The sequence below is a fragment of the Lepidochelys kempii genome, chromosome 7 (genome assembly GCF_965140285.1).
Source record: "Lepidochelys kempii isolate rLepKem1 chromosome 7, rLepKem1.hap1, whole genome shotgun sequence".
Lineage (NCBI taxonomy): Eukaryota > Metazoa > Chordata > Testudines > Cheloniidae > Lepidochelys > Lepidochelys kempii.
Window position 1 is genome coordinate 11,143,280 of NC_136386.1, and position 72,089 is coordinate 11,215,368.

Here is a 72,089-nt window from a genome sequence, read left to right on the forward strand (position 1 = left end):
CTGGAAGGAGAAGGAGAAGGGAGGGTGGGGCACTCAGGGGAGGGGGCAGAACGGGGCTGGAGCAGGGGCTGGAAGAGGTGAGACCAGGGCAGAATGGGGTGGGAAGAGACAAGGTGGGGCCTTGAGGGAGGGGGTGCAGTGGAAGTGGGGTCTGGGGCAGAATGGGGGTCCTGGATGAACATGTACAGCCCAACCTGCTGCTGTTTCGCTGATGTTGTTATTCGAGCGAGGTAAATCAAAGCTAGCTCAGGTATGTCTACCCATGCTGCAGTCAGACTTCGGACTGCAGCGTAGACATGCACAGCGAACCTGATCCAAAGACCAGTGAAACCAGTTTAAAACACTCCCATTGACTTCAGTGCGCTCTGGGTCCTTTAAACATCTTCTAGTGTTCAAGCACACTCCCACCAACGCACAGCAAACGTTAGGAAACGGGGCCTACCGTAGGGAAGTGATGCATGCCCATACCCCAGCCACAAAAAGATGGGTCTAGGTGAGAGCGTAAAGTGCTTATTGTCAATTGGGAACACTGCTATCTGTTCCTCCAGCAAAGACACTAATATAAACATTAGCAGGCTAGATCACATCAACCTTGCGAAGGCTACTGTGCTGCCATACAGGTCTTGCTTGACAAATGTTTCTTACTTTCAGTGAATGCTTCTGCTGCATATCAAAGAGGCACTAAACTTGCCTGTCCCCATACAGGTTTTCTGGGTTTTTTTGACCATTTCTACTGTGCTAGAATAAACTATTTTGCTGGTTTAGCCCTGAGTTCTGCCCTTACATACATATGACAAACTCCTACTGACTTCAGTGGAAGTCACATTGCTGGATTTGAAAGCAGGAGAGGGCAGATTTCTCAATGCCCAGCACTCACAACCGGGGCCAGATTTTCACAAGGGCTCTCTTGAAAATGTGACTGCTTATTTTGGCGCGCAAAAGGGAGCAGCGCTCTTTGGAGAAACTGCCCCCAAGTGTAAGCACAGAGCCCTCCGCTCCTGACAATTTCTGGCAATAGCGACTTGGATGCCATCAGAGTAACCACAAGATTTTACAAAGCCGTTGTAAAGAAACTGGATTGGGGAGGGGATGTTCTCAATTTCCAAACAAACTGTGGTTCTCGCTAGCATTGTCATCAGCTCGCAGGATGCTTGTGTTACCAGCTGTTAGGATTTTATTGCAAATCTAACAACATTTGACTTTGTTAAAAGCCCCAGCTCTTGGATTCATGTGATTAGGTGAGACTCTGAACTTTCATTTAAACAAGAAGTAAGTTTCTAGACCCCATGGAGGAAGAGGAAAGCTTAATTTCCTGACCCAAGTGGATCTTAAAGAATCAGAACCCAGCAGGCAAATAGAATGAGCCTCGAAGTTTGTTTGTTTTTTGTTTGTTTTTTAAATCTCATGATTTTGGAGGCTGACTCCAGATGCTAAATGCTTGGGGTTGGCATTCCCCACAGCACACATGCATAGTCGCCTGGCACTGCCTCGCTTGGTTGCCGTGAGCAGCGATTGTCTTCCTTTTGAGTCTCGTCCAGCACCAAGCCCATCAACAGTGCTTAACAAATATAGCAGCAATAATTAACTAAACACACAAGCATTAATACAAGCAGGCGACGAGTCACTCTCTCTGTGGCTAGACTCACTGCCGAGTGCTCAAATTCAGCTATGGAATTGCAGGTGGCTACAGGTGGTCGAGCGACAGATAGATCTTACCATGCCATCTCATTCTTTAAAATGAAGCCTCATCTTGATGCAGAACAGCTGGGCAGTTCCTTTTTAGTTCTGGTAGCCAGCATGGCTTATTGCCACAAGCAGAGGGCTCCTGGAAAGCATCTGGGTGGATAAAGCATAGGTGTAAGTTAAGGAACACCCCCACCCATATAGAGGCCCCTTACTAAGCATCATTCTGCTACTTTGTTCAGCCTGCCCCAGCTCCAGCAGCTCCGTCTTCAGCACATTATACATTCCCATTGTTCCTCACTGCATCATATCAGGCCCCCATGTGCAGAGCTTAATGCACATTCTTCCAGAGCACAGCTCTTGCTTTCAGTCTTTTCACTGCCTGCCTGACAAAGCGCCTAGCTATGCACAGTCAGCATCGGGGGAGGTGGCAAGTAGGGTGGGAGATGTTTCAGATTCCTGCTACTCCTGGCTCCAGTTTGCTTGGCTGCAGAATCCTTACAAGCAGAACTCAGCAGGAAGCTAGTAAGGGCAAAACTGTTTAGTTCAGAGACCTGAATTAATATCCCAGGCTACAAATGCTAGAGGGCCAGATTCATCCCTTGGGTAAGTGCACTGAAGTCAAAGGATTTACTGGAGGGATGAATCTGGCCCATTGGGGCTCAAGATAGCCTCCACGTGGGCACAGTACCACAGAGGCTGCTATATCGGTTTGGTCTGCTTATTCGCTCATCTCTAGTGCTATCTGCGGTGGGTTTGGGGGTCTAACCGCTGATCATTCGGTCAGGCCTGGAAACAGCCTCCAGTGGGAACTTTCAGTCATAGGTGAATGGGGCACAGTGACCTTCATCTCCTGCCCATTACCAGCCCCTTCAGACAAGTAGTGGAGAACACATGCATAGAAAAGATGAGGGTTACCCTAATACAGTGGTTCTCACCGGTGACCCCTTTCACACAGTAAACCTGTGAGGGCGACCCGCTAATAAATTAAAAACTTTTTTTTTTTTTACTGTTTAACACTGTTATAAATGCCGGAGGCGAAGCAGGGTTTGGGGGCGGAAGCTGACAGCTCACGACCCGCCCAGGAATAACTTCACAACCCCCTGAGGGGTCACGGCTCTCAGTTTGAGAACCCCTCCCCTAAAACATCCATTCGAGATTTCAGCCCATGATGTTCTGTACCCACTACACATCGGCTACTGGTTCTGGCCAAAGGGAAAACTCTCACCTAGTTCAACAAGAAACACGAACTGCAGCAGTGAAACTGATCATCACACCCACATGAGAGGCCCTTTCCTGACACAAGCTGAAATTATTTAAGCAGTGATTAAACTAATTTTTGTCTCCATTAGGGGCGTCCATCAGTGTAACTAGACCACTTTAGGATCACTTTAGTTCAACTGGGGCAATTTTTCTAATACAGACGAGCACTTGAGTTTGTAGAGAGCCTATAACAATAGCTCTGAGAGGTGTTAACTGCTTCTGTCCATCTGTGTGGGAGGATGCGGGAGAGGGAGAGAAGAGCGGGGAGGAAGGTGTTAACTCAGATGCCTGAAGCTGATTGAAGTGTCACCCTTGTAAGCGTTTTCACTGCTGATCAAAGTGTGGAAGAAAGGAGAGAGACAAGGAAAAGCTGTATAATCCACTGTGAGTGACATTTTAGCGTCTCAGGTGGCTGGAGCTTGTTCGTGGAAGAATGCTGCACGCTAAGTTCAGTGTGCAGACTCATTGGGTGGCGAAGGATACAAGTCACTTGACTTCCCTTTCCTCAGGGCTTGCTTCATTTCCAAGAACAAAGCTCAGAACCACACCAAATCAACTCGAACCACCCAAGGCCTTCCAAGCTTCAGCCAGCTGGGAGAAGAGAGGCCGTGACCCTTTCCCGCTGGTAGCGTCTCCTTTCCTTTTATAACCCACCCACGTGAGTCATGTGTCAGACAGGCACCTCTTACATGCCCAATCATGGTTACATCATCACAAGTCTCTTGATATTTTTAGCCCCTCGTTTGCCCCCTGCCTAGGCATAAATGTTGCACACGGCCCACAGGTGTATTTCGCTCCTGGGAGACAGCCTACCCTTATTAAACAGTGGCGCTTGCTCTCGTTCAGGTGGGAAAGGAGTTGAATGAATTGAAAAGGGCACCGCACGCCCAATTCCGATGTATGTTGTAAATTGTGTGTGGGCAATTTTTAATAAAGCAGATTTTTCATGTGGAACCAAGAGGCTTAATTGAAGGATGTGAGGGAGCTGGAATGTAATTGCTGCTAATCACTCTGCACCCAGAAACCTGCTGCAAAAGGCTTTTGTGTGTGTGTGTATGTGTTAAAAGCACACTTTTCTCTATTTCTATTTGCGGGGGGGGGGGGGGGGGGGAGGAATGCTCCGAGGCAATGGGCCGATTTGTAAGGTGTGAAAAGATGGGTCTCAGGTAGGGTGCGGAGGGGAAGGAGAAGAGAAGCTTCATCACCTTAGATCCTGCACTGCAAAAGTGATTCTGCTGCTGTGGGTAAAGCCTCAGGCAGGATTCTCCTGGAAAAGTGCCCACCTTCTCGCCCTCCCCAGTCAGTGGCCCTTAAAGTAGCCAGCCACTGAAGCAGCTGCCATGTCTGTGGCTGCAGGCAGCAACACGCCAGCCCCGAGCTTTTCTCCTGCACTCCTGGGGTGCTCAGCTTATTTTTCTGGCAGTGGGGCAGTGCTCTGGCTGGTTTGGGGAAGCTAGAAGCCCCTCAGCATGAGTGCTCTAGCCTTCCTTGCGCCTCTCCTTGGGCTTGTTATCAAGTGCTGCTGGAAAAAAAAAAAAAAAAAAGAGCATTCCTGCCCCATGTCCCTTGCAGACTAGTAAGTACGGGAGTGGAGCTGTCTATTGCGGGTGCGGAGGTGAAGGGTCAGGCCTCCAAGGAGCCTAAAGCAAAGCTGCTCCAGAGAGAATCCTGCACTGCTGTCTGGAAGGCAGAGACGGGGCAGGCAAAGGAAGCGTGCAGTAGCGGCAGGCTGACATCAAGCCGAAGAAATCCATAGCCGGTACAGCAACCCCGGCCCCTCTATCAGAGAAAAGAGGATGGAGCTGAGCAAACTGCCTGCCAGCAGCAGAATAAGTAAAGCAGGAGAAAACGAGCAGCGGGCCAGGTTCTCTGCTCAGCCAAGTTTCTGATTGGCGCAGCAGAGGGAGGAGGGGGAAGACTACATGAATCCCTGAGTCTCAGGGTGGCTGTGCACCAGCCCTGGCCCTGATTACAGCAGCTTAGGCAGTGCTAACCTGTGCCAGCTGGCAACAGCCCCTGAGGGACTGGATGTCAGCTGGGGAGAGCCAGAGTGCAGCATGCCCCAGCCACTCTCTCTGTGACAGCACGGCAGGGAGAGGAGGCAGATGAATGGGGAACACGAGCTCGGTGCCAGCAGAGAGCTGCTCAGAGCTGGGGGGGGGGCACTCAGCTGGGCAGATCCAGCTGCTTTCCAGCCCGGTTGTGCTGCCAGAGTGATCGGAAGGCAACAGAAAATCTGGCCTGCTGTATTCAATGGGTAACGTGAACAGTGCCATGTCTGGTGCCGTACAGACAATGAACGATGATCCGCTCGTCGGAAATTGGGCGAATGGGCGAATCCCTATCGTTGGAGAGACAGCAGCAGTATCCTCATTAGGAATTCAGATAATTACACAGAATTGCGTGGACTGCTCACGTACCTCGGGGTGGATGGGATGAAGGGCTGAACTGAGGCTGTTCTTGTGCACAGGTACAGGGCAAATCGCCCCACTCACACATCAAATGCCAATTGTAAAGGCTGCTTGGAAACTCCCTCCCTGGGCACGGGGGGGAGGGGTGTGTGGCCTTTCCTCCAGTGCAATGAATGGGGAGCCACTGTCAGGATGTGCTGGGTGCCTGCTATCTAATTAATTCCCTGAGATTGCGGGGGGAAGAAGGGGGGGCGATATAAGTGGACCCTGAGTACTTATTATCTGTACTGAAGTAGCACAACTCCATTGTGCCAGGCCTTGTACACACACAGTCCCTGCCCCACTTCATTTCTAGTGCACTTTGAGCCTAGTCAGGCAGCCCTTACTCATATCAGTAAGACTGATTGCAATCTGAGCAATTGGCCTAGAACTTTACCCACTTCTCCCCTGTGTTAGGGATAGCAGCTCCCCAGTTCTGTACCAGCTTGGCCCCAGCACAAGGCAAAGCTACTGTCCTAAGGTCCTGCCTGTGAGGGATCGGTTTAGCAGACCTCCATACCCACTTGTTCCCCAGAACACACCCTATATCAAAGGCAGGGTAGGTAGCAGGTGCAAAATGCAACTCCCTGTTACACCAGTTGGGAGTTTCTCTCCACCAGGGATATCCTCAGCTGGTGACTTACAGCCCAAATAAAGCCCCCTTTGCATTTACCGAGCAGCACAAATGGGCCGGATTGTGAAAGGGAATCTGGGCCGCTGTCTAATCTATCTATCCTCGGTATATTAGAGCCTTTCTGGAAACACTGTAGAGTAACAGCTAATGAGAGTGGATGTTTGTGAACCAGCTCAGTGGACAATTGGGGACAGTCTTTGTTCAGAATTTCACTAACTTTAACACTCACACACACACACTTGCTTGTGAGCGTTTGTCAGATTCCATTGTTCCTTGCTCTCCTGCCAGGCTTTTTATTCCCCAGCTCATGCCGGCTCGTTTGCTCAGAGGGAACATGCATGCAAGAGTTGCTAAGCAGCTGCATGGTTGTTGTTTTTTTTCTTTTTGGTTTGGGTTGGTTTTTTTATTAAGCTGGGAGTAGATTGTTCCTTCCCGTTTCCAGCAGTGGCAGTGTGACCCAGCTGACAATACAGCTGCCACTCAACCCAGCACCCAAACAACTTGGCCACATTTCAGACACCTGGCATAACACAAGAAGATATAGTGACAAAGGGGTGATCGCTTAACCTTGGGCACAACACAGAACTCATTTAAATGAGCTCGATTTTGGCACGACTCACAGAGAGCAGCTAAACAAGTGTAGCGAAGTGCATATGGTCCCAGCAGAGCTGGTGATTTTTGACGGCCTGTTATTTTGCTTCCTACCGCCCTTCCTCTAACACACCTAAGCGCTGTGTACTGTTTCCTGACAGTGCTTCCAGGAGCGAGGGTGCAGTGTTGGGAGGGTCCGTGGGGAGCAGAAGCATTTCCTCCTCAACACGTTCCATCTGGGAAGGCCATCCCTGGCTTGGCTGGCCTGCCGGCGTTGGAGGACTGGGTATCTCCAGCCCAGCTCACCTCACAGGAAGCCAGGGCAGGAACCACAGGCATATTTTCTCTTTTTCTTTCCTCTTCCCTGAACCTCCCATCTCGCCCCAGCCCTTGACATTTCTAGAGGTGGGCTGGAACCAAAACTCTGGGTCTGAACAACCCCAGACCTTGGAGAAGTCTGGAGCTGCATTTAAGTCCACACTGGGCTTCCGGCCCAGCCCCAGGTCTTTATTCCTTCCCAGGAGATCTCCTCCCATCCACTCTTCACATCTTCTTTTCTCTAGCCCAGTGAGACTCAGACCTCAGTGGTTCAGGAGACAAATTAGTGACCAGCATTACCCGAAAGATCCACAGTAGTGTGAATTCATTCTTGCATTTACTACAGTACTATACATTTTTTACCTCTTATATATGTTCTTCTCACAGCAAATAAGTTAATAACTTAGTGCAAGCTGATAACGTAATTGGTTAATAACATAGTAAAAGCACCCTGAGTGGTTAATAATTAAATCACACATTGTTTTAATATCATGTGCTTCAAAGATCCACAGGATGGTGAGCCTCAGTCTGAGTATCACTGCTCTAGCCTAGATGTCACTATGTGCCTCTCTTCTTCCCTTCCCCTCCTTTTCACTCCAGAGCCTGTTGTTTCTGCTTTCTCCCATTTCCCTCCTTCCTGGGGAATACCCATGGAATGAATGGCTATTCACTCTATCCCTCAAAGACCCTAGACAGTGCCGTGTCTATTCCCCCCGCAAGTGGCGCAAGATCTCACCAGAACCTGTCGCGACTGCTCCTTCAGCTGACAAGAAGGGGCCACTAGAGAGCAACATTAGACACCTCACCACCTGGGAATGGAGAACCTTGTCTTTGCTGTTCTCCCAGGTGCTGCCAGTGGTGGGAGCCAACCGGAAACCCTCCATCTTGCCACTCATCTGCCAGCCCAGCCATTCTCTCTCCTTCCCATCTTTTGGTTTCCATTTCCATGTACACTGGGCTTTGAGACTGGCAATGAGCCTCTTGACTTCCGCACTGGAGAAAATGTACAACGTTCAGTGAACCTCAGGCTTTCCAAAGTTTGCTGGCAATCCTGCTCCCAGAGTGTGGCAACTTTCTTGGAGAGGGTGCTGGGTTCACTGCCGTGCCCAGTAGCGCCAGGGTCCTCTCCTCCCCTTTCTGCCCTACCCCCCACAGATTTCTTCTGGTTACCTGGCCTGAGACTCAATAAGCAAGGATATAAGCCACTTACAAAAGGAGGGGAGCTTTTATTTATTTATTCAGCCATCTCCAGCACTTCAGTGCCACAAAGCGTTAGCATACCTCCCATCTGCATTATTTATTTCAGAGTTCAACACAGGTAAAGCTAAAGCTAGTATTGCATAAACATATGCCTCAGGCTTATGGGAAGAGTGACCCAGACAAGCTTCCTCTATACCAAGACAAATTTTCCCTGCAGGGTGAAATCCTGGTCATATTCAAGTCAATGGGAGTTTCACAGCTGACTTCAGTGGGGTGAGGATTCCACCCATAATGTTTTTGCAAGTTCATTGAATCCACTTTGATCTGAGTATCCCTTGCAGGAGACATTCCTTCTAGTGGGGGACCATCAGTTTAGTGATTGCTGGTTCTGATGCTCCTGATCAATAAGCATTTGTTCCATCAGCTTGTGTATCCCACAGCCCTTGGCGAGGGTTTTCTACCTTGGTCACATATAGAGGTCCAGCCAAGTTGGTCCATACCAGAGGATTCAGGTTTTCTTTGGACTCCCTTATGAATGAAGCTGCCTCCAGGCCCCAGCCTATGTTTCGGATCCATGATAGTCCTCAAAAGCTGAGCATGCTGTTCCTCCTTGAAGGGATGTTCATTCTGCTAAAATACTTTAAGAAGGGGGAGAAGCAATACTTAGCTTCCATGTTCCAGGAGAAAGTTGCCTCTTTCTCAGTCTACAGCCAGCACCATACACCATTGATATCCATGGCAAAGCCCCACCTCTTTTCAGTGTTCAGCAATCTCCCTCCATTTCACCTTACAACTAAAAGGCTACCCAGTAGCCTGATCACCAGGATGAACACCGCTGAAATTTAAAGGTACAGAACCCTAATAAGATTAATACAATTTGCACAATACCCATTGAAATCATCATAATGAGGCGAATACAGGATGGCTACCAACACAACATGAGTGGGCTTCCTCCGCTCTTGCAGAAGTAATTCCCCTGGTAGTGTTGCTCTAAAACACAAAGGAAGTTCTCTCACTTTGTTTCACCAATGTTTGTGCCAAGAACTTTTGTACCCTGAAAATAAAATGAACCTTGACTATGAAAGATGTGGCAATGGCTCAGTAACAAAACATCAGGAAGTTCTGATTCCATCAGGAAGAATTCAAAACTGGCCGGTTTTAATTATTTTGTTCTGAGTTGTTAGAGCTGTTAGAGGTGTCCTTCCCCAGAGTCCCTTGGACTCTACACACTGTAAGATGCAAACTCCTATGAGATCACAAAGAAACAGACAGGATGGTATATTAAATCCAGGTTTACAAAACATCCTGAATCCAAATATTACATTTTTATAATATCTGAACAAAAGCATTCCTGGCAGCTGGAAATATTTCTAAGCTCTTTGGGTCCTGGATTTACTGCCATGTGCCTCTGCTAAGGAAGCAATCAAATTCCACCTTAACTTGCATCATTAATTCTGCCCACCTTTCAGGACAGTATTGGCTAAGCCATTGTATTTAGGAAGCCGAGTTACATTAATGCAAGTGATTGTGAAAGTCCCGTCACCTCTCAAGCTTAATAAGAGAGAGAGAAATGAATTCCATTTTTCTAACTCCATATAGTCCCCAGTCTAAAGCACTGGAGTTTTGTGGCTGAGGTGAAAGCATGTATGTTCTCAACCAGGTTGTGTTTAGGTGCGTGAGAAGGCAGAAGATGACACTTCATCACATGGGTCCCAAGAGGGGAATGAGAACTATCAGTGAGGACTGCTCACACCATTGACATTTTCATTTCAAATTGGACCTCCCTGTGAACATCTTTCAAAAGAACTATTAAATTCTCTTCTACGTTTGGTGCCATAGATGGACACCGATGGACAGAGAGCAGCATTCTATTTTGTAGCATTTAATAAAAAAATGCATCTTTACAAAACATAGTTCCTGATTCTGTCGATGGGGAATTGCAGTATCATCCACGCCCTTGTAGAAATAGGCCCATCTTCTACCGCACACCCCACTGCATAGGTACTGGAGTGTTACCATTAAGTAGGAAAGTACTTGCTAGTGCATAGCATTTATAGAACACTTTACAAACAGCAATTAATCCTTGCTTGACCTGTGGGAGGCAGATGAGTATTGTTAGCCCTATTTTACACTTGGGGAAACGTTGGCCCAGTGAGGCAAAGTTACTTGCCCAAGGTCTCTCTGTGAGTAAGCGTCAGAGGGCAGGATTGGAACTCATCCTCTGCCACGCTGCTCCAAGCACTGGCCTTGCCTTAGTGGAGCGACCCACAGAATTTCTCTAACATCTGCCAGCTGGAATGGTCCCTTAGGGACTGTTCCACTGACCCAAGAATGTCTCCTTCCACCTTGAGATGCCTTGTCCGTGCTCCTGATATGCCCATTGTCAGAAGTGAGGGGTGGCTGGCGACATCAGCTTTATGCCTGCTGAGGATTCTTTGCCCACAGCAAAGAAAAACCCACAGCAGGCTCGCAGGGCAGCAGCGTAGACATTCCTGATCAGGCTGGAGACCAAGGTCTGAGACTCTGCCCCCTCGCCAGGTTTCAGAGCCTGGGCTCCAGCCTGGGCAGGAACATCTATGCCACAATTTGTAGCCCCACAGCCCACCTCCTGAGAGCCCAAGTCAGCTGACCTGGGCTCTGCAATTCAAAACTAACCAGGGGGTTTTCTTTGCAGTGTAAACATACCCTAAGCCCCCAGCTCCCACCCCATGCTTGTTAATCCAGCCTTTACCTTTGATAAGGGGCTAAGAACTCATTTGACAATCCTATTGCTTTTCCACAGGACACATGGATTCCACCAGTTCCCCAGCTCAGAACTATCAACTCTTCCCAAGGAGTGTGAACCATTTGCTTTCTTTACCATTCCCGGGCTTCCAAACCCCAACAGGGTGAAAGAGAATCAGCCGGGAAAAGAAACGCCAATTTCTCAGACAAGTGGCTGCGAGTCTGAGTCACAACAGAAAGATTCGGAGCCTTTTCCTCGGCCGTAGACCAGCACTGCACAAGGCTGCTCTGTGACTGCTCCACATAGACTTACTTCAGATTATTTTATCATTTGGTGTGCAGTCAACAAGCAAAATTTGCCATGGTAACAACTGCAGCTTGAGAGCCGTTCCCAGCAGTGCTCTGCTCTGAACACACGCACCTTCTTCTTGTTTGCCTTCTGAAGTCAGAGCGCAGCTCCTTGGCACTAGATCCCGCACCCTCCCCTTCCCCCCGCATCCAAGGGGCCCTTGGATTGAGCAATGGAGGCAGGTTTTGGACCTTAAGGATTACGACTGCCTTCCACCTCTGCTTTCAGCTGGGTATGTGCCCCACGAAGGGAAATAGCTGCTGTCTGACACACAGCAGTGCATGCTCTCTGGCCCTGATTCAGGAAAGCACTCACACATGGGCTTACCTTTACATCAGTGAGACTTGAGCTGAAGAGGAAAGTTAAGCACACGGTTAAAGGCAGTCCTGAATCAGGGCCTTTGTTTCCAGATAGCCCGAGGTGCTGAATGAGTTTAATTGGGTAGGGCACGGGACTGGGAGTCATGACACTTTAGCTCTGTTCTTAACTCCGCCACGGATCTGATCGGGGGCCTTGGGCAAGTCTCTGTGCCTCTGTTTTCCATCTCACTCTTTGTTTATTTTGTGCAGTAAGCTCTTTGGGGTGGCGACTGTCTCTCACTGTGTTTTTGTGACGGGCCTAGCACAACAGGGCCCTGACCCTGGCAAGCTCATTTAGGTCCCACTGTAATAATAGTTTCAATACTCATATTGGCTTTGCAAGTGCTCAGTCCCTCTCTGGATCAGGCCCATTTTTCTGCCCTGATGTCATGCACTAGTAGAAGTTCACTTAACACGACTTGGCGTATTTGCAGACCTTCCCCCAAGCCTGAGTTGAATTCCAAGTAATGAATTATCTTCAGGTTTGAGCCGAGCACTGAGAGTCAGGAAAGGATTCTGTTCCCAATGCTGTCACACGCTTCCTGCGTGACCTCAGGCAAGTCATTTAACCTGTCAAATGATGCAGAAGCCCCTGACCAAACTCACGGGGAACAAGCCTCCCTCAGATAGGCGAGATCTATGACCCACAAGCACTGATACACCGTATACCATTATTTGCTATGCTAAATAGCACTGTTTAAACAAGCAGTGCCCTTAAGCTTGGTGTGGTAGAGGCCATGTCAATATTAACTTGCCTGCAGCAGAGACTAGATAAGCATTCAGCTCTAAAGAGAGGTTTCTATCGTGTATAATGCCGACCTATGTCATTCTTTGGCCTCACTGCTCCCATGCTGTTTTAAAGTTAGCATCACCGCCCTGTTGTCAGACAGTAACATACCTCTGCTATAAATAATTCACTTTCTTCCAGCTAATATTTTTAATTTAATTTAAGGTCAATATCTGTAGGCCTCGATTCAGCAAAGCTCTTAAGCACATACTTGACTTGAATAATACTATTCCCTATTCAGCAAAGCACTTTAGACTATGCATAAGTTCCATTAAGTTCAAGGATGTTAAGCACAGGCTTAAACGCCTGAATAGGGATTGGATTACTCACAGGCTTAAAATTAAGCATCTGCTTAAGTGACCTGCTGACCTGGGGGAAATCAGTTGAACTGAATGTTAACGCCACTTCTTCTTACACCTGGAGCTAGTTTTTAATGACTGCTGTTTAACTCAATTTTGGTTTAAAATATTAAAAGAACTGCTTTTGCAGCTGGTTAACACAGGAGCAGTGGCTCTTGTCCATAGGGGGAACATATTGGCTGAACTCAGATACAAATCAACCTTTATCTTCACTCGTGGAGAGAGCCCAGAGAAGTCACTTGTGGCTCTGTTGCCCGTGAGTTATCATTCTCCTGACTCAGGAAGATAAAGGTCAGACACGAGCCCATGTATTCTCTGTATACATAGAATTGTTCTCACACCTGTTGCCTCAAGATTAGTGCACACCCACATGCTGCTTCTTTGATGACTCACATGTTAATTTCCAGCTCGCAGAATAATTATCAGACCCCAATATGATCTGAGAGATGGGTTAGCAAACTACTGAGTCTTCTGTTCGCACCTCCTCTGCAACGAGCTAATCTTGGGTCTGTTTGAGCTTCCACTGAAATCAGCTGAGGTTAAGGCAAAGCGACAAATGCCATTAAAATGAAGGTGATGTGTGTGTGTGTGGAGGGGAGATTTCAATAGATATATTAAAACTACAAATTAAACAATAAAGCTGCCTCAGAAGCACTAACATAAGGTTTCTGCATGTAGATTTAGAAAAGGCCCTGAGCTGTGATGTTTGGATCTCTGGACAGACTTCCCCAAGGAGGGCCGGCTCCAGCTTTTTTGCCGCTCCAAGCGGCGAAGGAAAAAAAAAACAAAAAAACAAGCCTGGTTGAGCTGCGGCCAAAGTGCCGCAGAAGAGGAAGAGAGGGACTGCAGGGCCTGCCGCCGAATTGCAGCCGAAGACCCGGACATGCCGCCCCTTTCTATTACCCACCCCAGGCACCTGCTTCCTTCGCTGGTGCCTGGAGCCGGCCCTGTCCCCAAGTTCTGGGAGTCTTAGAATATGGAATTTTGGTTTGGGCCCATATTTAAGGTAGCTCAATTCATAGATATTGCAGGTGAAATCCTGGCCTAGTTGAAGTCAAGGGCAAAACTCCCATTGACACCATTGGGACCAGGATTTCACCCTCTGTGGCTGGTTATTCAAAGTTGAAAACTTTTCCAATTTGTTTCAGCAGAAAGGTCCTTAGTGTCCAGGAGAAGATTTACAAGCTGTAATGCTGCCAGCTCCCATCGACAGAAGAGATCCCACCAGCCCCTGTGCTGCGCAGCGTACTAGTTCCGAGGATGAAGTATAGTTCCCCTCCCCAAAGCTTGTAGAATCAAAGGCTTTAAGGTCAGAGGGAACCATTATGATCATCTAGTCTGACCTCCTGCACAACGCAGGCCATGGAATCTCACCCACCCACTCCTGTAACAAACCCCGAACTTATGTCTGAGCTACTGAAGTCCTCAAATCGTCGTTTAAAGACTTCAAGGTGCAGAGAATCCTCCAGCAAGTGACCCGTGCCCCACACTGCAGAGGAAGGCAAAAAAACCCCAGGGCCTCTGCCAATCTGCTCTGGGAGAAAATTCCTTCCCGACCCCAAATATGGCAATCAGCTAAACCCTGAGCATGTGGGCAAGACTCACCAGCCAGACGCCCAGGAAAGAATTCTCTGTAGTAACTCAGATCCCACCCCATCTAACATCTCAGCGCATTTGACCAAAGAGTACAGGGCTGTAGTCAGCTGGAGTCATTTGGCACATTGACCTCATGTCTTCCTGGAGGCACAGCAGTGTAGAAGATCGACAGAAGTAAGAACAACAATGGTACTTTGTGCTTATGTAACACCTTTCATCTGAGCAGCTCAAAGCACTTCATAAACAATAAAGAATTAAGACCCCCAAAACCTCAGTGACGTAGGCACATATAATTAGCTCCATTACCCATCATTACAAGTGGGTAAACTGAGGCACAGTGGCGCTAAGAGAGTGAAGAGCAGAGTTGGAAATATAACCCAACAGTCAGTTTCCCAATCTCCTGCTCTAAGCACTTGGCCACACTGTGCTCTATTAACCGCTATGGATTGGGAAAGAAAGTCACAAAGCTGTCCAAAGCTCAAAACCAAAAGCAGTTGCACAGCTGCATTTGTTTATTTTTCCCTTCTGGCCCTCCATATGGTCCTCTGTCACTACAGGACGCTGCCCAGTTACCAGGGCTTTAAATAATACTTCACAGTGTTCAAATACCGTGGTCCTCCTGGCTGGGGTATATGAACCTTCCTAGATGGATGGATGCATTAGATAGCATTAAACCACACTAATCTCAAAATGCTGGTTTTATTCAAACCATAAATCAGGAGAAATAAATAGCTCCACTTCATGTATAGCCATCAGAATGAAGCCAAAAGTTGGTGCTGTGAAGTTCTGTGGCTTTATCAGGGTCAGTGCAGAGGTCTGGATCAGAGGGGAGAGCCAGGCAGACTTGGCGCTGCTGGATCAGCTCTTCCAGTGCACTTGCCTGCTTTGCACTGATCTGGCACTAAGAAATGACCCTAAAGCCAGTGAATCCATCCACTGGAGGTCTCTCCCCGTTGAGAGGAATTCTTGAACATAAGAATGGCCAGACTGGGTCAGACCAATGGTCCACCTAGCCCAGTATCCTGTCTTCTGAAAATGGGCAGTTCCAGAGGAAATGAACAGAACGGGGCAATTATCACATGATCCATTCTCTGTCACCCAGCACCTGGCAGTCAAAGGCTTAGGGACACCAGGATCATGGGATTGTGTCCCTGGTCATCTCGGCTAATAGCCACTGATCGACCTATCCTGCATGAACTTATCTAATTTTTTTTTAACCCACTTATACTTTTGGCCTTCACAACATCCCCTGGCAATGAGTTCCACAGGTTAACTGTGTGTGTTTTGTGCAGCACTGCATCCTTTTGTTTGTTTTAAACCTGCTGCCTATTCATTTCATTGGGTGACCCCTGGTTCTTGTGTTATGTGTAGGGGTAAATAACACTTCTTTATTCTCTTTCTCCTTATCATTCATTATTGTATAGCCCTCTATCATATTCCCCTCGCCCCCGTCATCTCTTTTCCAAGATGAACAGTCCCAGTCTTTTTAATCTCTCCTCGTACGGAAACTGTTCCATTCCCCCTACTCAGAGATGGCTTAACGCTATTTCCCCTCTTCCTCATGCATCACACCATCTTTGAACTTGCACCAAATGCTGCTCAGCTCATATAGAGAATCCAGCCCCCTGTATCCTGGCTGCTAGGGGGGCTGGTGCATAGTGTGACTCACCCTTTTAAATGCAACAGGATGTTCTCAAAATAGAGCACGTTTTAGCCTGTCTCGAGCTTGTGAGAGCATCGTACTTGGGGGAAATTTCAGTGCCCTGTCTGCAAGCAGGCCGTGCTATTTGTGGAATGACCGTACAATGTGCCCCTCAGTCTCTCACTTTGCCCTGAGACCTTTGCCCTTTCACTTGACCTGTGCTCTCATAAATTCAGAATACAGATAAAAGAGCCCAATCTGCCCCCATTGAAGTCAGTGAGGGTTTGGTCATTGAGTTCAACGGGGGGCAGGATTGGGCCAAAAGCAGCGCAGCTGGCAGGGGCTCTTCCCGAACAAAGCAGCGGCAGGCGGGGTTTTGTCAGCCACCAAGAAAGCAGCACAAAGACTGCCCGCACATGCCACGGTCCTGGCAAACAGCTTCAGAGCCAGCAGGAGCATCATTCCGCCTCTTGCACTCCGAGGGCGGCAGCGTACTGGGGCCTTTTCAACTAACATGCTGCCTGGGTTGACACGCTCATGAGTGAGTTGTTGGTTTTTAAACATGACTCGTCAATCATTTGCTGCTACCCACATGGATTAAATACAATCAGTGCTGATTAAATACAGGCTGATGTTTACTGCAAGTTCACAATTCAGACCAATATATTCCCACCCCAAACACCCTACTCACAGAGATGTCACCACACTTCCTAGCCCATATTGAAACTAACCTGGTGTAATACACATACAAACCAGAATGTAGGAGATTCAAAGGAACAGCCTGTATTCTACCAGGCACCCTTGTATGAAGTTCCTGTTGCTTACCCAGTTCAGTCAACCCGACTTTAATTACCCTCATGATAACATTACCCTCTGGTGTGCAGTGTTAGGTAAGGCCATCCGTGGGTTCACTGAACAGGAGCTCAGCCAATATAATCCCAATTTACCCCAGAGAAATGCATGGAATTAGTTATTTTCCCCTCTCCCCACCACCACCATTAATTTTCTTTCTTTGTTCTGAAGACAGCATCTTGGGCCCAGATCTTCAAAAGGTAAAAAGCACCTACCTCCTATTGAAATCAATGGGAGTTAGGTGCCTAAATACCTTTGGGGATCTTAGCCTTGGTGGCTAGGAAATTCGGAAAGCGAACATCTTCAGCTGCATAACATTCATATATTTCCATAGTCAGTGGTGGTCTCTGCTCCTAGTGACTCAAGGGGATAAATGTCTGTTTTCTACTAAATTCTTTATAACTTGGGGGGTGGGGGGGAAAGACGAACCAGCACATCAAGATCACTGCATCCCAGCCACAAAACAATGAGACATACATGAAGAGCGTTTCCTACATGGGATGCCCTCCTCAGGTGAATCTGTTGTCTGTTCAATAGACTTGCATCCAAAGACTGAAAACAGTAAAAATAGCAAATATAAGGCCTGGTAGTGCCAAGAGGGTATCAGATTGGAACAGCAGGGTTTCATACCCACTGTGCCTTGGTATAAATAATGACACAAGGTGCAAGGCGATGGAGAATCAGGCTCACAGTCTTATTCTTAAGAACTCTGAATAATCCGCAGAGTCTTGTGGTCAGGGTCCTTCTGAGGAAAGTGAAGTTAAACTTCTTCAGTGGAATTGCTGTCCTAGATCCTTCCAACCACCGCACAAATGCTATAGCTTCCTCTGAGTAGGGTTTTCCTAACACATCATGTTTCAACATTCTAATGGCCCTTTGGATCAGATCCTATTCTCATTGACAAAAAATGGCAAAACCCCCATTGATTTCACAGGGAGCCCAAAGGGTGTTTTCTTCCGAAGATGCTTTGCAGGACAAAAATGTCAGGATTGCTATAACAAAGCCAAGTACCTCTATTTATTAATGGTCTTTCCGTTGACTTCAGTGGGCCATCAATTTGTATGACTTGTTTTTGTGAGCATACGTTTCTGTTACCCTGGTGCCACAGTATTTTGGACTTGCTGCTCCCTTCGGCTTTGAAAGTTTCCCCTGTTGTTGGATAGGCATAGTTCAATGCTAAAAATAGGAACACACTTTTACCAATCATGTCTGTCTAGAATTATGTATTCGAGGGGTGGGATAGAGAGACATGGAATAAAGGTTTAATGAATCACAAAATTGAATTCTTTATGGGCTAGCAGCCTATTCTGTGTTTTTCTGCATAAAACAACAACTTTATGTCCTGTATGTTGTGCTCTATGAATTGGGAGCTAAACTTATCTTATAGACAGAAAATTACAAAGACAATCATGTGAAGTCTCTTATTAGTAATTCTTTTATCCCCAGCTCACAGTAGAATATGAATTGATTGTCAAAGATTTTTTTAAGTGCCTTTGATTGAGGAGATGATCTCTGATAAGCTGCTAGAGTGAAATAAAAGCTAACAGCTGCTCCATTTAACATCAGTTTGCCTCCAGTTCTGGTGGTTTGCTAAATAACCATTTTGTATTCATCAACACATCTGCGGCTTAGCTCCCCTTGTACACACCTCCCTACTTATGCAGAAGACTTGACGCTGACAGAGATGTCAGGTATTAAATCTGGGATTAGAAAAAGTTTTGCAGTAAGTCTTAAAACACAGAGTTCCTCTTTCTGTGCTAGCACTTTGAACTATTTTGTTTTAAACCACCAGCGATATGGCTCTACTGAGCATATCTATAAAAGTGGAGAAATAAGGCAATGTCTGTGCTTTAAAAGACATACAGGATATTTCTTTATGTGCTCTTCATGGTGTTGGGTACATGAAGCAATGAAATAATGTTATGGTTAATCAGCCTCTGGGTGTTGTGGACATATGTACAAAATCTCCCAAGCATTTGTCTGGCTTGCAGCCTGTAAAGGGTTAAACACCAGCCAAGCCCCCATAGCAGAGACATTTGATAACTGCAGATGCTGTTTATTACTGACAGTTGTTTTCTCCAACGTCATAAGCATTATCCCGATTTTGTTATGTTTAACGCATCCACTAATGTGCTAAGCACCTGACAACGCAAGTAAAGACATGCTCCTTGCCCCAGAGAACTTGCAGTCTTTGGGCTCCATCCTGGCTTTCTTCCAAGGTCCACAGGTGATTCAGTCATGGTCCGGCTCCTGGTTCCCCCCATCTCTGGTGGGCGGGGCCGTACACAAAAGGCAGCTTTCATCCTGCACAATGCATTACGATGCTGTATCCATCCCTCCACACTCCCATCCACACGCACTGTCCCTCTTGTACAGACAGCCATGGCATTGGGAGCTGGGGCAGAGAAGCAAGTCAACTCCCCCTTCTCAAAAGAGAGAGGAACCATCAAGACAGTCACTGTGCAGAACAAAACATCTCTCCTAATCAATCCGTGCTGGGCCCCTCACCTCACCTACTTCCCCCAACCCCTGGTAATCCCATGATGTGCAGCATCTATTGCATTCAGAGCCCAGTCCTGCACAACTCTGCTTCCATGATTAGCCCCACTGACGCCTCGCCTGAGTCAGGGTCACAGGATAACACGACCACCCAGCTCTCAGCTAGCACTTTTCTGCAGTAGATCTCAAATGAGGTAAGTGTCATTAGTCCCATTTTACAGCTGGGGAAACTGAGGCACATAGCAGGGAACTGACTTGACCAAGGTCTCCATGCCACAAAGCTGGGAATAGAACCAAGTCGCCAACCAGTGCTCTATCCACTAGGCAGCACTGCCTCCCTAGTCCTTGGACTGTAAACTCCTTGAGGCAGGGACCTGCTTCTACCTTTTTGTTGCACCATGCAGACCTATAGCACTGCAAAAATGATCAGTCATACTAATGTACGGTAAACAGCTGCACAATAAACAGTGTCCCAATGCACCACAAATTAATTTTTCAATAGTTCTAATGCGGAGTTCAAAGTGTATCGGAAAAGTATAGTTGTACTTTTCCCCCCTCCCTCCCTAAACTAAGAAACCTTTGCAAGGGAGCATGAAGAAAATAATGACGCAGGATCCCATAAGCAGCGAGCATCAATACCCAGTGCATTTGCCCTCGAGCTATGCAGAGGCAGACCCATAAGCCTTTTACATCTGCTGCTGCCTTATTTGTTGGCAGCCCACATTTGACACTATCTTTGAAAGACTCTTAGAAGTTCACAGATTCAGCATTTAGACTGAGCTAAGCCTTCTCCAAAGGAATCACTTCAAGGCTTATGCAGGAACAGAGCTAAAATGACTTTGTATTTATTTATAGCTAAGTTAGGGATGCAATCTTTAGCCATTTAAAAACAAAGGACTAGATCCTCAGCTGGTATAAATCAGCATAGCCCCATTGAATTCAATGGGGTTATGCCGACTTACTCCAGCTATGAAACTGGCCCATTATGAGCCTTTACCTATCTTGGGAGGCCTTTTAATCCATGCTTAGGTCCTTAAGTGATTAGTCTTAGAATTCAATACCCTAGAAAATATCCATCACATTTGTTGTTTTGATCATAACCATGGATCTTCCCATAGAAGCCAGTTTTCTCAGGGTATGCCAGTCCTGTAGCAAAGTGAGATTGTGTAAGTAATTCCTCCTAGAGCTCTGCATCTTTACCCCTCAATAACTAATAATAATTATCTATTATTCGTATTGGGGTAGCACCTAGAAGGCCTAGTCAAGCACTGTGCTAGGTTCTGTACCCACCTGCCCCAAAGATCTTATAGCATAAGTATGTGATAGAATACAACGGGTGACTACAACCAACAGATGGGCGAGTACAAGGGAACAATGAGATGATTCTAAACAGCATCTAATAAAACATTCAGGGCCAAGCATCGAACTGTTGTTTGGTCAGGAACTGCTCCAAACTTGCACGACCATGCACAATGGACTACCTCAGTGGCCAACCTGCTAAGAAGAGCTCCTATTTTTGCAGAGGGCTTAATGCTCTGAAGGACTCTTTTAACCTCTATCCAGCCAACAGACCTCTCTGTCAATAGTCTGATGGGATGTTCTAATAAACTTTTGACCATCACTGTCCAACTAGCAACTCCTATAAGCCACTTGTCTCCCCCTCCCAGGTCACTGTGGCTCAGAGACTGACTGCCTGTGACAAAAGAAGCAAGAGGGAAGCCAGTGGCAGGAGATACCTTATTCCAGTTCTGATCAATTGTTCTTACCTCCACCTAAGCCAGACAGCAGATCGTGGATGGTTTGCCTGACTGGCCTGCCTTCGCTTGGAAGCAAAGTCAAGTTCTTTCCCCCAGGTTGAGGAATTTCCTTGCTGCTCTGTGGATAAAATAAGAATATAAGAACGGCTATACTGTGTCAGATCAATGGCCCATCTAGCCCAGTGTCCTGTCTCTGACAATGGCCAGTGCTGGATGCTTCAGAGGGAATGAACAGAAATGGGCAATTTGCTGTGATCCATCCCCTGTTGTCCTGTCACAGCTTCTGGCAGCTGGAGATTTAGGGACACCAAGAGCATGGGATTGCATCTCTTACCATTCTTGGCTAACACTGATGGACCTATCCTCCAAGAGCCTATCTAATTCTTTTTTGAATCCAGTTATCCTTTTGGCCTTCGCAACATCCAGTGGCAATGATTTCCTCAGATTGACTGTGTGTTGTGTGAAGAAATACTTCCTTATGTTTGTTTTAAACCTGCTGCCTATTAATTGAATAGGTGATCCCTAGTTCTTGTATTATGTGACAGGGTAAATAACACTTCCCTAATTCTCTTTCTCCACTCCATTCTTGGTTTTATAGACCTCAATCATATTCCCGCTTAATTTTCTCTTTTCCAAGCTGAACATATGGAAGCTGTTCCATTCCCCGAATCATTTTTGTTGCCCTCTCTGCACCTTTTCCAATGATATCATTTGAGCTGGGGCGACCAGATCTCCATGCAGTATTCCAGGTGTGGGCGTATCATGGATTTATGTAGTGGCATAATGATATTTTCTGTCTTATTATCTATCCCTTTCCTAATGGTGCCTAACGTTGTTCACTTTTTTGACAGTCAATGTGCACTGAGCAGATGTTTTCAGAGAACTATCCAGGATGACTCAAGAAGATCTTTCTTGAGTAGTAACAGCTAATTTAGAACACAATTTTATGTATCGTTGGGATTATTTTTCCAATATGCATTGCTTTACACTTAACATAAAATGTCAGATGCAATTCAGTCACCAGGTTTAGTGAGATACCTTTATAACTCTTCACAATCAGCTTTGAACTTACCTTAAGTAATTGTCATCTGCAAATTTTGCCACCTCACTGCTTACCCCTTTTTCCATTTATGCATATGTTGAACAGCACAGATCTCGGTACTGATCCTTGGAGCTATTAACCTTTTTCCATTGTGAGAGCTGACCATTTATTCCTATTCTTTGTTTATCTTTTAACCAGTCACCAGATTCATGAGAGGACCTTCCTTCCTATCCCATTACTACTTACTTCTCTTAAGTGCCTTTGGTAAGGGATCTTGTCAAAGGCTTTCTAAAAGTCCAAGTACACTAGATCCACTGGATCACCTTTGTCCACATGCTTGTTGAGCCCCTCAAGGAATTCTAATAGATTGGTGAGGCAAAAGCAGTGTTGATTCTTCCCCAAAGTAGTGTTCATCTCTGTGTCTGATAATTCTGTTCTTTACTATAGTTTCAACCAATTTGCTTAACACTGAAGTTAGATTAACTGGCCTATAATTGCCAGGATCACCTCTGGAGCCTTTTTTAAAAATAGGTGTTACGTTAGCTACACTCCAGGCAGCTGGTGCAGAGGCTGATTTAAGAGAGAGGTTACATACCACAGTTAGTAGTTCTGCAATTTCACATTTTAGTTCCTTCAGAACTCTTGGGTGAATACCATTGGGTCCCGGTGACTTATTACTCTTTAGTTCATTAATTTGTTCCTCAGATTGGTCACCTCAAAAGAATGGCTCAGGTGTGGAGATCTGCAGTGAAGACCAATGCAAAGAATTCATTTACCTTCTCCACAACAGCCTTGCCTGCCCTGAGTGCTCCCTTAGCACCTCAATCATTCAGTGGCCCCACTGACTGTTTGGCAGGCTTCTGATGTACTGAAACACATTTTTGCTGTTAGTTTTTGTGTCCTTAGTAGTTGCTCTTCAAATCCTTTCTTGACCTACCTTATATTTTTTACACTAGACTTGCCAGAGTTTATGCTCCTTTCTGTTTTCCTCACTAGGATTTGACTGCCAATTTTTTTTTTGGGGGGGGGGCCTTCTAACCACCTCCTTTACTCTGTTGTTTAGCCATGGTGGCATGCATGCATGCATGCATGCATGCATGCATGCATATATATATATATATATATATATATATAGGTCCTCTTAGTGTTTTTTTTTATTTGTAGTTACATTTAATTTGAGCCCTTATTATGGTATTTTTAAATAGACTCCATGCAATTTGCAGGCATTTCACCCTTGTGACTGTTCCTTTTAGTCTCCATTTAACTAGCTTCCTCATTTTTGTGTAGTTTCCCTTTTTGAAGTTAAATGCTACTGTGGTGGATTTCTTTGGCAGTCTTTCCACTGCATGGATGTTAAATTTAATTACAATTTGGTCACTACTGCAGAGAAGTTCAGTTGCATTCACCTTTTGAACCAGATCCTGTGCACTGTTAGGACTAAATCAAGAATTGTTTCTCCTCTTATGGGTTGCAGGATAAGCCGCTCCCAGAAGCAGTCATTTACGGTGTCTATAAATTTTATCTCTGCATCCCTTCCTGAAGTGACATGTACCCTGTCAATATGAGGATAGTTGAAATCGCCTATTATTATTGCCTTTTCTGCCTTTGTAACCTCTCTAGTTTCCCTGAGCATTTCACAATCACAGTCACCATCATGGTAGTATATTCCTACTGCTATACTCTTATTGTTTAAGCCTGGAATTTTTATCCATAGAAATTCTATGGGACAGTTTGATTTATTTAAGATTTTTATTTTATGTGACTCTATGCTTTCTTTCACATACAGTACCACTCCTCCACCATCACAATCTACTCTGTCATTCCTATATATTTTGTACCCTGATATTACTGTGTCCCATTGCTTATCATCATTCTACCAAGTTTCTGTGATGCCTATTACATCAATATCCTCATGTAATGTCACGCACCCATCTTAGTACTTAGGCTTCTAACATTCACATATAAACTGTACATTTTGTTAATACCTAGTGGTCTACCTTTGTGTGTAATATTTAAATGGGACTCTTATGTTTGACTGTTCCTCTCTAGTTCCTACCTGTACTTTACCAGCTTCTTTCCTATCCCTTTTACTAGGCTATCAAGTTCTCCCTTTAATGAATTCATCCCTAAGCGATGCCTCCACCTGAAATGGGTGTTCCTACACACCTTTCGGCCCTCCCCCAGCCCTTAGTTAAAAAAAAATCCTCTACAACCTTTTTAATTTTACAAGCCAGCAACCTGGTTTCACTTTGGTTTAGGTGGAGCCCATCCTTCCTGTATAGGGTCCTCCTTTCCCAAAAGGTTTCACAATGCCTAATAAACCTAAACCCCTCCTCCTTACATCATCATCTCATCTATTCATTGAGACCCTGCAGTTCTGCCTGTCTTTCTAGCCCGGCATGTGCAACTGGAAGCATATCTGAGAATGCTACCATGGAGGTCCTCGACTTTAATCTCTTACCTGTCAGCCTAAATTTGGCCTCCTGGACTTCTCTCCTACCCTTTCCTAGTTCAGATCCAGACCGAGCTCCATTGTAGCAGAACAGAATCACAAGGGGATGCTGAAACTTTGACCTGTGCCTGAATCTAGTGACCAAGGCTCTGCCTGAGTCAGGGCTAGTCTACACTGGCAATGCTGAAGTGCTGCTTTAATGTGCCTTGTGTGGTCACGCGCAGCGCTGGGAGGGAGCTCTCCCAGTGCTCTAAAAAAACCCACCTCAACGAGGTCAACGAGGGATGCGGCTCCCAGCACTGAGGCACTGTTTACACTGATGCTTTACAGTGCTGCAACTTGCTGCACTCAAGGGCGTGTTTTTTCACACCCCTGAGCGAGAAAGTTGCAGCGCTGTTAATTACCCGTGTAGACAAGCCCTTAGACAGAGCTGCAGTCATGCTGGGGGAAGTTTGCTTCACAATCTGTGGCTTGGATCTGTACCCTTCCTGGCAGGTGTAGGCCAGGGGGAATTATTAGAACTGTTTCTGATGAAGGCTACCTACAGCTCCACTGAGGAGGACAAAGGGGCAGCTACCTTCAAGGAAGCATTTGGGATACATCTGTTCATGACACCATTTTTTGTCATTAATAATCTGGCTGATCTTCTGTCTGCTTCGAATCTCCCTTGATGGGGTGTGATCAGCAGAGTTTGTAGCATTGTCTAGAGTTCAGATATTGCCTTCAAGCCTGGGTACAATATGAAAGGGGTGCTAGTTGCATGACTGAGGATGTCCTCCTGGAGATGGATAAAGATTGGCGCCCAGGTTCTTTCAGAGCTGTAGGCTTTGATGGTCCCTGACAGGGATCATGATATTTTGGATACACATTTGTAGTGCCTAGCTGGGCCTGATGGAGTTGTCTTTGATTGACATTGCTCCTTTTTCTCACCAACAGATCCCACAGAACAACGTGGAGTAATTGCTTTTCTGCCCCACCTTGGAAGGGGCCCCAGGTTCCACGCTGACAGCCCTTCTGTTCCAAGTGTGTATGAGGTTGTGAGGGGAGGCCTGTGTCTTCAGTAGACTCATGACACTCCTCCCAATGCCTCCAGCTCCTCTGATCCGGTTGGTTTGACTGAGTGTCTTAGCATAAGGAAGACAAGATGTTAGAAATAACATAACTATAATGTGGGATGAACCCAACGGGTCACAGGCTGGGGTACAATCAGTTGCAGCACTCTGAGTGCTGAGAAGTTTGGAAGATCAATACAGATGCAGAGACCCAAGTCCAGCTTTTATGAATCTCCAGGGGTTTTCAAATGAATGTAATAACAGAAAATTAGGGTTCAGTGTCTCGCTGAGTTCTCGCTTGGGGTACAAGAAATAACCCGAACAGGCTCTGGTACGAAGACACTATCTCACCATAGTGGATATCATTTCTATTACAATAAACCCTTCTTCATCCTCTCTACTCCGTGAGAGCTCCCTAAAAGACACACAGGAAGTTAAGGATGAATTTATGAGCAATGTAGTTATAGCAACAGGTTCTTTCGTTTATGGGAGACAGTTACATAACCATCAGCTTCACGTTAAGAAGTGGAATGCACTGAACAAAGGGTGTGATCAGAAGAGACGACAAAAGCAAGTGGGAATGGGTGAGGGGAAAATTGCTTTGAGGAATGGAGGAAGCCTTTTGTTTTAACATACCTGTCTGGGGTAACTGATCTGAGGTAACAAACCTTCCTCTAAAAGCAGCAAAGAGTCCTGTGGCACCTTATAGACTAACAGATGTATTGGAGCATAAGCATAAGCTGTCTGACGAAGTCGCTATTCACTCACGAAAGCTTATGTTCCAATACGTCTGTTAGTCTATAAGGTGCCCCAGGACTCTTTGCCGCTTTTACAGATCCAGAGTAACACGGCTACCCCTCTGATACTTGATACCTTCCTCTGTTTGTTTGATCTTAGTGCTACCTTCCTGCGTAGCACCAAATCCCTCAAGCCCATTTCTATGCACAAGCAAACCCATGTATCTCCTCATCTCATTTATACCCCAAAGCCTCAAATCTCTGTTCTATAGAAACAATACAGAGATATACCGATGCACACAGGAGTAAGACAGCCCCTGTCAATGCACACCACACACTGATTCTGCAAGGTGCCCTGGTCTCTTTAATTACACTTTGCTGATTGTCTCTTACTCACAACATGCAGCTGGGCTAAAGAGCAATTCTCTTGCCTACAACTCAGGGATCCTGCTGGAAAAATCAATAGTAATTTGGTGATATTCTGGCACTGGAACAGCTGCCTTGCAATGTCTCTGGAGAAGCCAATTCTATCTGCCAGCCCCTAGATTAAGCAGAAACACTAGTAACCTGCATATTGGCTTTAAGCAGAAATTCTTTTGCCTGCATGATACAGTATCCCAGTGAATTCATTTAAAACATGAAAAGTCTGATTTTTGTGCATACTCATAAAGTAGATCCCACCACCAGTGGAGTTATACAGTGAATCAAACATAGGAGAGGAGAGATGAAAGAGGGCCTGTTAGGTGATGTGGGGCATGGCTGAATTATGGGTAGTATGGCAGCACAGCTACATAGCTATGCTGCTGTAACCCTGTAGAGTAGAGGCAGACTACAGCAACAGAAGAGGTTTGCCCACACAACAGAAGCTAGATCAATTGGAAGCATCCTTCCATTGATCTAGTTGCATCTACATGGGGATTAGGTCAGTGTAGCTACAGTGCTCAGGAATGTGGAATTTTTGCACCACAACTATGATGACCTAAACTGTAAGTTTCAGAGTAACAGCCGTGTTAGTCTGTATTCGCAAAAAGAAAAGGAGGACTTGTGGCACCTTAGAGACTAACCAATTTATTTGAGCATAAGCTTTCGTGATGCTGTGAGCTGTAGCTCACGAAAGCTCATGCTCAAATAAATTGGTTAGTCTCTAAGGTGCCACAAGTCCTCCTAAACTGTAAGTGTAGACCAGGCCTTAGTCTATTGCCTAGCCAGTACAGCCCTTATGTTTACAGCATATTGTCTATCCCTGGGTCCATGCTAGTCCTACACATCCCCAGGGATGGGCCTTCCACCCCTGCTCATAAGTGACTGGTCCACAATGTAATTCAAAGAAACATGGGCCAGTGGTTGGGCCCTCACCTGGGACTCAGGACACTTGGGTTCAATTCCCAGCTCTCACATGCTTGGGCAAGTCCCTTGTGGTCTGGCCATACCATGTAAGCTGTGCATGAGCTAGCTTACCCAAGCTACCAAGAACGCAGCTAGGGTGTGTGGTAATAGCAGTGAAAACAGTCCAGAGGCTAATGAGCCAAGTAGGTATCCTGGGTCAATGCTAGGCTTGTACCACCTGCGCTGTCTTCACTATTGCTGTTATCTGTGCTAGCTGCATTCAAGCTAGCCCGTACCCAGCTTATCCTGTCTGGGTCGACACTTAGGTTATGTCTACACAGCAATTAAACACCACAGCTGGCTTTGGGTCAGCTGACTCAGGCTCGTGGGGCTCTGGGCTGTAAAATTGCTGTGTAGACATCTGGGCTCAGGCTGGATCCTGAATTCTAGGACACTGCAAGAGGGGGTCCCAGAGCCTGGGCTCCAGCCCAAGCCTGAACAGCTCCACAGCCATTTTTAGCCTGCAGCCTGAGCCTTGCGAGCCCGAGTAAGCTGACCCAGGCCAGCTGCAGCCTGCTGTGGGTCTGTTACTCCAGTGTAGATGTACCCTGTGTCTCACTGGGCCTCAGCTCTCCAGCTGTAAAGTAGGAATAACTGCACTTCCCTACCCCACAGAGGATAAAATGCATTAGACTGCGGGAAGCTCAGCTATTACACTATTGGCAGCCTTTAGATAGACTGACACGCACGGCGAGAAATTCAGCCATGCTTATTTGAACGAAATTCAAGCGGAAATCAATTCGGAGTTTTGCTTGGACAAGTACCAGAAACTAGCCAACCAGCAGGGGACTTGTCCTACATGTTCCATCTGAACTGCTTTTAACTTCCATCACTTCCTCCAGATTACACCACCTGTGCCAGCCACCCTCCACAGTCCCTTTCTCCTCCACATTCACTGACTTTAGTGGACTGATTAGGGAGTATGGTGCTACCCAATCAGAACAAGACGGTCAGGATCAGGCCTCCATTCAAAGGAAACCAGGTCTCTACCCTCCCCTGCCCCCCACCGCCCAGATTGCCAGATACAGCACACAACGCCATCAAGGACACTAAAAGGAGACTAAAATTAATTATTTACATGATAGGACTTAAGTGGGATTTGCCTATGGGCACATAAGAAGTCTGTAGAAGAGCCAGGAATTGAACCCAGACCTACTTACGGGCTATGCTGAGGCAGTGCTTTCTTATCCACAGATCCAACATGAAGCTGTGGAGATAAACAAAGGATGGATACACCAACAGGGGTTGGCTCAAACTTAAAATAACCAGTTTAAAATATGTTTAAGCCACAAACAAAGGCTAGTAGAATCGATGGTTACTGAGCACAGAGATCTGTTCTTTTATATGAATTCAGTAAAGCCCTACTTTATAAGGGCCAGATTCTCAGCTGCTGTGAACAGACCTAGCTCCATTGAATTCAATATTAGTCAATGATAAATAATATACATTATTCTGACATCAGGATAAGAGCCTGTACTTTAAATGCATGCCTGCTTCTTTGGTTTCTCTCGATAGCTACCTATTGATATAGATATATTTACTTGTATAAATTCCTGCCAGTTCCCCATCCAGCATGAGAACGCCAAGCACCAAAGCTGCTCTTGGTTATGATCTGGAAACAAATCCCTAAAGGAGGGTGGGAAGAGCAAGACTGGACTCTCTTCCCATGGGTGTTGTCTGTGATAAGAAGAGAATTAAGACCTCTAATCTATTTCTACTGGGGAGGTTACATAAGGGGATTTTGGAAGCAATTGAAAAGTTAGTAAGGAACCTCTGCCAGGAAATGTATAGAGTCTCATTATCTTTTATCTGACAAATGCATAAAGTGTGTAGAAATCACTAGTTAGCCTAGAAGGAAACCTCCAGAAGAATTATATATGCAGAGTGCATGCTTATCAAGAGAACAAGAGCCGGGTTCTATCAGCCAGCTGTGGGGCCCTGCAGAGATAAAGATATCCTCCTGCCCAGCACTGACTGGGATAAATCATTCTGTCCTCTCTTCGCCATTATGCCTAACCTCTCTTTGGCCCCTTCCAATTGTCACACAATTTAGCTCTGGGAGCCAGTACAAGCGAGCACAACATCTGTGTCTTTTCTCAAGTTTCTTGACGAGTTCTCACCAGTGGAGGAAAAAAAGCAGATGCTTAATTTACAAAAGGAGTTAATTCCGTTCAGTTATAAATGTCTTAGTTCAGACAGCCTGCTGAGAGCGTGGTTACTCAGACAGACAGACACAGACATCAAACAGGCGGAGGAAACAATGTTTGGATCTAGATCAGGTTGAGATCTGGATTGGCATTTAGACTAGAGTTTGGGGTTCAAGGCTGAACCAGAGTTAGGGTCCAGATATGGATCTGATCACACCCATTTCTTGCAAGATATTCTCACCAGATTTTGGCTAAGAATTCTATTCTATTCTCTCCTATTCAGCATCTTATTTCACCCCATTCAACATGATGTCTGAGCCCTCTTTGTCCCTGACATATAAACTGTGTGTTAAATAAGAAAGATGCCCCCTTTAGCCCTCACACACACACAATTTGGCAGAAACCTCAAGAGAACAGTGCAGTGGATCTGGCAAGATCTTCATCATATTCTGCTGGAATCTAGCACCAACACTATATCCTAACCAGAACTGGAAAGCTGGCAAGGGTCTAACCACTCTGCACAGGGGGGCAGAGCGCTTCTCTTGACCTACCCTTAGCAAAAGTAAGAATCCTGCACACAGCGACTGCATGAGTTCTGCTGCACTACTGTGGCAGCTATGGTTTGTTAAACTCAATGAGCTCAGAGATGAGCATGACCTTCAGGTCATGGAGAAGTAGGGGAGAGACAGGGAGGTCCCATAGGAAACCCTAGGAATTGTGTGTGTGTGTATATATATATACTAACTGCTGAACACACCAGTGTTAAACTTGTTGGACGGTCCACATAGTAGAAAGTCTGTCAGGGAAAGAAGTTTGAAAGTGACCATGTCCTTCCTTCCATTGGAAAGGGGGGGGGTTTACAGAGGCTGAGTGTGGCCCCAAAAGTGGACAGCGCTGGCTAGAAAAGGTAAGTGTCCAGGTGGCTGGGGAGTGCACGGATCCAGTATTCTCCTGCAGGAGGTCCCTTAAATGAAGTTTGTATGGTGCCCCCAGCAGGAGTTAATCCCATGTGCCAGGTTGCAAACCCTAGAATAGGGAGCCAGGCCCAGCCCAGTGGGACAGGAGCCACTGCTACAGTGTAGGACAGACTCACCCTCCACTCACATCTCCCCTCAGTGATAATTTTTTGGAAAGGTGGGGAGTCTTCATTTGAGATTTTGGCCCAGGCCCCCAAAAACCTCTGGGTGGCCCTGGATCTCATTCCCTAGCTTCGTTGTCCCCAGATGTATGAACCCTGTTTTGCCAATGACCTTGGAAACTTGTTTCATCTACTGTTACAAGACACAGTAAAATTGGGGAGACTTCAAACGTAAATGGTGGTAGACTATACAGTGTAAGGCCAGTAGCATCACCAATATGACCAATCCGTGAAATGCAGTGACCCATGTCACCAAAATCCCAGAAAGCTTTTTATTTATTACATAAGCCTGCTATACACACACACCTGGAAAATAAAACTGTGTGAGAGAGAGCAAATTAAAATTCAGTTTCATCTCTACCAAATCAATGCTATCATCCATAGAAAGATGAGAGAGAGAGATGGGTAGTTCCTTGGTGAACTTTCATGGGCCAATTGATAAAAAAAAAATATTCTCATTATGGTAACGTGCATTACTTCTAGGGCTATAGTATTTAACTGGCAAGGCAGTGTGGCAATGCATGATTTACAGTGTGAAAACAGAAGGCTACCTAGGCATGGGTCATAGAAGCATGGCTTCACTGGGAATTTTACACTGAAGTCAATGACTCATCACTGGTTTGCCTGCAGAGAGCTGATGATCTGAGGTGGGATTTCCATGCATCTTCTACTTTTTTTTTAATAGTAGGAGATATTTTTTCCTGCATTCATTCCAAAGCAGGACAAAATACTGAAAGGAAAGAGAGATCCAGTCCATTCATCAATCTTTTCCTTTTCTTAACGAAGAAAGAAAGGTGAAGATCCATAGCAGAAAGCACAACAATTTTCTTCAACGTTTCACGGGTACATAAAAATGAACATGGAAGAACTATCTCCATTTTCCTCATCTCTCCAGATGTGTGGAGTTGGTTTGAATTTCTCAACTAAAATGAGTTGCCCAGTTAAGAACTAACATCCTCATTATTCGTGAAATTCACCCCTGTGCAGAGGGCCAGCACAGCATCCATGAAGACTGATTTTTAGGGCTTACATGGAACTTGAGTAGCACACAGGCCTTGTGTTGGGTCTGTTCTGCATAGTGGCGAATGGGATTTCTACCGTGTCTTCCAACTGAGGATCTCAGACATTAATTAATTCAGCTTCTTCTCTTGGTCCAGTGCCCATTGAAGTCATTGGAAGACTCTTACTGAGCTCCATGGGTGAAGCCTTCTGTAGGGCACGGTAGAGTTATTACCCATGGTTTGCTGATGGGGAAACTGAGGCAAGAAGAGGTTACATGATTTAAACCTTCACTACATCCACTGTGAGCCAAATTCTAGTCTCATTGTGGTCAGTGACAAAAGTTGCCATTGCCAAGAATTTGGTCCTAGATGATGCAGGGGTGGAACACATGAATTCAGAAGAGAAGCTTATATACTTGGATGATATGGTTTCTGCTGCCCTGCGAGTCCTATACTTTATCCCTCACATGCTTAGATAAAGTAGTAAGTATACTGCGGGAACCCAGTAAACAAAATCAGGTGTTCATCAGGCTGGTGAGTTTTGCAACCAAGTGTATCTCTGCAGAGCTGAATTCACTAGCCTCTGTGTGGAAGAGGGTCAAACAACAATAAATTACCATAGTTTGTATAGACAAGTGCATTCAAAAACCAACAGAGCAAAGTGCATGAAATTTACTTCTCTTGAAATGTGGGCAAATATCTCTCTAGCAATCAGAGGCTTAGGTGGTAACATTCTTTCATGCTTTCTGTCTGCATTCTGCTGACGCAAGCAAGTTACACAGGCCCAAGACTCCAAAGATGCTTTTCTACATAAAGCAAGATTCATCATGTCATATACTGCCGCAGAGATCTAGCTTGTTACGTAAGGCACAAGGAGCTTGCAAGTTAAAACCTCTCCCCCCTTATTATAAGGAGGCAGTGACTTGCTTAACTCCCTGAGTGGCAGGGACTGGGAGGGGAGGGTTTTGGGAGCAAACGTTTAACGCTGAGCAGTTGTATCTGGGCTTTTTCATTTGTATGTGTTAGTACTAACCTCTGTTAGAGCAAACTCAAAGTTACATTTAAATATCTCAAGATGGTCATGAGCAAAACTGAAATCTGACGTTTTATCCCCAGAGTGGGAGTTTAACTTTCTTCAGCCACGATGTTATTTCACCACCAGGGAGGACTTGTGGAAAGAGTGAATTTTAACTCTTCCATCTACGTCAAGGCTGTGGTTTTTCAGTTATGCATTGTAAATCCATCTGATGGCTACTGGGAACACTCATCGCCAATATCTTAAAGGCTTCACCTGCATCACCAAGGGCCTGATTCACCTTAATCATGTTGAGTGGAACCTTCCTGCACCAGTAGCCCCAGTGAATTCAATGGGATGAATCCCTAGATTATAGAGCAGGGGTGGGAAAACTTTTTGGCCCAAGGGCCGCATCTGGGTGGGGAAATTGTATGCAGGGCCATGAATGTAGAGCTGGGGCAGGGGACTGGGGTGCGGGAGAGGGTTGGGGTGTGGAGTGTGGGAGGGGGCTCAGGGCAGGGGGTTGGGGTGTAGGAGGGGGCTCGGGGCAGGGGGTTGGGGGTTCAGGTCAGGGGGTTGGGGGTGCAGGAGGGGGTGGAGAGTGCAGAAGGAGGCTCAGGGCAGGGGATTGGGGTGCAGTAGGGGTCTAGGGGGCTCAGGACATGGGGTTGGGGTGCAGAAGGAGTTCGGGGTGTGGGCTCCGGCCCAGTGCTGCTTACCTCAAGTGGCTCCTGGGTGACAGCTGCTCCCGGAAGTGGACAGCATGTCCAGCAGTGGCTCCTGGGCATGGGGCAGGCGGCTCTGCTGCATCCTGCCCTTGCCTGTGGGTACCACCCCCAAAGCTCCCATTGGCTGCTGTTTCCCATTCCTGGCCAATGGGAGCCGCAGGGGGCAGTGCCTGCAGGCAAGGGCAGCACATGGAGCCATCTGCTGCCTACCCATCCAGGGCCGCAGTGTCGGCAACTTCCGGGAGCGGTGCAGGGCTGGGGTAGGCAGGGGGCCTGCCTTAGCCCCGCTGCGACATGGGGCTGGCAATTGTGTGGGCCGGATTGAAAGTCCTGACGGGCCGAATCCAGCCTGCAGGTCGTAGTTTGCCCTCTCCTGTTATAGATACTGAAGGGATCATTGTGATAATCTAGTCTGACCTCCTGTATAAAATAGGCCATAGAACTCCCTTCAATTAATTCCTATTGGAACAAGAATTGATGAGTAGCGTACTACTCCAAATGAGTAAAAAGGTCAGAATTTGCCTGATAAATATAATGACTTCACTAAGATTTTTAGTAATTACGGTAATAACCAGTGTGATTGCTTTCCTTCAGTTTTAGCTTATTCAACAGTTTTGTTCCTATTCATCTTCCTATGCAGGCATATGTTATTAAAATCAAATCTAGCTACAAAAAAATAAAAGCCCAACATAGACACCTAGGTCTAATTACAGACAAAAAAAAAGTTCCTCTCCCTTTAGATTAATGAACTGCCCACATTTTACTCCAATAGTCACAAAGGAGTAGACACATATTCCTCTAAGTCAGCAAGTTCAGACTTTTCTTGAATTAAAAAAAAAAAATCTAAAAATTGTCTTATCAGCAAATCAAAGGGTTGGCAGGTGTCATGGTAAGTGACTGAAGTGATGATACGGTCAGAGTATTGCTCATTTGCCGTGTTGTTATGCCTTTGTTGGTCCCAGGATATTAGAGAGACAAATTCCTGCCTATCCAATCGAGCTACTTCCACTGCCTCAGCAACCATCTAGAGGGGGTGAGGGAATAGCTTTTATTGAACCAACTTCTGTGTAGCTTGAAAGCTCGTCTCTTTCACCAATAGAAGATGGTCCAATAACAGACGTTACCTCACCCGCCTTGTCTCTCTAGATGGTTGCTTAGGCAGTGGAGGTAGCTAGATTGGATAGGCAGGAATTTCATATTTTCATAGACTTTAAGGCCAGAAGGGTCTGACCTCCTCCATGTCACAGGCCATTAAATTTCAGCCAGATACCCTTACGTCATGGGATTCACTCACCATTGGGATGCCTCTTTATGGCTGCATCCAGGTATTAGCTCCTTTCAGGGCAGAATCCCCCTCTTGCTGGTTGCTCACACTGTGTCCTCCCTCACTCTCCAGGACTCATGGTGCTCCCTCTTCATCACTCCATCCTCCAGCCAGGTCACTGTACTGTCCTCCCCTCCCCGGGGTATCAAAGTCCCACTGGATCAGCCATCCGCAAGCCATTCCTGACAGTCTTCAGATACAAGGCCAAGTCCTGTGCCACTTTCCAGCACCTGGTAGTGGAACCAAGGCCCACGCACTACTCCAGGTTCCAGTCCAGGGACCCTATGTCTAGCAACTGTGGTCTGCTGGCTCCCAGACCCTGTTGCTATATCCCTGGACTCCTTCCTTTCTCTAACTTCTGGCCCCCTTCTCTGGGTTTACCGGCCCAAACTCTCTCTTTCCGGGGACTAACTGTAGAATATACCTGTTTTCGGCTTCCTGACAAACTCTGTAGCCTCCAGACGCACCTCCCTCCAGCTAGACAATGGTTGCAGACTACTTTCCCTACAGCCCCCTTCTGTGCTCAGCTTCATCCCTTTATACAGGCCCAACCTGCTTTTCCCAGCTGAACTTCATCCTCCGTCAGGATTTACTGGCCCTGGTTCTCCTTACAGGGACAAACCATCCCGATGAGTCGAAAAAATAGTAAATATGGCAGGCGACCAGCTTGGCTTAATGGTGAAATCCTAGCGGATCTTAAACATAAAAAAGAAGCTTACAAGAAGTGGAAGGTTGGACATATGACCAGGGAAGAGTATAAAAATATTGCTCGGGCATGTAGGAATGTTATCAGGAGGGCCAAATCGCACCTGGAGCTGCAGCTAGCCAGAGATGTCAAGAGTAACAAGAAGGGTTTCTTCAGGTATGTTGGCAACAAGAAGAAAGCCAAGGAATGTGTGGGCCCCTTACTGAATGAGGGAGGCAACCTAGTGACAGAGGATGTGGAAAAAGCTAATGTACTCAATGCTTTTTTTGCCTCTGTTTTCACTAACAAGGTCAGCTCCCAGACTGCTGCGCTGGGCATCACAAAATGCGGAAGAGATGGCCAGCCCTCTGTGGAGATAGAGGCGGTTAGGGACTATTTAGAAAAGCTGGACGTGCACAAGTCCATGGGGCCGGACGAGTTGCATCCGAGAGTGCTGAAGGAATTGGCGGCTGTGATTGCAGAGCCACTGGCCATTATCTTTGAAAACTCGTGGCGAACCGGGGAAGTCCCGGATGACTGGAAAAAGGCTAATGTAGTGCCAATCTTTAAAAAAGGGAAGAAGGAAGATCCTGGGAACTACAGGCCAGTCAGCCTCACCTCAGTCCCTGGAAAAATCATGGAGCAGGTCCTCAAAGAATCAATCCTGAAGCACTTGCATGAGAGGAAAGTGATCAGGAACAGCCAGCATGGATTCACCAAGGGAAGGTCATGCCTGACTAATCTAATCGCCTTTTATGATGAGATTACTGGTTCTGTGGATGAAGGGAAAGCAGTGGATGTATTGTTTCTTGACTTTAGCAAAGCTTTTGACACGGTCTCCCATAGTATTCTTGTCAGCAAGTTAAGGAAGTATGGGCTGGATGAATGCACTATAAGGTGGGTAGAAAGCTGGCTAAATTGTCGGGCTCAACGGGTAGTGATCAATGGCTCCATGTCTAGTTGGCAGCCGGTATCAAGTGGAGTGCCCCAAGGGTCGGTCCTGGGGCCGGTTTTATTCAATATCTTCATAAATGATCTGGAGGATGGTGTGGATTGCACTCTCAGCAAATTTGCGGATGATACTAAACTGGGAGGAGTGGTAGATACGCTGGAGGGGAGGGATAGGATACAGAAGGACCTAGACCAATTGGAAGATTGGGCCAAAAGGAATCTGATGAGGTTCAATAAGGATAAGTGCAGGGTCCTGCACTTAGGACGGAAGAACCCAATGCACAGCTACAGACTAGGGACCGAATGGCTAGGCAGCAGTTCTGCGGAAAAGGACCTAGGGGTGACAGTGGACGAGAAGCTGGATATGAGTCAGCAGTGTGCCCTTGTTGCCAAGAAGGCCAATGGCATTTTGGGATGTATAAGTAGGGGCATAGCGAGCAGATCGAGGGACGTGATCGTTCCCCTCTATTTGACATTGGTGAGGCCTCATCTGGAGTACTGTGTCCAGTTTTGGGCCCCACACTTCAAGAAGGATGTGGATAAATTGGAGAGAGTCCAGCGAAGGGCAACAAAAATGATTAGGGGACTGGAACACATGAGTTATGAGGAGAGGCTGAGGGAGCTGGGATTGTTTAGCCTGCAGAAGAGAAGAATGAGGGGGGATTTGATAGCTGCTTTCAACTACCTGAAAGGGGGTTCCAAAGAGGATGGCTCTAGACTGTTCTCAATGGTAGCAGATGACAGAACGAGGAGTAATGGTCTCAAGTTGCAGTGGGGGAGGTTTAGATTGGATATTAGGAAAAACTTTTTCACTAAGAGGGTGGTGAAACACTGGAATGCGTTACCTAGGGAGGTGGTAGAATCTCCTTCCTTAGAGGTTTTTAAGGTCAGGCTTGACAAAGCCCTGGCTGGGATGATTTAACTGGGAATTGGTCCTGCTTTGAGCAGGGGGTTGGACTAGATGACCTTCTGGGGTCCCTTCCAACCCTGATATTCTATGATTCTATGATTCCTCCCGGGGCAGCATATAAGGTTAATTGTCCTAACAATCTGGACACCGCATCACACCCTGTGTTAAGCCCAAATACTTTAGTAAGAGCAAAACATTTCAGTCCTTTGGAAACTAAACTGTGCACCACAGGCAGAGAATTAGGAGAGACCAAGGTGCCACCCCTGCCCAAGGCCCCCACAATGGCAGGAGGTCCTTAATTTTAGTGATCAGTTATTTGGTTATATGGATGACACGTCACCTTCCAAAAGCCGGGTCCCATAGCTGCTGATGTTCTTGCCCTTTGGCTTTTTACTATTCACTGAGGCTTTCGGTTGTGAAGATCAGTTTGCAAATGATTTCTGTGATGTCTTTGATGTTTTCAACAGCAGGAATGGATGTAGCATTTCAGAGTGCCCCTTAGCCAAGGAAGTTAACAGCTTGGGGAAACCAGATAGAACCAATTTGAACTTGAGTGACTTCCTTTGCTACTAAGATGCCTAAGAGAACCTACTTTGCCCTTCTAAAATGCAGATCTTGCCTCTATGTTTATGTTAGATTTGCAAGTTCATGGTTTCATAGATCCACAGTGTAATGATTACTTGATGCAAGGTCAAAGTGGAGGATATCCAAGCTGGCTATTCCATCTGAAATCCAATGCATGTATTGTGAAGTGAACACTTGCTTTCCCCATTTTACACCTCAGCCCCCAAATATCACAGTGTCTTTTATGTCCCAAAACAATTATTTTAGAATTGAAACAGCTTATTCAAACACACAAATTTTGAACCATGGCAACAGATTTCAAAGTGTGACCATGCAGTGAATAATGAGCTCAGGCCTCAGCTGGTGTGAATCACTGGAGTGCCATTGACTGCAATAGAGCTCAGAGGATTTATACCAGCTGTGAACCTGGCATAACATGTCTACATCATCCTGTGGGTTTGGGGGAATTTCCCTGGTTTCTCAAACTATCACAAGCACATACACAAATGTTTTCTAGCTGGTCATTGATTATACCAAGATGGCAACATAATTAAGTTGCCAGAGTGCTTTAGGCAAATACCTGGTAGCATCAGGTGCTATGTGTTTTCTGGCATAAGCTTTATTTAAACACATTGGATCAATTTGAATCAATTTGACATGTACACACTTCAGGTCCCGGCTACTTTCAAATCAATTAAACTCCTTATGACTTTATGATTAGAAACCTGAGGTTATAAAACATTAATATAAAACTCACAGTTTATAAAGTGAAAAATAAAATCCCAGTGTAATGTTTCATGAAGATCACAGGAATCGTTATATAAGCTTCATTAAACAAACAAGGTAAGAATAATTAGGCTGTAAATTGAGTACAGGAGTTAAAAAGAGAGACTATAATTAGGATGCGCTAACCAGTTAAATAAAAATAAGGAAGTCTGACTAACTAGTTGCCTTCTGTAAAATTCCAAACACAAAGGCAATTGATCTCCCACAGTATTCTTGTCAGCAAGTTAAGGAAGTATGGGCTGGATGAATGCACTATAAGGTGGGTAGAAAGCTGGCTAGATTGTCGGGCTCAACGGGTAGTGATCAATGGCTCCATGTCTAGTTGGCAGCCGGTATCAAGTGGAGTACCCCAAGGGTCGGTCCTGGGGCCGGTTTTGTTCAGTATCTTCATAAATGATCTGGAGGATGGTGTGGATTGCACTCTCAGCAAATTTGCGGATGATACTAAACTGGGAGGAGTGGTAGATACGCTGGAGGGGAGGGATAGGATACAGAAGGACCTAGACAAATTGGAGGATTGGGCCAAAAGAAATCTGATGAGGTTCAATAAGGATAAGTGCAGGGTCCTGCACTTAGGACGGAAGAACCCAATGCACAGCTACAGACTAGGGACCGAATGGCTAGGCAGCAGTTCTGCGGAAAAGGACCTAGGGGTGACAGTGGACGAGAAGCTGGATATGACTCAGCAGTGTGCCCTTGTTGCCAAGAAGGCCAATGGCATTTTGGGATGTATAAATAGGGGCATAGCGAGCAGATCGAGGGACGTGATCGTTCCCCTCTATTCGACATTGGCGAGGCCTCATCTGGAGTACTGTGTCCAGTTTTGGGCCCCACACTTCAAGAAGGATGTGGATAAATTGGAGAGAGTCCAGCGAAGGGCAACAAAAATGATTAGGGGACTGGAACACATGAGTTATGAGGAGAGGCTGAGGGAGCTGGGATTGTTTAGCCTGCAGAAGAGAAGAATGAGGGGGGATTTGATAGCTGCTTTCAACTACCTGAAAGGGGGTTCCAAAGAGGATGGCTCTAGACTGTTCTCAATGGTAGCAGATGACAGAACGAGGAGTAATGGTCTCAAGTTGCAGTGGGGGAGGTTTAGATTGGATATTAGGAAAAACTTTTTCACTAAGAGGGTGGTGAAACACTGGAATGCGTTACCTAGGGAGGTGGTAGAATCTCCTTCCTCAGAGGTTTTTAAGGTCAGGCTTGACAAAGCCCTGGCTGGGATGATTTAACTGGGAATTGGTCCTGCTTCGAGCAGGGGGTTGGACTAGATGACCTTCTGGGGTCCCTTCCAACCCTGATATTCTATGATTCTATGATTCCTTATGAAACAATGCTTCCAAACTCAACTTTAAACAAGAAGCAAATGACTACGAACAAGCAAGCCAAATAAATAGATTTGGAGGCAATGAAAATAGAAAAATACACATTGAAAGTAACAGAATGTATACAAAACTTGCATCAACTACTGTGCACAATTCGTGGGTTGTACATTGGCTATAACTCATATTCTCTGTAGCTGCGATACAGCAAAGCACTCAAATGTGCTCAAATTCATCCCCATTTAACAAGCACTTTAGCACATGCTTTCCTTGAAGCCCATGCTTACATCCCATTAACATCCATGAGAATTCAGCACAGGCTTAAATTCTTTGCTGAACAAAAATGAACTTAAGCAAGGGGCTGAGACCTTGGCCGAATTGTGGCCTATGTGTGGGCTGCACACTTGTGCATTCAGCCGAGAGGTGAGAAGTTCAAAAGCACCACTCTGCTCTGAACCTTTTCATTAACAAAAAACCCCAACAGAACAAAACTCTCCAAGAAAGCCAGATCACTGTGCTCAGTTTGCTAAGGGAATGGGTTCTTGCTCCGTGCAAACAAAATACAATGCACGCACAATTAGGCAGCCATCAGCACAAATACGACTTGGACATTTTTGCCTGTGGGAATTGTCCTTCATAAAGGGCATGATCCAAAGCCCACTGAAGTCAAAGGACAGACTCCCATTGACTTCAGAGGACCGTGGGTCAGACCCAAAAATACTTCTGAAGCCAATGTGTTTCCATTTTCTTTTTAACTAGGCATTCCAAGAACAATTAAAATCCCACCGCACTGTCAGATGATAATCTCTAGCCTGTTATTTTAGCCCTTTGTCATTTTGCTCTCACAAATTTCACCATCGATACAAAAAACTGTCCTGTGACACAATGAGTAATGATAGGCAGGAGAAACATACCACTGTGACTCTGTGCATGAGGGATGACTCACGAATGTATACAAGGGGTTCACATTCACTAGAAGATTGCACTATATTCTTCCAGTGCCGCCTCCACGCATCAGACTAGTAAATCTGAGAATGTGAAACTGGAGAGAAGAGGCTGGATAGCCAGAGATGCAGGTTATATGGATGCGCATCTGCATCATTGCACTTCCGCTTCTTCCCAGATACAATGAGTGGCACATAGAGGGCATTTTTAAGCAGCCGATGGTGATTAGTAATTGTGCTCATGTGGCTAAATAGGCCAATTTGCTTAACACACAGTCTGAAGGGATGCAATGGCTGGTCTCACACTATTGCAGATCCTTTGTTTTAGCCCGTTTTTCAGAATGTGTCGGGCTGGGTTTCCTGGACCAGGCAGGGAACGATACCCTTGTGTCTATCATCATTTCTACTCTCCTTTTGTGGTGCACATTGAGCTACAGTTATTAGTCAGACACCAAAGCCGTTTGCCATGTTGTAACTGTCCTCGTTGATGATAAGATAGACTTGACCCACAAATCTATTTCCAGACACCCCCTGGAATACTGGGTAAGTGCAGCTCCAGATCCAGATGTGAACTCCACTGCTGGCCCATATCTCTACAGATATGGGGGTTGGACTAGATGACCTTCTGGGGTCCCTTCCAACCCTGATATTCTATGATTCTACAGTGGGTTGAACCAAATGTCTAGATTCTGAGAATCCCCAAATGGCGAGAAAGTTCACAGCCAGACCAACACCTGAGCTCCATGGCTCAGACCCATCTTTGATGATTATTCCCCACACAAGCAGGCAAGATTGGAGGGAAAAAACCCACAACCACAGCATGACACACAAAAGTTCCCGTTCAGGCCGCTGTTGCCAGAGCCAAATGCCTGCCCAGGGTGGTTTAAAGCTAAAAGCAACTCTCTCAAGGGTTGTACAGACTGACAGAAGATGAAACTGCTGTACCTCAGCTTCATTCCTGCTCTTGAAGCTGACAGCCACTTCCTTGGAGAGCAGGCCAGAATGCCAGCTTTTCAGGGAGTTCATGCTACGTGGCCTAGACACGTGCAACCAGAGGTCCACAGTCTCACTGTAGCCATATGGTTTTACTTCACACATAATGGCATCCAGTCCCATGCCTCCTGTTTCCTTTGTTTCTGATGTAGAATTTACAACAGACTCAAGGGAGGTGGGGTCAGGTTAATCCATCCATCCCATGAGAGAAGTACAGGAGGGCAAGACAGCAGAAGCATAAATGTGTAGCGGAGGGGATCTCCCTAGCACACACCCCATGCAGATACAAGATACAACTGAACTGTTTTATGGGGATTTAAACAAAAACAGGGCTACTAATAAACCTGATACCTACTTCATCAAGGCAAGGAAGAGACCCAAGCAGTGAGACCCATCCAGCCCCAATATAAAGTCCTAATGGCTAAGAAAATAATCAATCAAGAGTTTCTTCAGACCGAAAATAAAACCCAAATGTGGATCATTTCAGCCTTTTGTTGTTACTTTGAACTTTTTGGCAACTGGTCCGAGTCCTTTGAAGCTTGAACACAATTCTACCTCCCTCCCAGTTCAAACGCTGAGAGATGCCGTGATCCAGGCTCCGATTCAATCAGCTGTTCAACACATTCGCTCCAGCAGCACGGATGAGTGGTAGGTGAGTCAACATACGGGCCCCTACCATAGCCATTGCATGAAGATGTCTGTTGCAGGTTGTCTGCAGAGCTGGGGAGGAGGATGAAACAAGAAAAACCAGTTCGTTTGGCCTCACCTGCTACAGAGAAATCACTGTAACATGCTTTGGTTTGGGAGCTGTTAAATGGCCTGGGAAGATATTAACCCGAGATTCATTCAAGGGGAAGCTACTGGTAGGGACACGTTATTAGAGGACAGTGGATTAATGAAGAGAAAGACAGAAATGATTAGCATGCCAAAGACTTAACATTACACTGGACTGGAATTGTACAGCTTGCTCCCGATTATCTCTCTATAGTAGGTAAGTTGATGGCCCTCAGCACTGTGTTATCTGTGCGCACCACAATCTTGAATGTATTAATCGTCACAACACCCCTCTTGGGCAGTGCTGTTACCCCATCTGACAGGTGGGGACCTGAGGCACAGCGAGGCGGTGATGTACTCCTGGCTTGCAATCCTGTATTTCTCTCATGGGACAGGTGGATTAACCTGACCCCTCCTCCCTTGAATGGGTAGCCCAAGGTCACACAGGAAATCTGTGGTGGAGTAGGAACTGAACCCGGGCCTCTCAAGTCCAGACCAGTTGTGCAGGGGGCTAGCACACAGCCTATGCCCCACGTAAGTCACACATAAACCCTCAGAAGAGGGCTTACCTGGTCCACATACCTCCCTGCTGGCCCCTGAATTGGGAGGTGGGTGGAGAATTTACCCACCTAAAGCTGGACAGGATGGTTTCCCATGCACACAACTATATCCTCTCTCTTTGAAGTCCAAGGCTTGAAAACACTTGGCATGCCTATACACTGATTCTCTCTGCCCTGGGGCTAGCCTCCCCTCATCTAAGCTATGGCCCCTCCATGCTTCCCTCCCCCCGGAAGCCTTTGGACCGAGGGCTCAGCTCCAGCCCTGGCCTGGAGCTCGGGGCTTAGCCCGTGGCCAGGGGCTGGGACAGTCAGGGGTGACTCCGGCTAGTGCTTGGGCCAGCCCAGAGGTCAGGCCAGTGACCAGGAAGGCTCGGGCCAGCCATCAGGAGTCAGGACAGCAGGCGCAGACCAGGATGATTTGGGCTGGCCAGTGGGGCTCAGGCCAGTCAGGGCGGCTTGGGCCAGCCTGGAGCTCAGGGGTGTCTCAGGGGGTCTGGCTATGGGAGAAGATGGGGTGGGGCCTCAGGCAGAAGGGGTGGGGCTGGCGGGCTAGCCGCTCCAAAGGGCAGCTTCACCCACAGCCCATGTGCTCCCTTCATTTCCTACCCAGTCTGGAGGGGTGAACATCTCCTGATGCTGGTGCCCCTCAGGTCTGGCGGGGGGGTCATATCAGGATGTGGGGTTAGTATGTACAAGCAGATGGATGTTTCAGTTGTGAGAGGTGTCAGTTGTGGGGCTGTATGAGGGTTTGTACCTTTGGTATGTCAGTTTTGGGTGTGTTGGTGTGGAGGGGCACATCAATTGTGCATGTGGGTTTGTGTTAGTGTATGTAGAGTCTCAATCAATTGTGCGGGCTGTGTGTGCATGGCACTGTAATAAATATGGAGTCTATCAAGTGTGGGAAGGTCTGTATCAGCTGTGTGTGGTCTATCAGCTGTGGGAAGGATCTGCACTGTGTGGCAATCTGTCTGGGGCTTGCGTAGGGGGTCTGTATCAATCGTGGGGGTCAGAATTAAATCGGTATTCACTTTTTGGGGGGCAGTGTGTTGTGAGGGGGGAAGAATTAAATGCCACCTAGGAGCCAAGGGACACGTCACTGCTCCCTGGGGAGCCACCTGAGGTAAGTGCTGCCCAGAACCTGCACCCCTCACCCCCTCCCATGCCCCAACCCCCAGCCCCAACCCTGAGCCCCCTCCTGCACCCAAACGCCCCCCTGGAGTGAACTCTCTGCATCTCCTTCCACACCTCAACTCCCAGCTCCAGCCCTGAGCCCCCTCCTGCACTCCAAACCCCTCAGCCCCAGCCCAGAGCCCCCTCCTTCACCCCAAACCCCTCATCCCCGACTCCACACCCCCATCCAGAGCCCATACCACCTCTCATATCCCAACCACCTGCCCCAGCCTGGAGCCCCCTCCTGCACCCTCAACCCCCCATTTCTGGCCCCACGCCAGAGCATGCACCCCAGCCAGAGCCTTCATTCCCTCCCGCACCCCAACCCACTGCCCCAGCCCGGTGAAAATAAGTGAATGAGTGAGGGTGGGGGAAAGCGAGCGACGGAGGGAGAGGGGATGGAGCGAGCAGGGGGCAGAGCCTTAGCGAAGGGGCAGGGCAGGGGTGGGGCCACAGGGAAGGAGTAGGGAAGGGGACAGGGCAAGGGTGTACAGTTTAGTGAGATTAGAAAGTTGGCAACCCTAATTGAAAACCCAGTTTTCCATGGAAAAAAATTTCTACAGAAAATTTTCATCCAGCCATAACCACTACTTATTTATTTCCAATCTTATTTCTACTGATGGGAGTGGCAGACATTCGGCACACTCAGTATAAGGCCCAAAGTTTGAGTGAGTAACCCCCACAAAAAGAAAAAAGAAAAGAAAAGAAAAGAAAAGAAAAAAAGAAAAGAAAAAGTACCGGGGAATTACCTAGAGCCCAGGAAATGAGTGTGTGAGGTATTCAGTAAAAGGATTCAGAAAGATGCACTTTACTTTCAGCGCAATAAAAACAAACTTTTGCTCAAATTCCTGAAAAGATAACCTAAAAGCACTCAAAAGGCAGAAGGCATCAGAGTGGGAGAAAGCAGATGATTTTAAAGAGCTAAAAACCATTAGAAGTGACAAATGACCATGTGAGCTGCCATGACCCAGACTCCGCCCACCCCGAAATCATGACATTGTCTTAAAAGATCATGAGATTTTAAAAAATAATGAAGATTTGGTTCTGTTTATATGCCATCTGGTTTTTGGAGTGTTTAAGGTCACATTTTCAAGCTTTTCTCCACAACCATGAGGGCTAGAAATTCACAAAAACAAAACACCAACAAAACCCAACACACACACACATACACCCCCCTCCACCAAGCTGCTGAGATTTCCTCCTAATTATATAGCTGCATGATGGGCCTTTAAGAAAGACACTAAAAATCGTAAGAGTCGCAACATCGCTCTACTGATAGGAAAGTTTCCTGTAAGTATAAATGTAGAGGGGGAAAGATTGGCCCCATTAAGAATGGTAGAAGAGAAACAGAGGGGGATGCTAAAATCATCAAGCACAGACTTTCCTTGTGTCCGAACAAAGCAGCTTTTTGTTTCAAATCAGATTTGGAGGCACTACAGATGATTTACAAACGTGTCCATCTAAATGCCGACAGGACTGTTAAGAAGGGAAGAAGCTCTGATAAGGGAGCAGGATCAGCCTTCGTTGTTCACGAATGGCGAAGGGAGTAAGCATAGAAACAGGAGACGTTTTAGCAAATGTTTTTCCAAGCTCACTTTCTGGAATTAATGAGAGATCCCTGAAACCTGGCTTGTTGCCAACACAACCCTAGTATATTTATTATGGACCTGCTGGCTTACCAGGAAATTACAGAGCAGTTAAATATTTTATAGATCTAACTAGTTTGTTAGGAGCTATTTGAGATTATCAAAGAGGGAGCATTCTGGAAAGTATAATATTGTGAATGGGAGGCAGGAGACCTTCAGAAACAGTTGATTTCTATGTCGCTTCAGAGCCTTCTCTAGTAATGGAGGAATGTGGCCACGCCAAGCAGATAAAAGAGGTGGAATGGATATTGTAGGATCGAAGAACCATTGTACCATGGACTTCTTGTGTGTGAGGAGGAGCGGGGAAGCGAGTCACATAACAACAGATTTGTCTCATGAGATTGAAAATAAATTTAAAAGAGCAAATAACAAAGGGTGTATATGAAATGCAACTCTGTCCAGCAGCAAAGAAATTCACCACTGTAGCATGGGGCTGCTTCAGAGCCAGTCGCTAATTTTCCATCTATGTAAAAACAACTGTACTGTTCAGGAGGGCTGGAAAGCAAGATTTCCAAGTGCAGCCAATTGGAAATGGGGAAGCACAGTAAATGAGGAAAACTAGCACAGCCAGGTAAAGCCTGATTCAGATTAGGCACATACTTTAGGCCAACAGATGCCAATAAACCAATGCAGACAAATGACAGTGAACCTTGAGACTAGAAATAAAATGACAAAGCATCCACTGGGTGGAAAAGCAGTGGTAGCGACTGACCAGAAAAGCCATCAAGGTTATTGCAGGTAAGATAATAAAGGGGAAAAACTGAGAATTTTATTCTGATTGCAGTTAGGACGCCAGTGAGGGAAAATGGGATTTCTTAATTGGGGTCTTGTCTTGTGTCCCCCTTCTGTGGCACCCCAGGCAAAGCGACCTTAGTTCTGTTTCCTCCTCACTGAGCTACGGAAAGGGGCCCTATCAGCTGAATGCTGAGAAACCCACACTTGGTCCCAGCCCACACAACTTCTCCCTTGTAACTATTTCAGGTTTGAACAAATGAGCCAAAACCTGTAGGTATTTAACATACTTTGGTCATTCTTAAAGACACACAAGTGCTGATTCAAGCACTTTCAGGCAGGCTTTAGATCCCTTAGGAGGGGGAACATGCCACCAAAAAGCAGCTATTCCCTGATTCCCACCCCGCTTCCCCATGTCCCTGGAGATTGGATTGAGGAGACACCGGCAGTGACACAAAGTGGAGGGAATAAACACATCCCTATACCCAGTGTTTCTCAAATGCGGCCATTAGGAGCTTTTCTTGCGGCCACAGCCTCCTGGGTGGTGATTGGAGGTGTGGGGGGGCAAAGCAGCAGCTCCCCCCTGGTGACGCCAGCAGTGGTTTGGCCCTTCACTCCCTCTGGAGACACAAAAGCTGGAGGAGCAGACAGCCAGTGAGTTCCCACCCTCCTGGGGACGGTGGGTGGTAGGTTCCAGCCACGGGGCTTTGGGCTCCGTCCCCAGGCAACGCCCCCTGGGTGTGTGGCTTCAGGCTCCATTCCCCGGCCATGCGGTGGCAGACTCTGGCCCTGAGCTCACCCCTCCATCACCCCTGCCCCCGCTGCCTCCATACCCACCTCCCCATCCAAGGCTTAATTTGTCCCCAGGCTTGCCAAGGCTGAGTAAGTCTGCTGAGAAAAGTGATATTTGTGTGTGTGTTAATATTGCTTTTCACAGCAGACTTACTAGCTAGCAAGTCTGGAGAAACAAGCAACTGAAAAAAGCAAAAGAAACAACAAGAAAAAAGACAAGAACGTGCAAAACACCTTATTTGTGTTTCTATTCTGTTTAGGTCCAGACAACTGTACATTATTTTTATTATTGAGTCTGCAAAAAAACCCTATATCAATAAATGACAATGATTTGGACATGGGTGTGGGCATATTTATTGGTTTTTCCTAAAGTTAATTAAGTATTTTAGGAAAAATGGTCAGAGGGGCCACCAGCAAGAGATGGTGGCTGCACTTTGAGGCCACCAAAATATTTGTTGTGAGAACAGGCTGTGTCTACACTACAGACCTGCCCCACTGCAGCTGCGCCGTTGTAAGGTCTCCCGTGTAGCCGCTCTATGCAGGCAGGAGAGAGCTCTTCTGCTGGCGTAATTAAACCACCCTGACGAGCATCGGCAGTGTTTTTTTCACACTCCAAATGAGCATCGGTAGCTATGTCGGCAGGAGAGCATCTCCCACTGACATAGCGGTATCCACACCGGCACTTTTGTTGGTGAAACTTATGTTGGTCAGGGGTGTCGTTTTTTCACACTCCTGACCGACAAAAGTGGTAGTGGAGACATAGCCCCTGAGACAACTTTCCCTGCAAGGCCTAGAGGGCACAGGCCGTGTGTGCCTTCCTTAGCTCTGACATGCAGCGCGTAAGCTGGTGTTACAGTGAATGAGTCCCACAGCTTCAGGATAAATCCTGCCAACAGGTGTTACAGTGAATGAGTCCCACAGCTTCAGGATAAATCCTGCCAACAGTTCAGGCCACCTCCCTCATGGCTTAGGTGGGACCGCAGTGGTGCATAAGCCGTAATGCTGACTTCAGGCACAAGGGTGAATTTCACTCAGAGATCGTGTAATAAACAAAACTGCAACCATCTTTTGTCAGTTAAAATTGTCCCCACACTAATGAGTTAACGTTTGCATAGTACTTTGAAGAGGCACAGATGCAAAGTCCTGTTGCTATTACACAGGCCAGGGCCACAATGGTAACTCCTCGAGGAGTGCCTCTCCCTGTCAGACTTCTCTCTGTGCCTGGGAGGCACTGCTGCCTAGTGGATAGAGCATTGGAGTGGGACTGACAAGATCCCCAGCTCTGCCACTGGTCTGTTAGGTGACACTGGGCAAGTCACTTTGCTCCCCTCAGTTTCCTCATCTGTAAAATGGGAATCATTATACTGCCCTGCTTTGTAAAGCCCCTTGAAGTCTGCAGATGAACAGAGTTATAAAAGCCAGGTATTAGCATTAAACTAATTGTCATTTCCTAACAAGTTCAGCTTCTGTTCAAACACGGCTTCAAAAAGATACAAGATTGAAGCATTTCCAATGGTTCTTTCTCATGGGCCCATTCTATCTCAGTCACAGATAAAAAGGCAAACAGAAGGGACAGGAACAACTGAGGAGGAAACAGGATTGTGAATCGCACTGTGGTCTAGTGGCTAAGATACTAGAATAGGAGCCAGAAGACCTGGATTCTAATTCCAAATTCTGTCACTGACCTGATGAGTGACCTTGGGCAAGTCCCTTCATTGCTATTTCTTCCCCCATGTCTGTTATCTCTATTTAAAGACTGTAAGCTCTATAGGGCAGGGGCTCTCTCTTACCATGTGTTTGTTTTAACAGCACCTAGCAAAATGGGGCCTCAAATCTTGTTTGGGGCTATTCAGTTCTACATTTACACAAATAATAATGATGTAATGGCCTGAAGGGGAAATCATCCAGATCACAATTGCAGGAATCCCTCTAACCTGTGAGTTCCCAAAGGAATTTATTAAAATCACTTGTACCAACACCAAACAAAAGGTTGGTTACAGCATGAAGTGCCCACATGTGGCAATGATCAGGGGAAAGCCACATTCTACAAGTCCCAACAAGGAGAGGCAGAAAATGAGTTTTAAATGGCAGGCATAACTGTCAGCATTGTGTTTACATCGCATTGATTACCGCTGGAGAAAACAGGGAAGGAAAGTGTATTGACCTTTACGGAGAAGGCATGAAATACCTGCAGGCTGTATTCTGCAGGACTCTCTCACCATAACAGCAGAAGGAAGGTGCAGCATGACCCCTCCTTCTCCAGGCCTCTCTCTTGAGCATGTGTGTTATGGACAGGGATCATGGCACCTTGGGGCTTTTAGCACGTCTGTTCTGCAGCAATTTAGTACATGATTTAGCAAAGCTTCCCCCCAGTGCCAGATCTCCTGGAGCTTTCACAGTGTCGCTCCCTGGCTCTGGAAGCAAGGTTATGAAGGATATTCAAGGAGCTACACAGTACTTCAGCATCAGTCTCTAATCCTGCAAAATCCAGGCGCGCTTGGTGCAAGAGAGCGGTAGATCGTGTAGAACTGTTTCCCTGTCACCAGCAGCTAGGATGGAGCGAGCGGAGGCTGCAGCCACTCACGCATGAAATGTAAATCTAATGTAACTATTTGCAATGTAAAGTATTTTGAACTTTGAAAAAATATTCCATTATTTGTGTCTTGAATTGAAAGAAAGAAGAAAAAAAAACATTCCGGCTTTTGGAAATAGTCCCTTGTCCCTATTCAGTTCTCTCCACAACCAGAGATATGGCATTTAGAATGAAATTTGCCAGCTGTAGAATCTGTGGACCAACAGTGCCATGACCACTCAATCACCTCTTATTTAGCTAACGTCCTTCATCTCTCTCTGCTGCACAAGCTACATACAGAATAGAAACTGACTTGCAATAGGCTGATCAAAATATTTCTTCCCTCCAGTGCAGCTCAGTTGCTGCAACGTGCACAGTCCCCAATTATACGTACAGTATATTTACAAATAGTCAGAACATTGGGTTTGTTCCTATGCATTAGCTACATATTTTCTTGTGGACTCCCTAGTTACACAATACCAGTCAGTGTCCGCTGTTAAGTGGCTGAACCACTGAACGTGAAGGAATACACGCACCTGAATTACAGAACAGCTACCTGACAGAGCTAGAACCGCTACATTTCAACTCATTTAAAAGTTATAATAAAACCTTTCCCATTAAAGAAAGTTTTGTAGCATGTGTCTATTATTAAGGAGTTGTTGGTCTAGCTTTGTGACCATGTATGAGTGGATCTCACCAAGCCACTATGTTGTTTTCAGCTATGTGAGAAAATTGATGTGGCTGGAGCAGTGGACACATTATTTTATGGTTCATCTAATATTTTTTGCAGTCGTTTTTTGTTCTAAATTAATTTTTCTCGCACTGGAAACTCAACATAGTAACAGGTTTCAGAGTAGCAGCTGTGTTAGTCTGTATTCGCAAAAAGAAAAGGAGTACTTGTGGCACCTCAGAGACTAACCAATTTATTTGAGCATAAGCTTTCATGAGCTACAGCTCACTTCATCGGATGCATCGGAAAGCTCATGCTCAAATAAATTTGTTAGTCTCTAAGGTGCCACAAGTACTCCTTTTCTTTCAACATAGTAAATTATTGTCTTTGATAGGGAAGGGATTAGAACTGGTCAGAAAATATGAATTAAAAACAAAAGCTTGCCCCATCCCTCACCCAAGAACTTTTTTATGATGTTTCTTTCCATTGTCCAAACAGTAATAGAAGAGACACAAGAAAATATTTTTCTGGACAAACTTTATGCCACTTTATGAATCAATAAACATAAATCCTAGAGGAAATGCCTCTAGCCTGTGTTTTCCCCACACCTCACTCACCCTTTATACTCACTAGAAAATTAATTCCATACATAGGTTTTTAAACATTAGCCAGCCCACTCTCCGACCTTTATGTATTTTCAGCTCTGATCATCCTGAACAAATATCCTGTTTCCTAATATTAAAGCAAAGTTTTACTTTGAACAGAGACTAAAAATGGCACTCTGAGGTATACGTGTTTATTGTCTCTCAGTGGGTCTACATTAAATTTGCACAGTTTAGAAGGATTTTTTTTCCTACCAGCTTTGCAAATGCACCATGGGGCTTGAAAATCAATCTGGGTTCTTTCTGACTTTCACATTTTCATCAGGAATATTTTGAAACTGGAACTTAGGTAACAATGTTGTTGATGATGCATGAGCCAGACTGGAATCCAGTTTATTGACTCAGAGCATGGCAGAGCCAGTCCTGCTGACTGGAAAATCATAGAAAATATGAAATAAATAAACAGAGAAAATATCTGTGATACTCTGAGTACATTTCCCAGACCTGAAGATGAGCTCTGTGTAAGCTTGAAAGCTTGTATCTCCCATAAACAAAAGGTGGTCCAATAAACCCAGTCAACTTCACCCATCTTGTATCTCTTGAAGAAATATATTTCTGCCAGTAAAGTAACTAGCAATCTATGTTATGTCACAAGAAGTAAATCTATGAAATGAGAAGGTGTCATTTTTATATAACCAATTTTTTTAGCAACACACACCTAGAATTTGATTCTCATTTACATTAAACCATTTTACTCCTCTGGCAGTGTAAAGGGGTCTTAAGGAGGGCATAAAATACAAGTTACATCATGTTAAGGCCTTCTGACACTGACAGAATGGTGTAAAATGACCTTAGTGCAATAGAGAATCAGGCTCTTAAAAGCCTCGTCTTCACTATGAAAAAAGGTGGTTGCTTAACTCACGTAAGCAAGCTCCAGGTAAACTGCTAGTGAAGACAAAGCAGTTTGTAGTTTTAACACAAGTTATCACATCAAGTTAGGTCATGTCTTCACTGACCAAAAAAACCAGAGGTGCCGACTCCATGGGTGCTCCAACCCTGGAGCACCCACGGGAAAAAAAAAAGTGGGTGCTCAGCACCTACCGGCAGCCCTGCTGATCAGCGCCTCCCCCTACCCCAGTGCCTCCTGACAGCTGGCAGCGTGCTGATCAGCTCCATCCCCTCCCTCCCCAGTGCCTCCCGCCAGCTGGCTGCCCAGCCAATCAGTTCCTCGTCCTCCATCCCAATGCCTCCCGCCCTCTGGGATCAGCTGTTCAGCGGTGTGCAGGAGGCGCTGCGGGGAGGGGGAAGAGCTAGGGTTGCCAACCATCCCGGTTTTGCTGGGAGTCTCCCAGAATCGGGCTCTATCTCCTGGAAGCTACTGAAGCCAACCTGGGAGATTTTAGGCCACTAAAAGTCTGGCAGTGCAGCAGGGGTAAGGCAGGCTCCCACCTGCCCTGATTCCATGCCACTCCTGGAAGTGGCCGGCGCGTCCCTGCAGCCCCTGGGGTCTCTGCGTGCTGCCCCTGCCCTGAGAGCTAACTCCACAGCTCCCATTGGCAGGGAGCTGCGACCAATGGGAGCTATGTGTGTGCACATGAGGCCACAGGGGTGTGCCAGCGACTTCCAGGAGTGGTGCAGAGTCGGGGTAGGCAGTAAGCCTGCCTTAGCCCTGCTGCACCTCCGACTGGGAGCCACCCAACGTAAGCACCGGAGCCCACACCCCTCACCCCCTCCCGCACCCCAACCGCCAGCCCCAGCCCTGAACCCCCTCCTGGAGCTCGCATAGCCTCCCACCCCATTCCCCTGCCCCAACTCTGAGCCCCCTCCTGCACCCAAACTCCCTCCCAAAGCCTGCACCCCCCCTGCACCCCAATGCCCTGACCCAGCCCGGAACCCCCTCCTGCACCCAAACTCCCTCCCAGACCCATATTGTCTGGCTGGACTTTCAGGTGGAGATAAGATTAGGCAGTGGGAACAAAGATTTTAACACCCTTGGAAACAGGACAGAGAATGCCCATTTATCAAATGTCAATCTTCCATCAGAGATCAGTCACATTAAACAGCCTCACAGCAAATCTTGCACCCTGTTATGAGAAGCAGACACAATTTACCTCAGACTGACAGCTTACCTTGTCAGACACCGTGGCAAGTGACCACAGGGAGCATTCATCGAGCAGCAGGGCAGAAAGCAAACCTGCTCCAGCCCCCATCATTCACCAAGATAAGCTCAAGGGTTACATACTGGACTAGACGTATTGACATAGTAAGTGGAAGATAGATGATGATGGACAAGATTTTAATTGCTCAGTGAGATAATTTAAGTCAGAGATAAATACTGGTTCTCTATGCTGCCAGGTTGGTAGGAGTAGTTTTACCTGTTGGTTTCATTAACTTCCCAGAGAGCTTCTTCTGCTCATGTTAATTGACAGTTCAGTGCAATTTGTTAGTTTTCTCAGTGACATCTAATTTTACGGGACACAGTAAAACTTCTCTTTAATCACTTTGCTAATTGTTTTTAGCGATTGGATGACATCAGATAAAATGCAAGCAGGGGTCACTATAATCATGATAAAAAGAACAGGAGGACTTGTGGCACCTTAGAGACTAACAAATTTATCTGAGCATAAGCTTTCGTGAGCTACAGCTCACTTCATTGGATGCATCCAATGAAGTGAGCTGTAGCTCACAAAAGCTTATGCTCAAATAAATTTGTTCGTCTCTAGGGTGCCACAAGTCCTCCTCTTCTTTTTGCGGATGCAGACTAACACGGCTGCTACTCTGAAACCTATAATCATGATATGCCCTATAGGTGGATCTGTCATTAAGCTAATCAGTGAAGGGATTAATAGTAGTAGTAAATAGAGTAACCCATTCTGGGGCAAAGGTTCCCATCCCATAATCCCTTTGCAACTAAACCACATTAGACCTTGGAGTCACTTCTATTAAGGTGTATCAGAAAAGCAACTGGGCGTCTATATCCACTACTGCACATAGTAGGGAATAATTATGGAGGGCCTGATTCTTCTCTCATTTACACCCGTATAAGTCAGAGGTAACTACATTGGAGTTACACTGCTCTGATATCAGTCTAAATGACAGGCCAAAAGGTCTAATCCTGTTGCCAGCTGAAACCAATGGTAAATCTCCCACTGAATTCAGTGGGAACAGAATTGGATCCTAAAACTGCTACTGCCTTAGGCTCTGTCAGGGCTCCTTCCCCACTCTGAACTCTAGCGTACAGATGTGGGGACCCGCATGAAAGACCCCCTAAGCTTATTCTTACCAGCTTAGGTTAAAAACTTCCCCAAGGTACAAACTTTGCCTTGTCCTTGAACAGTAAGCTGCCACCACTAAGCGTTTTAAACAAAGAACAGGGAAAGTGACCACTTGGAGATGTCTTCCCCCAAAAATATCCCCCCAAGCCCTACACACCCCCTTTCCTGGGGAGGCTTGAGAATAATATCCCAACCAATTGTTTACAAAATCATCAAAGACCCAAACCCCTGGATCTTGGAACAATGGAAAAATCAGTCAGGTTCTTAAAAGAAGGATTTTATTAAAAAAAAAAAAAAAAAAAAGAAAGGTAAAAATCATCTATGAAAAATCAGGATGGAAAATACTATACAGGATATTCAGATTCAAAACACAGAGGATCCCCCTCTGGGCAAAACCTTAAAGTTACAGAAAACAGGAATAACCCTCCCTCTTAACACAGGGAAAATTCACATAAAACAAAAGATAAACTAATCTGTCTTGCCTGGCTTACCTCTACTGGTTGCAATATTGGAAACTTGGATTAGGATGGGTTGAAGAAGATGGATTTCTGTCTGGCCTCTCTCAGTCCCAAGAGAGAACAACCACATAAACAAAGAGCACAACAAAAGCCTCTTCCCTCCCCCCCCCAGACTTGAAAGTATCTTGTCCCCTTATTGGTCCTTTGGGTCAGGTGCCAGCCAGGTTAGCTGAGCTTCTTAACCCTTTACAGGTAACAGGATGCTGCCTCTGACCAGGAGGGATTTTATAGTACTGTATACAGAAAGGTGGTTACCCTTCCCTTTATATTTGTGACAGGCTGTATTCAGGAAGGCCACTCAAGCTCATTTGCAGTCCTTTTGAAGACCCTTTAAACATGCACTTAAGTGCTTTTCTGCAACAAGCAATGGATCATTTCATAGCTTAAATTTCCCCCAAGTCGATGTAATGTAATACACAGTGTAAACAGCATTCTGCTTTGCACCAACAGGAATGCAGGACTATCCTTTGTGATAGGGTGACCAGACATCCTAATTTTGTAGAGAGAATCCTGATATTCGGGACTTTGTCTTATATAGGCACTTATTATCCCTCCACCGTCCCGATTTTTCACACTTGCTCTCTGGTCACTCTACTTTGTGATGGCGGATCAGTAGCTCCTTTACTGCTAAACACTAGACTCAATCTGAAGAATTTGATTAAGACTCATCGAGGCAAGATCCATCATGCAGCTGAACTTTAGCAGGCCTCCAGTTTGCAAAAACTGTTCTCAGCACATATATTTTTTAAAACATATTGGCAATGCCATAGCTGGGATAAGGAGGCAGCTTGTCTTTCCTATGCATTCCTGGGGAAAAGAAAGGGCTGCACTGCGGAACTTCAAAGAGAGAAAAATGGAGGCCATCAGGCCAGCAAAGGTGGACATCATTTAAAAAAGGAGGTGGGAGAAGAAGTCGTCTCTTTGCCCCACATTAACGAGACAGGGTGATTTATCTCTTAGCACATTATACCTTATATAGGACATTATACAGTGCGCTTCACAAAGTACAGGTTAAATCCTGCAGTCTTTACTCAGGCAAAACTCCCACTGCTCCATTTAAGAGTTGCATTTGTAATGATGGCAATAGATTTTCAAATGCATTCAACATCATATACCTAGAATGCGGTACGTTCAGAGGAACAGTCACAGTTTTGCAACTAGCTGTTACGATTTTTCACGGGGCAGACAGCCAGATAGATCTCAGATCACAGGCAAAATTCTGCCCTGAGTTACCCCCATTGCGCCTGAGTCACTGAGTAAACTGCACTGCCCAAGTCACTGTCCCTGCAAGCTCACAGTGTTTGTATGCTGCTTTCCTTCACATTTAATTTCTAAAGTGAAAAAATTAAACCTTCACCCTGCTTAAAAATATATTCTAAAGATTCCTTTAAAAAATTCTGTGTAGAGAATGTAGAAAACAATACTTTGAATTATTTTGAAAATCTTTACTTTTTTGGCTTTGATTAAACACTTCAAAGAACGAGCAGGTTATTTATAGGTCACCGTTAAATGTAACGTGAGGGAAGACAGCGTAAAAAGAGTTCAAAGGGTGTCTGTGAAATGAAAAAACCACAGTGTTGTTGACGCCGCTTCCTGTTTTCTCACACTCGACAGCATTTTTAAAACAAACTGGAGAAAACCAAAAAAAAAAGGTGTTGAAAACCACTCAAGGCCCACCGTTTGTGGAGGGCTATTATACAAAGGTTTGGTCCTGTGTGTGCTTAGAATGGCATTTGCAGTACAAGTCCAAGGTCCAAAATGAAATCAGGGGCCCATTCTGGTAGGTACTGTACTTAGGGTTGCCAATTTGGTAATATTTAAAAAACAGACACCCCAGAAGGAGTGCCGGAATCTCCCCTTCCCTGCCTCTTCCCCTGAGGTCCCGCTCCCGCCGACTCCTCTTCCCCTCATAGCTTTTCCCCTCCCACCCCCCACCGCCTGGGTCAGGAGGGACTTGCCTGTGGAGCTGGGGCCAGGAGCTGCATCCTCCTGATGAAGGTAGGAGGCAGCCCTGGCTGAGTAGGGGCTGGAGCGGGTAATGACCCAGTGCCTCCCCTACTCACAGTAACCAGACTTTGGGTATCTGATAAGTAGATCTGACCGGACACTATCAAGTGCCCTTTTTGACCTGGCCACCCTAACTGTATGACATGCAGTGAGAGACAGACCCTACCCTGAAGAGCATACAAGCTAAACAGACAAGAGAAAGAATGGGAAGAAAAACAGAGGTCTGAAGTTACTTGCTGATAGTCACTGGTAGAGGCAGGAACAGAACCCAGATCTCCTGACTCCAGTCTGATACTCTTTTTGCCTTTCTAATAATGAATCAAATGACTCTTTAAAAGCATTCCAGGGTAGAGCCAATTTCCCTGGGAGAACAGGGTCTCTGCTATGGCATCCCTAGTAGCACTGTTCGGGGGGGCACACAACAATTCTTTACTCCTTGATGACCATTTTGCTAAGTGCCCGGTAACACTTGCCAGTTGTTCACCACTAGGTTTCTGATTCACAGCTCGATCCTGTGAGGTGCTGAGCAGCCTCAGCTCTCACTGAGCTTAACAGGAGTTGGGTGTGCTCAGCACCTTGCAGAATCGATTAATCTTGAAGACCAAGGGCTGCCACAGGTATCGCTGGGTCAAGTAACACTTTTATTTAGAAGGGAGAGAGCATTCCACCTTACACAATTAGGGGCTCTGCTTTTAAGGCAGGTTTCTGGCAGTGGATTTTTTATCACTGGAATTATGGGTGGCTAGAAAGACTGTGAAGCATTTCAAAAGAATTCCTTTTACATTCACAACCACTTTCAGAGATGTAAGATTTTGAGCCTGATTCCCCGCTGTTACGCTAGCTTTAAAACTGTGGTAACATAGCAGAGAATGAGGCCCACCGCTTTCTTCCGTATTTTACATGCCCCTATGAAAATGAGCGATGTGCTAGTCCACTACTGTTTCCATTTCTGAGGATGCTCAGAGACGCCACATTGTCTCTGGGGAAAAAATTAGTAGGGGAATACGCCAAGTTCTGGTTGGCATTTGCCTATTCCATGCAGGCTGGAGAAGAAAGCAAGCGTCTACTGTCTCTGCAGGTGGAGAGACCATCTGGAAATGGAGCCACAGGAGGGGAATCCCAGCACGCGACCAAAGGGCTGAGCCATGTACGCTGAGCCATGTACACTGGGCCATGAGTAAGGCCAGCAAGATTGCTGCCCAGCTTCACAAATGTGATTCAGCAGGGAAAAAATTGATCAGACCATTTGAAAGCAGTGTAGTGAGTATGGACAGTAAGAAATGGCCTTAAACTCATGACCACGCTGCATGTGTGTGTTCCGTTAGCAAAAGGCCAAGGTGGGAGGAAGGAGCAAGGAGCCGTTCCCCTCTTAGTACCCCCAAAAAGGGTCAGGGAGACATAAGAGCCGTGGCTATGCTCCTCTTCTCTGTCCCAGCCTGGGAAGCAGTCTGGCCAGACAGGAAGAGGAAGGGCAATAGAAGAGATTGTGCTCCTCCTGTGCTTGTAGGGGCACCATGAGGCACTGTCAAGGGACTGTCTAGACCCACCCTGCTCCCTCCTCAGGGCTGTGGCGAAGCCAGAATAGAACCTTGAGCGTGCTCTTGTTGGTTCAAAGAACTTACCAGGTTAGTTGGCGAAGCCAAATGGGCGTGGAGCATGGAATATTCAAGCTTCTAGCCTCCAGATTGTTTTTATTTTTAAGGAAATAAAAGGAGGAAGAAAAAACTACCAGAATATGAAATGCAAAATAAATGAATAAATAAATAAATAACCCTACACTCCAAACAAAAAGCTATCTAGCATTACTACAGTATAAAGGTTGTGAGATCCCACAACCAAAATCAGGAGTTTCCAATAGGTCAGGCAATTGAATGTTGACTTGCTCACAGAAGATTTTTTTCCTACCTTCCTTTCCCGATGACTCTTAACCTGTTACTCTGCTACTAACATATGAACATATGCCAGGATGGGCAAAGCAACTGAGTTTTGGGTGCCAGCTCTCCCACCTTAATGTTGCATTGATGCTGGGTTGAGGGCAGGGATGGGTTGTGTGGCGCACAGGAGTGTAGGGGGTTGTATTTAGCTTTAAAGAACTAAGCTGTACAACTTGGAGCCAAGTGAAGCTGAATGAAAACAATAGGTTACAAAGATGGGTTTTGGTTGTTGGATTTTTTTTCATTAAGCACCACCCCCACCCCTCCCACACACTGTAGAAAACCCCATTGGTTCATCTGGCTGCTTCCGTTATGTTTCATAAAAGTCACCCAGTATATCAGATAGCCATTCATTCTGGGCTAAATATCTTATTCATTTCTGAACAGTTTCAATTTTCTCCATGTCTCAAGGAATAGTTTATGAGGAAATAAGGCCTTGAGGGTAGACAGATGGAGAAAAATCTCTTCTCACAAAAGTTGATCACTATAATCTTTCATCTCCTCAGTGCAGACTTAGGCTGCTGGTATTCCAAGGTGCTGCAACAAGCGGGCAGTGCAGACTGGCTGTGATGCTGACAGGCCAGGTGCCAGCTCACGCTCAGGTTCCCATGTCTCAACTGAAAACTGACAAACGGTGCCGACTCCGTGGGTGCTCTGGGGCTGGAGCACCCATATGGGAAAAATGGTGGGTGCTCAGCACCCACCGGCTGCCTCCCTATCAGCCCCACCCATCCAAACCCCAGTGCCTCTTGTCCATTGGTGGGCCCCACCAATCAGAGTCTCCTCCTCCCTCCTCGTGCCTTCCACCTGCTGTGATCCGCTGTTTCGCGGCATGCAGGAAGCTCTGGGGGAGAGGGGGGAGGAGAGAGGATGCAGCGCGCTCGGGGGATGGAATGGGGCAGAAAGAGGCAGGGCGTGGGTGAGGATTTGGGGGAAGGGGTAGGGTGGGGGCGGAGCCTGGGGCAGAGCCAGGGGGTCAAGCATCCCGGCACATTGGACAGTCGGCACCTGTGCTGACAAATACATAGCTGAAATCAATCTGGCTCACTTGTGTGTTGGTATTGTTAGTTATTAGAATGATAAGAATGTGTTTATAGAATGCTTGTGCATTGCTTCCCACAGTAACCTCATTTATAACCTCTGTATCTCATACTGTAAGGTCATATTTGAGCGGGGGTGGGGGGCATTGTGATCCTCTGTGACTATATAAATCACCAGATAGGAGAGAGATATTAACTAAAATCAGTGTGACACACTGATCTCCAGCAGGTGGTGTTATGTCCTGTCCAACAGGAAAGGTCCATCGACTCCAGATGGACTATTGTGGGAGGATAAAGAGGACAAAAGATGTTTGTTGTTTTACTGCCCACCCTTCAGCCCATGAAGATGAGTCATGGAAGTGGATTCCTCCAATCAGCTAAGCTTGCAGCTCAGCGCCCAAAGTAGGAAGAGAATAAATAACCCCTAGCAAGAAGAAACTGGATCTCTATGCTGCTTAGACACTTAGGGGCAAGATATAAGTGAGAAACCCCAATGTCTTAGCCTGAGTTAGCCATAAAGGACATACAGAACTTGCTTATTAGAAGATTCTATTACTTTTTGAAATTTAAGATTGTAACTCATTTGTGTTTATATGTTTACTTGCTTTAACCTTGTAAATATCCCCTTTGCTTCCTTTTCCTTCTTAATTCATATAGTTTATTGTAAAACTGGCTCACATGTTGTCTTTGGTGAGAGATCTAAGGGGCAATTGATCTGAGGTAAGTGACTGGTCCTTGAGGCCTGGAAATATTGCTGTGACTCTTGGTGTCAGGTATCATCTATCACTGAGGCATGTTCACCTGAGGCACAGAGAGATCGGAGTACCCAAGGGAGCTGTCAGTGACTCCATGTCAGGCTGTCCCAGTGCCTGTGGAGTTTACACTTGATAATTGACTGGGAAAATCTAAGGATAGAACATACAGCTGATTTGGGGTTTGTGCTCTGCTTCCTCACAGTCTGCTGGAGGTGAGTGCTTGTACTCTTTACTCGCTGCAGGAAGCTTTATGTTGGCTCTAGGGGGTGGGTGTCAACATGGTGATAGCAAATGAAAGATGAGAGGTGGGGTGGAGATAGGCTGTGAGTGCTGTGAAGTGTTTTGAAAGTGAAGACAAGCAGCTTGTGTTTGATGTGATTGAGAAAGGAGAGCCAGAGGAGGGATGACTTGGTCAAATCGATAAACGACGAGAATGAGCTTTGCCATGGCATTCCGAATGGCCATGAGCGGGGGCAAAATTTGTCAAGACCAGAGAGAAGGATGGTGCAGTAATCAAGATGTGAGATGATGAGAGCCTGGCTGAGCATTTTAGCTGAGTGGCTGGCTAGGAAAAGCCGTATCCTATCGATGTTATGCAGAGAGATCTGCAAGATTTAGACACAGCCTGGATGTGAGCATCAAGAGAGAGGTCTGAATCGAAGATGATGCCCAGGTTCCTAGTTGCAGGGTTGTAAGTATCTCCGTATAAAATCACACCCCCAACCAACAGAGTTATACTGGTACTAAAACCGTGTGCTGACCAGGCTTTCAGCAAGGAACATCTTTGTCTGACCATTGATGAACTGGGGGACATGACACCCGCCTTTGAAGGGTGACTTTGGATAAAAAGCACTGAGTATTTTTAATAAGAGTGCTCATGCCAAGAACAGTCCTGACAGAGAAAAATGCGACACCCTTGTCAGAAAAGGGTTAGCCATAGTAACGGTGCAGTTCAACAGGGGCACATACTGGAGCAAACACGGATACCTGATTACAAAGCCTGTACGCTATTCATTTGGGGCCTGATCCAAGCCTTCAAAGAACCAGCAGAACCATGTGTAGACACCATAGGAAGCCTCACGGATGCACCGGGCTCCTTTCTCTCATGTTCCAATATGACCAAGAGCGCTGGGAAACTGAGCCACCTTTCCAGTTCTCCCCTCCTCATTCCCCCTCTGCATGGTTCTATGCATAGAGCTATCACGCAGAATGGCTCCACCATGCTCAGAGCGAGCAGAGTCCCCTGCATAGGATCTCTGTGACTGGGACCCTCCCTACACACTGGCATGGCACCTGGCCTGCTGCCTTAGAGGCTTTGGCGACGATTCTGGTATGTTATCATGGCCCATAGTTCGCTCTTTAGTCTGGCCCTCTCACGGTCCCCTATCAGCATGTGCCTGTGCTAAGATATTTTAAGGATGGAATGGCCACTCATTTTGCTAATCACCATTTTGGTTCTGAGGCTGCTTCTCAACCCACTCCTGAAAGTCTCTTAATTTATTCCTCCCATGTACTTATGAACCCTTGCCTTTCCTTTCACAGGAGGGCATTTAAATATGGCTTCTCTCTTTCCCCACTGGTCATGGAGATGTAGTCTCTGCTCCCAGTCTGGAAAGATCACTCCAAAGGGGGGGCTCTACCTCCCAGCACCTTTGCCCAGGCACCGCTGACAGCCCATTTGGTCTGCCTCATGGGCCAGTGGTGTATTTGCCACAGAAGGGCAGAAACCCTCTTCCAATGCCCCTGCACAAGAGACAAGTAAATTTGGTTTGTGTTCGTTTTTAAAGAATCGGAAGGACCGTGTTCAATTTGTTCCACCTTGGACTAGCAAAAAGGGCTACTGTGTCCCTGGGGGATTCACTACAACCATCACTGGAGGGGATGTGTCTGAGGAAGGTGTTTTGGGGGATGTGTTGAATCAACGCAGTCCCTGGTCATCCTGGCCATGCTGTTTCCCAGGCCAGTGCTACCACTAGAAGTCCCCTTGCAGAGTGAAGGTTGCAGCTGCCTTTACCATAGTAACCTTGTGCTACAAGATTTTCACTGCCAGAGTTTATGTCAGCCAAAGGCAATGGGTGAATTTATTCCAAGGTGAATTTATTCTTCCTATGATCAGTTTTGTAAGCAATGTCAGAGCCTTTAGGTGTGGGCCCAAGGCCAGATTCCCCATCTCACCAAGCCATGTACAGAGTTACGGTCATGCCCTCTCTTCCCCTTGGCTCGAGTCACTTCCACAACTCTCAATTAACATTTAAGATTTCACTCCATAGCTGGCTGATTTATTTCACTTCCCATCCAGTAATTTATGGAAATAGATTCTTGGATCAAACAAAATGCACTTTTCAGAAAGATGGTCCATTCTCTCACATTTCGCTGAGTAAATGAGCATTTGTGCTCATGGGCATGTCATCCCATGAGCGTGCCCATATCAAGGACTTTTAAAAAAAGCTACATTCATTAGTTTAAATCTCATTACAATATATTATACACCTTTAAATCAGCTTTGGATCAGGACCCAAATGAATAGTGTTCTCATCACATAATAGTATGGGTCATACGCGCATCTACTCAAAGACCCCTCGGCAGCACTCTGGCATATAAAAAGGTCTTAAAATTGGTGTAAATGTAATTTACACCAACTTCAAGAGTGCTAGAGTGGTGTAAAGGGGCCTTACCATAAATCAGCATCTGGCCCTATATGTTTCTATTTAACAAAATAAATAGAAACTAAACAATGACATTAAATTATCATGACAATTTTCTTTACAGTTCCAAAGTTTATTTTTCACAAGAGGTGACTTTAAAATGTGCTTCTTAGGTCTTGTCAACAAGCAAAAGTTTTATCACCTTAATTAAATTGGTTTCTAAACTGATTTAGTTCAAGCAGTGCAAGACCCTCTTTAACATTCATTTTGGTTTAAGAGTGGCTTATTTTGGTTCAGCCTAGTCTGTTTGGGTTTTCTTCACAAGATTAAACTAAATACTGAGTGCATCCACACACAAACCTGTACTGACCCAACTATGTCAGTCTACATTAGTGAGCTTCCAGCAGCACTGTTGTACCAATGCAGCTGTGCAGCTGCAAGATTGCTCGTGTAGCTGCTCAATGCCGACGGGATAGACTTCATAAAACCACCTCTACAAGCGGCGGTAGCTATGAAGCTCTCCCACCGACATAGCACTGTGCACACTTCCACTTTGCTGCTGAAACATATGTTGCTCAGGGGTATTTTTTTCACATAAGTTTTGCCAACCTAAGTGGCAGTGTAGACGTGGCCTCAGTTGGTTTAAAGTCACATCTTTAATAAAACTGTTGCAAATCTGCGTGTGTGAATACTAGGCACTTCGGTATAGCTGTGTCTCTCAGGGTGCTGTATCTGCTGACTTTGTGTTTTTATGCTTATCTACTATTGTTAGCCCTGCAGCGTCAGTCCAGCAAAAAGTGAGTGACTTGGATTCTATTCCTCCTCCTTGTGCATCATGGAGGCCAGGTCTACACTATAAACTTACATTGGTACAACTACGTCGCTCAGGGGTATGAAAAAGCCACACCCCTGAATTGCACAGTTGTACTGACCTAACCCCCCCAAGTAGACAGAGCTATGTCGATGGTAGAGCTTCTCCCATTGCCATAGCTACTGCCTCTCGTGGAGGTGGATTACCTACGCCAATGGGAGAAGCTCTTCCCCATCTTTACTGAAGTGCTGCGTCACTGCTGCCCCAAGAGAATTGTTTGCTAAGCTCTGATTACAGCTTTGCAAGCCTATGGAAGACAATGTAACACAAAGGTGTCACTAAGGGCATAACTGGGAGACAGTGGAGTCGCACAGGTGAAAGAGAGGGTTTTACTTGACCTGCCGAACCTTTATTGCACTGATGATGTGTAAAGGGGAAAGAATCTAGCTTGGCTCTCAGAATTCAGGCTGAGTTTTCAGGCCTGGCTGTTAAAAAACCAAAACAAAACCTCTTTTTTACTTGTTACATGATTGCATTTGATCTGGAAATCACTGACACACAACAAACTTGGCATGCCACAAAGCTATGGCACCCCACCCCTACAGTCACTTTCAAGAGCAGAGCCACTTGTAATTGTTTGGAAGAATTTGGATATTCACACCTTCATTTTCTGAAAATCTTTAAAATAATTATTTCTTTGTATAAAAATGCTCATACAAATGACTAGTTACAAATTAAGCCAGTCATTTGCACACACAACTAGTATAAGTGAGCATGCAATTACTGTAATTGCAAGCACAAATTAGACAGCAAGCAATTCTGAAGCCTGGACCTTAGTGGTCATCTCTGCAGCAAAAGCTACTTGCTGCTACAAAACAATTTGTTTTTCTATTCACAGAATATTGTGCTTCTCCACTATACTCCTCTTGTTAGCAGAATCTAGAGAGTATTATATCCAATCTAACAGAAATTCAAAGTTAAGCTTCCCCTGTTAGCACTATGACAGATTGCAGGGAGTAACAATGAAGTGATTGAGAATCTGTACTAATCACATCAATTGATATAAATTATGATGTCAGCTGTACCATGCCGTCTGTAGATTTACACCTCATTAAGTTTCCAAGTGCTAAATGAATCAACGGGGTTCAATGGTACCATTTTTAACGAATTGTCCTAGTTATAGGGCAAAAGTAACAGAAAAAGAGAAGCAGAACTTTCAGTGAACCCACTCAGGTTTTACAGAAACTGAAACTAATTTTCCAATTTAACATTACACATTAAGAACACCCATGTGCCAATCTCACCCAGAGAATCATCACTGGGAGTGGCTTTGAAATAGGGTTGGATGAAAATAGTGGCAGGTGTTTTGGAAAATGTTTGTACAAAACGATTCCCCAGTTTGTTTCACATGATTCTCAAGGCTTCAAAATATTACTATTTGTGAAATTTCAAGGTGTCAGCTCCCTTCTATTTTGCAGAACAGCCTGGGGTATCAAGAACCCATGGCTTTTGCAATTTCACAAATTCAGTATTTTAAGCAAAAATATCACAGCGGCCACATCTGGCAATATTGCCTTGTGGAGAGAAGGCAGGGCAAAATACCGACAAACTTACAATAAATGTATAGTCGCACATAGATGCAGGTCAAACAGGAAGGTGGCCGGAACTGGCTCTGAACCTACTTCCAGAAGTACCACAAGGGTCTATAATTCACAAGCCCAAAATTCCCTATACCACAGGCTAGCCAGGGGGCAGGGTCAAGCTCATATGGCAACACATCAGCAGCCATGATGGGAGCAGGCGAGCAAAGTGCTATCCAGTTCCCCACCAGAGTAGAGGAGGTAGTGGGCCATATGAGAGAGGTTGCTTGGCACTGGTGGGGCTGCTTTCACTCATACAATCATAGAATATCAGGGTTGGAAGAGACCTCAGGAGGTCATCTAGTCCAACCCCCTGCCCAGAGCAGGACCAATCCCCAACCAAATCATCCCAGCCAGGGCTTTGTCAAGACAGGCCTTAAAAACCTCTAAGAAAGGAGATTCCACCACCTCCCTAGGTAACCCATTCCAGTGCTTCCCCACCCTCCTAGTGAAATAGTGTTTTCTAATATCCTCAGCATGACAAGGAACTCTGACGGCTCTGTGGGACATACATGCCCAGAGGGTCTCGTCATGGTGCAGTGAGACTACAGTGTCCTACAGCGGACGATGCAGGTGGCAGTGGTGCTTGTAATGGTAGCCGCTGCTGATCTTAACATCGTCTCTGTACTGTATTGCCAAGAGCGTGCTCCACTTCTGGCCCAACCCTGCCTCCTGCAAGCCTCCTCCCCAGGTCTCGGGGACAGGGCAGGTTCCCAAGAGCGGAGACATGAGTCTTAAAACTGGAATTCTGGGCTGTCGGATTGTGGGGAACCGGTATGGAGCTGAAGGTGCAGCAATTACTGTTGCTGGGAGCAGCTGGCTTCCACAGGGGATTCAAAGCCACTCCTGGTTTTTAAAACCAGCACACGACGGGCCAACTTCAGAGGAGAGGCTAGTGCAGTGGTGGGCAACCTGTGGCCCGTCAGGGTAATCCGCCGGCGAGCTGCCAGACAGTTTGTTTACATTTGCGTGGCTGCAGTTCGCCATTCCCGGCCAACGGGAGCTGTGCGAAGCGGCAGCCAGCACATCCCGGGGGCCCGTGCTGCTTCCCGCAGTTCCCGTTGGCCGGGAAGGGCGAACTGCAGCCACTGGGAGCTGCGTAAACAAACTGTCTGGCAGCCAGCCAGTGGATTACCCTGACGGGCCGCAGGTTGCCCACCACTGGTCTAGTGCATGCCAGAAGCACGGTCAACGGAGTTCTGTACATCATCTTCCTCCTCAGCCCATGCTGATGGTCTGCCAAGAGCACTGCCTGTCATACTGACCTGTATCGTCTCAGTGTACTCCGCATCAGTCTGTATCCAGATGTTGTCATTTGTCTTATACTTGGATTGTAAACCGTCCGGGGCAGGGACCGCCTTTTTGTTCTTTGCACTGAGCAGACTGCAGTCCTGGTCCGTGCTAGGATAATACAAATAATTAATTATAATAATAATTTATATGTTATATCATCTTGCTTAGAAAACTCCCTTGGACTCACATCTGCTTACCATGCACCTTACATCTACTTGTATAATGTAATGGGCAGTTTATCTGTTTGACTAACATCACTTGTTCTGAGTGCCCCATAAGTTTTCACCATCACTCTGGAAGTGGTCAGACCCATTTTCCTTGGGTCATCTTCATAGTTAATACTTATATTCCCATACCACTTTCAGTTGGAGCAGTCCGGGTTTTATTTCTTATCCTGTCTGTTTATGCCAGATGGTGTGATGGTTCTGTGATGTGGGCTAGATCTAATTTGGGCCACTAAATTCAATTAATACAGAGTGCAAGGCAAATATGAACTTGGGTCTTTAGACGTTGTCCTGCTGTATACAAACGTTTCTGCTCTCCCATAACGCAAACCCAGATGAAGTGATTTTTGCTCCAACTTTCAATACAAATTTCAGTTTCAGAAAGAGGCCAAGAGTGGAAAAGTTCATTCCAAATGATGACTATTTCAGAAAGCTCAGTGTGAAAAAAGGAATTTACAATGGAATCTGTTTTGCAACCTTCATGTAAGCTGGGACAAGCGACCGCTGGACTTCACAGGAATCCATGTGGCTTGAGGGAAAGGGCTGTTATGTTTTGCTGGGAATGTACTCGCCTTGCAGTGTGAGAGAGCCTCATCTTCAAAGTCAGCCTTGGAAAAATGATTTTGCCCCCTTTTAAAGGCACCCTTTTTTGTCAATGCAGAAGCTCAGACAATATCAGGGGGGAAGAAAAGAAAAGAAAAGAAAAGGTAAGCTCAAAAGCACTAGGAACACAGACCAGAGCACCCTACAGATGCAAGAGTGAGTTTAAAGATCATTGAGCATTTGTATCTTTTAAGAAACCCCTATTATAGAAAAAGCTGGGCTAAACAGCTTTGTACTAATTCACTGTGGAAATCAGCAGTCCACTCAAGAGCTCTCAGAATGTCTCATTTTCTGTCTGTGGGAGTTGGTCTAGTGGTTGCACCTTGGGCTTTGGTATACAATATATAAGGACACTTGTTCAATCTGACAATTTTAAAGGCGGTATTTTTGGTCTTTTTATTGTAACTTTACTTACAAAGCACACTGTGTTGCTTTGTTGCTGCATTTCTATTTCAGGATGAAACTGTGCTTCAGAGATGTCATTGAAATAATTATAAGGGCACGAAGAAGCCCTGGAAAATTTGGAAGAAAAACTCATGAGAGAGTGTCAAGATTGAGCTGAATGAGGAGGTCTCCTGTACTGAATTCCAGTGCGTTTCCAACAAGGTGAAGGGGTATGGAACACAAAGAAGTGAAATGTTGACCATAAGAAGTGGATGTGTTCTTATCTCAGCATCTGCTATGCTTTTGAAAGTGCGTTTGTCTCACGCTCACACAATTAGTGGCTTCAGAAATTTACACTGTGGTATAGGCACTTGTATAACAATGATGGAGATGCATCCCCACTTTACATTAAAACTCTGAGGGTTTTAGGATATCTAATACATGGCTAGACTTTTTAAAGGTTCCCCTTACACCAGGGGCTGGGAAGGCCTGGGAATGGTTTAAGATAGGGATAGTCAACTGGCGGACCATGGGCCAAATCCAGACCACGAGACGCTTTTGAATGGACCCTGAAATCTTTTTAGTTACATATTATCATTATTGTTATTTTTTTTATTATTATTATTTTCTCTAGAGTCTGGACCTTGACTATACTTTGACCGAGGAATTTGGACCTTGACAAAAAATTGACCACCCCTGGCAAGGACACTTGGCACTGGTTTAAAGTAGCCTTGGCAGACTGAAGAATCTGGTCCTCAGGCTTTTGCGTCTCTTTTCCCCGGTGCCAAAGAGCCTTAGGCCTGCCCTACACCTAAAACGTAGGTGGACCTAGCTACGTCGCTCAGGGGTGTGAATTTTTCACCTCCACACTCTCAAGAGATGTAGTTAAGTCAACGTAAGCCCTGCTGTAGACACCACCAGTTTAACAGAAGAATTATTCCATCAACCTCTTGATGAAGGTGGATTTATTATAGCAATACAAAAACACCTTCCGTCTCTTAAGCAAATGTCTACACTACGGAGGAATAGCTGCAGCATTGTTCAGGATTTAACCTGTTTCTCTTGCTTAATTTCAAAGCCATACCTCCAGCTGACTCATAGTCCATATACTTTTAAAACTGTTGCCTGTCCCCATATAAATCAATTTCAAATTAGGAAAACTGACAATCCATTAAACAAGAGATTTGAGTCAGATTTCGAAACAGCAGAACTGCTGATCTAGCAATCACGTAGATAATCATTCCTCATGCTGTAGCACTTAAATAAAATACATAAATTGTTTACTTAAACAAATTCCAGTGAAATTACCCCCAAATTAAACTAGGTAGCCAAAAACATTGATATGTACGTTTGAACTAATTTGTTACATGCCCTTACTTCACTTTGGAAAATGGGGTAATGGTTTTATAGTTGTTTTGCTTTATTTTAAGGGATTTCAGCAGCAAGCACAGGTTTGGCAATCCAAGCAGAGTGCTCCAAATGCTATCAGGCCCATTTATAAACACTAATTGCTGAAGAGTCTCCGTTAATAGCATTCTGTGGCAAGACGAGTGAGGAACCCAACACTGAAAAGCATGTTCTTATGTGGAAAGTCACTTCACACCTCAATTATAGCTTCTGCCAACCACTTCAGATCTGAAGTATAATGTTTTCTCTGCGGAGAGGATACCATTAGCACAATAAGCAGTTAGCACAGAGACTGTGAACTGAACAGCACCAAGGGAAATCACCTCGCAGTGGGAACTCCTTAGACTTTTGTTTTTATGCTTTGAAAAGCAAATTGATTAGAACATACACACACACACAAAACATCGCCAGGTTGGTACCTTTTTGTACCCATCATCTTTTCAATTAACCAGAAAAGCCCAATTTAAGACTTTTCATTAAAACAATTTTCAACCATGTACTCAAGTGATACTCTATGTGCTTATTCATTGTTATGATCAATTCGACACATCTGAAAGTGACAATGTGTCATTGGTATAATGGTATAATTATTAATAATGCAACCCCTCTAGGGAGACTAGCTTTATCACAGTTGCATATACTTATAGCCATTACTACCCCTAATGCTTTAATGCCTCACAGAGATTCGGACTAAAGGGTTTGGTTTACATGCCTGCAGACTTTTGTAACTAAGCAAGGTGACAAAAATGACCATGAGACCCATAGGACACTGTAGGAATTTAATCCTTCATCCTGAACTGGCATCTGCTATTGCAAACCACTGAGCCCAAGTGTGCTGAATACCCCTGGGCCCTTATACTGTCATTGTGACCTCGGGACCATGGCCAAAATTATCTGAATAGAGCAGGATACTGGACATTGTTAATATGATCAAATAAGTAAGTGACTTAGTATGGCTAGAGCACTTTTAACTGTCTAAGTCCCCTGCACACATCGATCCGCACATTACTGCTGCAAGATGGAGAGAGGGGGAAAGTAGTTGTAAGACTATTTAATCCAAGAAGGAGCACACAGACAGGGGCCTTGTCTACACTAACCTCTGCCCCCAAGAATTTCCCACTACATTACTGCTACTTACAGTTGTGCACACCATGTTCTAGGCCCATTCCGGATACTCAAGAAGGGATGATCCCTGCCTGCAAACGGACAGATAGCCAGACAAAGTGACAGAGTTTGGAGGGATACTTTTAAATGCAAGTCAGCCAGATTCAGCTGGCAGCAGCATGGAGGAAATGGGTCTAAAAGGGACTAACATTACACCACATTCCTACTGTTATCACTGATGGAGCTACACCAGGGGGAAATTTAAGCAGGAAAAAGGCTCAGGCCTGCTCCACACCTAAAACTTACTTCGACCTAGCGACATTGTTCAGGGTTGTGAAAAATTTTACATCCTGCATGATGCAGTTAGGTCAACCTAACCCTCAGTGTAGATGCAGCTAGGTCAATGGAAGAATTCTTACGTCAACCTAACTTTACTTTACTTCAACCTAGCTTTACTACAGCAATGGAACCCCCTCCCCTTCTGCAGTAAATGTCTACACTACAGCAGCATAGCTGCAGTGCTATAGCTAGGTCATTTTAGCTCTTGTAGTGTAGACATAAACTCTCAGTAGCTGTGCCTCAGGGTAAGTGACTTACCCAAGGCTAGATGGTGCGTCAGTGGCAGAGTCAGAACGAGACTTCAATTGCATGCTCTGCCCATTAGACTGTACTACCTTTCCAGGGTCAT

At 45.9% G+C, this 72,089-nt stretch overlaps 1 long non-coding RNA gene across 1 annotated transcript; it reads right to left on the minus strand.

The window, feature by feature from the left end:
* Window positions 1-1,726: 1,726 nt before the first annotated feature.
* LOC140914083 (uncharacterized) lies at window positions 1,727-55,604 on the minus strand. The gene is made up of 3 exons (XR_012159763.2): window positions 55,528-55,604; window positions 21,073-21,181; window positions 1,727-1,836 (listed from the first exon to the last, which is right to left on the minus strand). It is a non-coding gene; the product is annotated as an uncharacterized LOC140914083 (long non-coding RNA).
* Between the last annotated feature and the right edge of the window lie 16,485 nt (window positions 55,605-72,089).